Raw genomic sequence first — 70,738 nt, forward strand, 5'->3', positions numbered from 1 at the left:
ATAGTTCACCCAGCTTTACGTGGGTGCTAGGGATCCGAACCCAGGTCCTCACACTTCCACTGCAAGCACCGTACCTGCTGAGCTGCTTCCTCAGCCCCTCAGCCCCTCCTGCCTCTGTGAGGGCTCTAGCATCGTGCCTGGGTGCTTACAGTGATGTTGAAGGGCGGGAGTCTCTTCAGGTTACAGTGATCCTGTGGGTATACCCCTGTGGGGTCTCCACACTAGCAGGAAGAGAGCCTTGCCTGCCTGTCCCAGGAGCATCTTGGAAAGCCATCTTCTCAACAAAGGAGGCAGAGATGTCCTCTGCCGGGGGTGGGGGGTGGGGAGGCTTTGTCAGTCTGCGGTGTGGTAGGATCTCCTTTGCAGGGTCTGCACACACTTCCTGCTGTGTAAAGCATTCCCGAGGCAGAAGAGTTCTCTGGCAAGGATAATGATCCGACCTGGGTGTTGGTTCACTGCAGTGTATTTTCTTTCCTCAATTCAAAGAGGTGGGGACAGAACTCTACTTCCTTAGGTGTGCCTGAACATCTGAGGGGTGTCACTGTGTACTCCCTTGTTTGTTCAAAATGTTGCTGGGACCACTACTGTACTCCCAACCTGAGCGCTGTCTCTGCTCTTACTTACAGCTTGCACACCAAGTGGCTGGGAACCACGAGAAACAACCTCAAAGGGAGGGTGTGATGGCTGCGGGGTATTACAATGGCATCTCGTTTTTGTGACAGGTAAATTGTAATGGTTAGGGCTGTGACCATAGCTCAACTACAGCCCAAACGCAAGAACCTGAGTTCAGTCCTAGCATGAAAAATGCCAAGCACAGCAACAGCATGGAAAGCGCTGGCTGGAGAGGTCCAGGCAGCTCCCCCCGGGGCTTACTGGCAGGCCAGTCTAGCCTAGTTGGTGAGCTGCAGGCCAGTGAGAGACTCTGTCTCTAAAAGTGAGGTAGATGGCCCCTAAGGGAAGTCCTCTGGACTCCACGTGCACATACGAATACAGCTGAACAGCCAATCAATCCCAATGGTTCTCTACCGGGGGTATTTATTAGTGGACGGAGGACAGTACTGTTGGCAAAACATATACACATTCTTGTCAGGACGTGCCCTCTCCAAACCACTACCTGACCTTGGAGCCCTCTCAACTGCAGGCCCACGCTCCAAAATTGTTTCAGGATAACGCTATTGTTTCAAATTGTCTGATAACACTATCTTTCAGAATCTAGCCTGACAGCCAAGCTCCTGATACCCAGCTTGGTAAATCACATCAACTTGGGGAGGAGGGAATAGGCATAAGGAAGTGACCAGAGCAGAATGGAACTGCCGTCCAGGTAGGGCACTGGTGGCCTTTGGTGTCTGACTCAGCGGTGACTGACACCGAATGGGGGTGGGGAGCTCCGGGCAGCAACATAAAACGGAAGCATTAATGGGATGTAGCGCACACTTGGGACTTTGGTAGCACATTCTGGGTTAGTCTGTTTCTTATACTCTACAAGGCAGGTTGGACCTTACCCTGATCGTCTGTGTCTATATTCCAACAAAGATTAATGCAGGGAACTTTGTCCTTTCTCTGAGGCCAACCTGGAGGCAATCAAAATAGCAGGAGGAGGAGGAGGAAAGGGAGGAGGAGAAGGAAGAAGATAAAGTAGAAGAGGAGGAAAAAAGGGAGGAGGAAAAGATGGGGGAGGAAGCAGTTGTCTCTAAAATCTTTATGGCTGGATAAATGAGAGATGTCATCATTCAAAGCATTCACTGTGGGTTCTCCGAGTTGCCAGGCACAATGGCCCACCACAGAACACTTCTGCTTTCCCGACTGCTGTTTTCCTGAAGCTCACAGCCTAAGGAAGGGCAAGAGACAAGGGTCAGGGGCAAGCAGCAATGAGAAGTAAATAAGCAGGAGAAATTCCCAGTAGTGGTGTGTGCAGAGAATTAACACAGGATGGTTTACACTCAGCCAAGGCTAGTCTGCCTTCCCTTCCGTGCGTAGAACTGAGACCCTTGATCAGGACCCAACAAAAACATGAAAGTAGAAAGATTTGGGAAAAAGCAGAATTCAAAATATTGCCATGCTGGAGGAGACCCTCCCTCTCCCTCCTTCCCTCCTCTCTTTCTTTCTCATTATTTTGGTAGATTTTGTTTGATTGGTTGTTTTTCGTTTTGATTGAGATATGGCTTCACTCTGTAGCCCAAGTAGGCCTTGATCTCATGAATAATCCTCCTGCCTCAGCCTCCCAAGTTCTGAGATTGTAGCTGCAAATCATCATACCCACCGACTTTTCCATTCTCTTTTCTCTGGTGCCTCGTAGCCAGGACACGGAGGCCGTGTTCTGAACCATGAACTGAACCCACAAGTGGACACAGAATGCAAAGACATCTCCAAAAGCAGCCTATGATGCCTGGCCTGGGGCACAGAAAGAGCCACAGGAGGCAGAGAGAGTGTGCAAAGCTGCAGCACAATTCCTGGCAGCAACTTTATGGAGGGACGGATTTGTCGTGGCTCACAGTTTGAGGGGACCATCTATCGTGGCAGGCAAAGCAAGGCTGCAAGAGTCTAAGGCAGCTGGCCACAGTGCGTCAGCAGGTAGGAAGCAGAGAATGCTGGTGCTCAGTTCCCCTTCCCCTTTTTCCTACTTCAACCCAATGTAGGAACCTGGGTTTTTCCTACTTCAATCCAGTGTAGGAACCCCCTCACAGACATACCCAGAAGTGGTTTGTCTTGTGGGTGAGACTAGATTCTGTGGAGATGGCAATCAGTACTATGAAGGAGAACGTCTAGAAAGGAACTACGGCTGCAAAGACTGGTTGACGGATTAGAACTGCAGGGAGAGGCTGGAATGTGGCAGGCCCCAAACTCAATTATATCTTATCCTGTCTCTTAGCTTAGCCCTCTATACAGCCATTTCCTTGTCCACCTCTGTGTCGGACCTAACATCCTGTGATTAATAGATAAAAAACCTTTTGGGATTTATTAACTTTGCAGCCCACTGGCTTCCACCAAATCAAAAGCTAAGAACTTTGCTAGACAGCATCTGAGGCCTGTACGAGAGATTGTTTTTTCTGGTGTTTCTACCCAGGTATTTTAAAGGCACCGTGATTTGTGGCTTTCTTTGTTCTGCAGTTTTAAGACTTTGTGAAACATGGAACCTGGGGTACCTAGCTCTGTGTTTTCCAGGCCATGGTTACTCAAATTCGGCTCCAGAACAAACTATCTCTTATTTTCTTTAAGGTGAGAGCTGTTTTATCTCCTTGCACACACACACATACACATACACATACACATACACACACACACACACACACACACACATGTACACACATACACACAAACAGCAGGTAAAATTAAAATATGTAAAAAAAGTTCCACTCAGAATACAGAAGCCTTATTATCATATGGTCCTCTTTGCCCACTTGTCCCATGTGCATAGATACATACAAATTAAAAATATTATCAAAGGGTGCTATGGTTTTTGCTTTCAACCATGGTAAAATTTTACCCAGATAATTTGCCGTCCATGTCACTGTTCCTTCATTTCTACTGCCCCAAGCTCCCTACTGTAATTTTCTTTTGCCAGAACTCTGTGTGTGTGATATGTGTGACGGGTTGTGTGAATATGTGTGTATACAGATGTGTGTCTAGCGTGCTCTGCTATATTCCCTTGAGACAGGGTTTCTCAGTAAATCAGGAGTGAAGCTGGAGTCCAGTAAACGCCCCAGTGATGCTCTGTGACTTTACACGTCATTCGTGTTTGTTTAGAAGCGGCTCTGAGAAGTACCGTGAGCGTGGTTAACTTCACAGTCTACTCAGAACTGATACTAGGCCGTGAGATGACTCAACAGCTGAAGGCCCTTGTCCCTCAAGCCTAATGACCTAAGTGCAATCTCTGGAAACTGTGTGTAACTCCTATCTAATCTAATCGTTTCCTACAGCCCCATGTAGAGTATGGTCAGATCAAACGGGGCCCACAGCCCTGAAGAGAGATGTGGTACTTGACTGTGACGTTGAGAAAAGATGGAGAGGAGAGATTCCAGGAGAAAATGGTGGCTTCGAGTCCATCCTGTCAGCAATGCAGGGACCTGAGCATGTGGACTGTAAGAAAGCTCTAGGGCTGAGGGCAGGCTGGCTTGAGGTTTGTTGAGGAGCTTATTGCCTTTCCTTGCAAGGCCTTGGCTTTGAGCCTCGTGTGTGAAAACCCTGCTGGCTGCTCCTAAACCAGGCAGCCCTAACTGTCCAACCTTGCCCAGGACAGGCCTGGAATTCCCTGCTTATTGCTAAGAAACAAGACAGGAGGCCTCTGTGCAGGACATGTCGTCAACCCCAGTCCTCGGGACAACTCTCCCTCGCATCCTCTGCCTGGGGACGCTTTCCAACTGGCCTGCTGGAGCCAAAGACAGAAGGGAGACGACTCTGGGGCGCCAGGCCTTCCCTCAGGGCAGTGGAAAAACGAAGGTTAGTGGGTTGGGAGGTAAGGAAGAAAGTGGCGCAGTCTTCAGACCTGACTTGTATGTGAAAGGAACAGCTTTGTGTGGAAGCACAGCCATGCAGCCAGCCCCAGGCTCTACTCAGGAAGGAACTGCCTGGCCCCAACCCTGGGTCCTAGCAGGACTAGGAAGACAGCAAGAGGAGGAGCCCAAAGAGGGATTCAGATGTGCCAGCAACAACAAGCCCCTGAGGAGGGGAGGTGAAAGCCAGACTGCTCCAATCCCTCAGTTAGAATTCGAGGGTCGCCTCAGGGACGTGGACAAAGGCAGAAGCTGCAGTGACCGCCCTGGGTCACTTAACTGCCCCGCTTTCATTTCCAATGTCTTTTCTTGGAAAAGTATAACAGCCACGTGATGGGCTATCTGTAGATGGCTAGCCACAGAGTAGGTCCTCAATAAAAAGTCTTTATCTTTAGCAAAAAACGCCCCCTGCTTACATTCTGAGCACAGAGATCAGCAGGGGCATGGCTCCTGGAGTCATCTGCTCCAGCGTTCAAAAGTTCCTTAGGAGGGAAAGTTAGAAAGAGACTCTACGAAGCCAGTCCTGTCCCCTCTCCTGGCTGGCCGCAGTGTGCAGAAGGACCTGCTCCACTGGAACCTTTCTTTTCCCCTCCCAGGCGACGTCCCTCCGTCCAATGGGTGTGTCCGTCGGACAGGAGGTGATACTTGAACGGCTGCGAGCGCAGGCAAGTGCGGAGGAGCAAGGGCGCCAGCAGAAGTGACAGCATGGCTTCCCGGGACGCCCCGCCGGCCACCAGCTACGCCCCGCCCGACGTGCCCTCGGGGGTCGTGGCCTTGTTCCTCACCATCCCCTTCGCCTTCTTCCTGCCGGAGCTGGTGAGTGCAGCGGCCGCCACCTGCGGGGAGGGAGGGGCAGAGCCTTCCCGGAGCTTCCCCAGCCAGGGTGGGGACAGGCAGCTCCCCCTTTCCTACCGTCAGCCTGACCTCAGGCTGGGACCCTTTAGAGAGGATTTTTCCCCTTCTCCAGAGGATGAGGAGCCATCCCGAGGCCAGTTGCTTGCTGGAGGGATGCAGCCACTTCCTGGACTACCCAGACCCCTAAGAAAATTCGATCACCTGGTTTCTTCCTCCCTTTGGGCTTTCCAAAAGTTCAGAGAACCAGGCAGACTCTCCTTAAGGGCCTTCTGAAAATCTCCTAGCATTTTCTTAAATCACTTCAGTTGACTTTGAACTTTGATTTATGTGTGCTCCTCACAGGACGGAGCTCACGGCAGCACCATCCATAAAACAATCTGAACCGCCTAGGTTACTCAAGAAAACTTGTTCCTGCCCGACTCTGGGACACCGGCACAGAATTGGGCTCTATGCCCTGCCTGGGCTCAGCAAAGCATTCGGTAGAAAACAGGTTCCGTCTGCTCCTGCTGCCGTCCACATTCCCCGAAGCCTCCCGTAAAATCTAGTTGGTGGGTGAAATTTTCTTCCTAGCGGTGAATTTGACAGCGCTGCCCCTGGGCTGGGAAGAAGACCTGGAGTCAGGAAGCCAGGTCGCCTGGGTCCCACAGGTGGGTGGCCTTGACAGGAACTCCACCAAAGAGGTAGGGTTCTTACAGCACCATTCCCCCACAAACGTGGGCATCCTGCCAGGCTCATCACATCCTGAGCTCTGTGCGCCAGGCCCTGGGTGTGGCCCTCACTTTGGAACAGCCACATGGATGACAGGATGGAGGCTGACTCGGCTGCTTTTTATTGAGCATACGTGTGTCAGTCGTGTGAATCATTGTTGGAAGGGTGGTCACCTCCCGGGGACTCTCTGTGGCTGGAGAGAGGCTTGGGACTGTTTTCTGAACAGTAAGAATGTGGCACCAGCAAGAAGGGACCATTATTCCAGCCAGGCCTGTCACTATGATGGATGATAGGGGGAGGGGGGAAGCAGCCAGGCAGAGAACTGTCACTAGAGGGGACTACATGTCCCCTCCTGTCCTCCTCTTGTAGTTGGGCTCCTGGAAAAGTGCTTTCGTAGTGTCCTGGGACTTTGAGATGATGAGGACATTGTCATCGGTTTGACTTTCTTGACTTATTTTTAAATAATTTTAGATGTGTCCGAAAGCTGGCTGTACAGGAAAATCTATCTACTCTCATTCTGAACCCCATGGGTCCTCCAAACCAGGAAGTTAACATTAGCACTCTGCTATGGACCATTGTTGTCCTGTTGCTCATTTCCCCACTGATGTCCTTTCTCTGGCCCAGGATCCAGGTCAAAACTCCTCCCTGTGCTTGGTCGTCCTGTCCCCTTCAGCCTGGGGCGGTTCCACTGCCTCAGACTTGCTAGAGAAAGCGCTAGTCAGCTGCTATGCACAGCGCCTTTGCAGTTAGCCTTGTCCTGTGTTTCCTTGCTGTCATTCTGGGTTTTTTTTTAATTTATTTTTTAATTCACTTTACATCCTGACCATAGCCCCCTCCATCCTCTCCTCCCAGTCCACCCTCCCTCCTTCTTCCCCCATCCCTGAAATGGGGAGCCCTCCTTCCCTACCAGCTGACCCCAGCCTGTCAAGTTTCATCAGGACTGCCTGCATCCTCTTCCTCTGTGGCCTAGCAAGGTCGCCCTGCTAGGCAGAAGTGATCAAAGAGCAGGTAACAGAGTCCATGTCAGAGAAAGGCCCAGCTCCCCTTACTAGTGACAGCACGTGAAGCCTGAGCAGGGGGTCTAGGTCCTCTCCATGCATGGCCCTTCCTTGGTGCATCCGTCTCTGCAGGACCACCTGGGCTCAGATTTTTTGGCTCTGTTGGTCTCCTTGTGGGGCTGCTGTCCCCTCTGTGTCTTTCTATCCCCCCACTTCTTTCATAAGGCTCCCTGTGCTCTGCCCAAAGTTTGGCTGTGAGTCTCAGCATCTTCTTTGTCCTGTTGGGTGGAGCTTTTCAGAGAACCTCTATGGTAGGCTCCCACCCTGCTTCCCATGTCTATTCTATTTGCCCTTCTGGATGATAATTGGGTTCTCCTCGATGCTTAGCTCCTTTAGGTCTGTGGATTGTAGTATGGTTGTCCTGTATTATAAGGCTAATATCTGCTTGTAAGTATATACGTTGAGTGTCTTTCTGGGTCTGGGATGACCTTTTCTAGTTCCATTAATTTTCCTGCAAATTTCATGATGTCCTTGTTTTCTGTACTTTATTTTTTTTAATTTGCAAGCCATCTTTATTCATTGATAAGAAAATACAGAAATGGGTGAAACCAACATGTATGCATGAGTTCATCTATGCACATGAGTCATCTGTGTGTGTGTGTGTGTGTGTGTGTGTGTGTGTATGTGAGTGTCTGTGTGTTGAGTGCATCATTCTGCATAAGCTTCTTGTACCTTCTGTGAGCATGCATAGCAAAAACTCCAGAACAATGTGTGCTTAGATAGAGGATGGGGAAGATGGGAAGAAGTCAGGGCAGGGGGATCAATTTTTGATTCCATGAGCAGAAGAAGCTGGGAAGACATGTCTGTGTGCTGAACCAGTTTGCCCCAGGCCCTCCTTTGGCTCTGGTGGGCTCCTGTATTCCCCCCTCTGCTGTCCACTGGGGCAGTGTGAAAGCACCATGCCTCCAGGCACCCCTGACTCTTGGCCCTCTGGTCTGAGATGAATGTCTATAGAATGGATAGAAAGCAGGGAAGCCAGGATACCTCTGTAGAGCACAGAAAACAAAACCCAAGAGCTAGGGTGCAGTGATTCCTCCATGGGGTAGGTGGGGGTTACATCACATAATGGTGTCTCCAGTGACCCCCCCCCAACACCAGCCACTGTCTGTGGAGCACCGCATGGAAACCAGGGGTGAGCAGGTTCATCATCAGATCAAATCAGACAAGCCACCCTGGCTGTCGAGGAGGCACAGCCTCTAGCTCTTTGTGGTTCTTGAAGATGACAGGCTAAGGTAGCTCAGGCTCCCAGTAGCCTACTCTAGTGACCTTTGACCTTTGCCTAGGATGCTTTATTTTCCAATCTTCAGCATTAAAATTCACATTTTAAAAGTTTTTGTTCTGCAGCAGTGATAGTTCCATAGGAATTTGCATTCCCTGCACTCTTCCCCCCACCCCCGACCCTCCAGCGACCATATCTTTCCTAACTAAATTTGTTTTAGAATTGGGAAACTGAGGTTGGAAAGTCAGATCTCTTGTTCAGTGTAGGTTTGTCTGAGGGCAACCAAAGTTCAGGACTGTCCCATCACACCAAAGTCCCCCCTTTGCTACTCTCTAGAGTTCTCGGTATTCCAAACAGTCTGTTAGAAATAAGCTCTTCCACGAGATAAATTTTTCAGTTCAAGATAGTTATATAAATAAATGTCACTGAATTACCTTTTGAGACTCTCTCGTCCCATGAAGCATACTGTCCTTGATGCCTATCTGGATGTTGTCTGTAGCCACAGATATTCCACGGTAAGGATTTACCATAACCCAACCCACCTCTAGTGAATTGTCCTTTTCTTGGTAGTTGAGACTACCAAGAGCTGCTATTGGCATTTCTTGTCCAGGCTCTTGGTGGGGAGCATTTTCCACTTCTCTGTGGGGAAACACCTAAGTGTAACTTGCTGGGTAGATAGTGGATATCTGTCTTGTTATTATTAAGAGACTGACGAGCTGTTTTCCAGGGTGGCTGGAAAGTGTTCGGTTGTTTGTGGTGCCATGTTTACTTCTTCACGAGCATGGCAGGAGACTGTTCAGCGTAGTGGGCGATCTAGAGTTCTTATTTGAAAGCACAACTTGAAAACAACCTCTGAGGGTGAGGAGCCTTTTGCTTGGTGGGTTTTTAAGATGAAGACAGACCTCCATTTATCTACCCACCCCATGCAGAGCCTAAGCACCCAGTTACCCCAGTACCGGGGCTGAGCACGGGGTGAGCATGGCAGCCAGCCCTCCTTCTCCCTGCAGAGCCAGTGTCTGAGAGCAGAGGGCCCAGCACATCAGGGCCTGGGCGGCTCCTGGGATGACTCCTGAGCTCCCTAGCAAGCTGAAAGGGAGAAGCTGAGAGCTTATCCCAGTGGCTGTCCCCGGGGAACGCTTTATGAGGGATGCCTTATGAAGGGCCGAGGAAGTCATCTGAACTTCACCCTTCTCATTATTGACTCTTTAATTAGATTTTTGCCTAATTAAAAAGCAGCAGGTGAGAAAATTCTTAGAGAGTCAGCTAGTTAAAAGGAGAGTTGGCCTGAGCCCGCTGTTTGATGTTGGGTCCTCTCTTTCAGGACATACTTCTCTCCTCAGGTTGGAGGAAACACCCAGACGTCCCAAGCAGTTCATTCTGCCCCACCCCCACCACAGGAGGTTCATATCTATGTTTCACCCCAAGCCCCCAGTTTCACCCTGACACTAATCTGCTTGTTTTTCTATTTAGCCATATGTAATAGTTTGTCTGAAATTGCAGAGAACCCAGCTAAAGGCAACCTGCTGAGACTGAAAGCACCCAGATGGCCTGCACGGATTCAGGGACTCTCCTTAGAAGTTGGGTGTTCTGTCCCTAGCTGTCCCTGACACCCCTTCCAATGGCCCTGGCTCATGCCAGCAGCTAAAGTGAAGCCTGTTCCTCATAGATTGACTTTCTCACTTTTCCTTCTGCCTCAGCTTGAGCTCTGTTCCGTAGTTGCTAAAAAATAAAAAGGGAGACAGGATGGGTCGGTGGGCAAAATGGTCATTGTGAAAGGGTGAAGGCCAGAGGTCAGACCCTCAGCACTCAGGTAAAAGCTGAGAGAAGCAGCCCCTGTCACCCCAGCACTGAGGGGCAGATGTGTGGATCTGGGAACTCACTGGCCAACCAGTATAACCAAAGCAGCAGGCTACAGGTTCAGGAAGAGACTCTAATCTCTAAATAAATAAATAAATAATTTAAAAAGCCATTGAGAAAGTCCAGTGTCAGACATGTGGCTTCCAAATGGGTGCACAGCAGAACAGGTGTGGGCAAGTACACATCACACATGCATGCATACATCACCTCCCCCCCCCCCCCCCCCACACACCAAGAGCACTCCAAGGTTACAGAAGCAATCCAGAGAATAGTCAACCCGGGAAGAGACCATTGCCCACCTCAGATTGGGGAGATGAAAGGGAAGTGGTGCCTGACTTGTTGATGTCTAGATCAAGGCCCCAAAAGGGCCCTTGTAAAGCAGTGGTCACCCAGATAGGGGCCCCTGGTCCTAGGGGGTAAAAGCCAGGAAAGACTGGAAATGACCATTAAAAGGCCCCACTCCTCACTTCTCTCCCTTCAACTCCCCATCACCAGAACCTGGCAAGGATGAGGCAGGAAGTCCATGTCTGGAGGAAGATGGAGGAGCAAGTGCTTGCTTGGGGAGATGCCTGTCTGGTCTTGCATCCCACCACCTCTCCCTTCCTACGTTTTGGAAGCATCTTGGTCTGTTCTGGCTACATGAGCCAACTAAACCACCAGCAACTTTCTTTACAGAAGCGGTCTCTCTCAGTGTGAGCAAGACAGGCAGCTATGGACAGTCCTGGAAGGCCAGCAGATCAGAATGATTTCATGCGCATGTCAAGCTTGAAGGAAATAACCTGGGACCAGAATCAGAGGGCCTGGGATGGAGTCTCACAGTTAACAAGAGCTAGCCTGGGCACTCAATTCATTCTACACCCCACCCCACCCCCAGTCAGGGCAGAGCTGGGAGTCAGGAGAGTTTCTAGAGAGTTCCCCAGATTGGAGTGGAGGAGGTAGGTTAGAAGAAGCAGGAAATCAAAGATCTTTGGGCTTTGTCCCCAACTCCACTCCAGTTCCCGCCTCTGTCAATCTTTCATTTTCACCCTCCATCACTGCCAGTCAGCCTTACGTCTGCACATCCTTGGCCTTCCCCATCTGGATTCCTGATCTCCACTACCTGCCCACAGTGTACCTAAGAAATACCAGGTGGACCCCCAGAGTGGAGCCTCAGGGGGGCTCCCCATGCAGAGGTCCTAGGAGCTGGAGACTACAGCAGGAGTTCTCAACCTGTGGGTTGTGACCCCTTTGGGACTCAAATGACCCTTTCACGGGGCCACCTAAGACCATGGGAAAACACTGGGTACTTACAATTCACAACAATAGCAAAATTATAGTCATGAAGTCGCAACAAAAGTAATTTTGTAGTTGAGGGTCACACAGCATGAGGAAGTATATTAAAGGGTCTCAGCATTAGGAAGGTGGAGAAGCACTGCTCTAAAGTGTTCTGATCTGTTTTAGATAAGCCCATCTAAATTCCTGCTGTGGGTGGTTTTTTTGAGCTTTTCTTTTCGATTCTGCCTCTTCGGCGTTTATAACACTCAGCCCCTGCCCATCTGCATTCCCTCTCTGATTTCTTTAAATGCCATCATCGTCTTTAATAATACAGTTTTATGCCAGGCCTTTGGGTCATCCTAGGATGGAAAGGGGTGTGGGGAATAGACAAGGAAGAGGCAGTGGGGAGGGAAAATCCGAACGGAGAACCCCACTCATTTTCGAAGAATTCCAGAGACCGCTGGGCACAGTGGCTCGCTCACACCTGTAATCCCAGCACTCAGGGAGGCAGAAGCAGGCGGATCTCTGTGAGTTCAAGGACAGCCTGTTCTACAAAGCTAGTTCCAGGACAGCCAAGGCTACACAGAGAAACCCTGTCTCAGAAATCAAAAAGAATAAAAAGAAAGAAAAGAATTTCGGGGAGCTAGAAGAGAACAGAGCAGGAAGTGGATAAGAATGAAGCAAACGAGCCTCTGTTCCCATCAATCCTGTCTCCTGCAAGAAGTACCAGCTCACAGCTGGGCCACAGTTGCAGGCCCAGAAAGTATTAGTTGGCACTACCTGATTAGCGTGTCCAAAGACCTGTCTTTCTCAAGGTGGCTGTCCCTACTTGGGACTTCTTGACACCAGGATTTCTGCCTGATGCTGGGGACACGAAGATCTCAGAACCCAGTCCTGCCTCAGAAACTCAGGACTCAGCAAGCAGAGAAGAGTGACAAAGTAGAGGGTAGCAGTCCAAGTGTGCCGGGGTGTGGTAGGGTGGCTTTCTGGAGAGATGACCTCAGTCTAGTCCCTGCCCTAAGGTCTGATGACGGCTGAGCTGAGGAGGTCTTGGAGGAATCAGTGGGAAGACTGAGCGAGCCAATGCCTGATGGAGGGAAAGAGAGGAGAGACCTCCATGAAGGATGCCTGGGTTCCTAAAGACGGTGGGTGTCAAGAGCACAACTGAGGGCTTCCTGAGAAAAGACAGGAAATTAGTCAGAGCCTAGGCCAAAGAGTGAGAAGGAATCAGCCTACGTGTGAGGCCTAGGGGGTGTTGAGGCCCTAAATGAGGAGCACATTTAGCTTCCTAAAATCCACAAATGGGGACAAAAAAAAAAAATGGGGAAAAAAAATCCTTTAACACCTAGCATTTTATTTTTAATTTATTTTTAAAAATCAGGAAAGAAAGTGCCTTTCACCTTTGGGTAGATAAGAATTTTTTTTTGTTGTTTTTTAATCATTCTATTTTATGTTACATTGTAAATCTGCGCAGTCTGATCAATAAAACCCAGGTCAGCCTGGGTCTGAATGAGAGGTGTGGCCCTGGAGCAGGAAGCCCCCAGAGCAGGGAGGAAGTGCAGGCTGGTTTGCTCGTCTGCATGGAAGTCACTAGCTCCAGGTTTCCTGGGCTTGCAGCCAGGTCTGGAGAGTACTTACAGGGCCTTTCTGTGACTGTTCTGTAAGGAGCAGTGGCCCTTGGGGCTCCAGCCCACACTATCTGGAGAGGACAGAATAAGAAATGGCCTCATAGGAGGCCTGGGCAGGCTGGGCAGGCAATTTCCTGCTAACCTTCAAGCCACAAAGAGAAAAATGCTCTTGCCATGAGTCAGGGCAGAATGACTCAGAATTTGCAAGAGTCCTGTGTGTATTTATTGAGCGTAGAAGTGCCATACAATGACTGTTGGTTTTGGGTCCTGATGGAGGTCCTTGGAGAAGTTCCTTGGCCTCTCAGAGCAGTTTCCTCCTGAGACAAAGCAAATATGGCTGTCTGACCCAGGAGCTTCAGAAAGGCGGCCTAACCAGTGCTGCCAGGCTATTCACAGCACCCTGTGGGAGCCAGTGTCTCTGAGCTATCAAAGAGGCCTGGCCAAGAACACCCAGATACGCTCGCTGGCTTAGAGCCAGCACTGCCTGTGGGTCTCTGGCCTCTGCCAGGGCCATTCCTAGCGGGAGTCTGCATTGGGTGCAATCCTTGTGTCGGTGACTAAACGAGTCAGTCACCTCTGCTGATGCACCTTCAGAATATCCTTTATTCCTCAGCTAAAACTTCTGCTGTGAACTGAGCATGCCCAGAGGGTCTCCCGTCCATCACTTTAATCTTTGCTAGTGTGTTCTGAGGTTTGGAGCCAAACACCAACCCTACCATAGTATGTTGACTCCTTTCTCTTTAAATTCTGACCTAAAATTGAGCATGGTGAGCACGGTCAGCAAGAATTCCACCCCATATGAATACACCCTCTGAATAAAATTCCCAGGCTTTAGACGTGACCCCCGTACTCTCCTTGCCTGTCAAAGGTTGTAACTGTTGTAGCTCTCTACTTGTGTATCCAGGCTTCTTTTAGCTCTGCTTCCTCCAAGAAGCCAACCCATTGCATTCTGTGACACTTGGAGACATGACACACTCCAGGGTCCCTCCCTTGGCTTAGAGTCAGGGAGGCATGCCAGAGGATGGTCTTCCACAATTGACCATGTTTCACAGAAAGAGATATATTTCCATGGCAATGGGTGTGTGTGTGTGTGTGTGTGTGTGTGTGTGTGTGTGTGTGTGTGTGTTTTGAAACAAAAGACTCAGGAAACAGTATTTCCTTTTCTTTGGATATTGTACTCCCATACTTTCCATTCTGTTCTGTTTGATTTCTTCATGTCGGTCAGTGACCCACTAACATGATGTCATAACCTAAAATGGGTCCATTTGAAAGCTCCAGTGGAGCAGGGGGTGGTGGTGCACACCTGTAAGCCCAGCAATTCGGGGGGCAGAGACAGTCAGAACTCTGAGTTCGAGGCCAGCCTGGTCTACAGAGTGAGTTCCAGGACAAGCCAGAGATACAGAGAAACCTGGTCTTGAAAAACCAAAAAAATAAGAAAGGAAGGAAGATCCCAATGGAGAGGCTAGTGCTGAGAGCTGGGGAGTCTGGCATGGCCTATGGTGCTCCTCCCTGGAGAGGCACCAAGCTTGGAGGTCACTGGAATTAGGGGTCTGGAGATGGCTCAGCACATAAGAACCTGGGTTGCTCTTGCAGAGAACCTGAATCATATCCCCAGGGCACATACTGGGCGGCTCCCAGCTGCCTGTAACCCCAGCCTCTGAGTATCTAACATCTTCTTTTGGGCCCCACAAGTATCGGAGTCACATACTCACCTACCCTACCTCTCCCCCAACACACATTGCATAATTAAAAATAAAATAAGTCTTTTTAACGGGAGATGAGTGGGGTACATAGCTCAGTAATAGAGTATTGCCTGACATGCACAAAGCCCTGGGTTCCTTTTCTAGCCCTGGGAAAGAAGTGTTCATAACAATTGTGCGAGGGGAGGAATAAGACATGATGAGACATTCCTTTACTGCTCACACTGTTTCTAAATCAGCTTGAAATCTCCGAGTTCCACGGTGACTCCTTCCGTTTGCTCTGGAGTTGCGGCATTTCCACTGGATGGCACAAACCCGCAAGCGGAGTCTCTAGCCACAGGAACGCCGGTTGGATGGGTCGCCACCCTCCAGACCTTTTGCAGGGGATCTACCTCATAAGAACTAAACAGAGCCCAGGGCGTCTCACTCGTTGGTGAAGGAGTATTTGAGACCCCTGTGTGTAGCAGTACCATTCCCCATAGCCAAAAGGTAGAAGCAACGCACATAGGCGAGAGGGGGAGCAGAGGACGATGCCTCTTGGCTTAGAGGGGATCTTGCCCCAATGAGCCCAGTGTGAGCTCAGACTCTCTTAAGTTGAAAAAGGGAAATTCTGACACATGCTAATCATGAGCCCCCGAACCAATATGCTAAGTGAGATCAGCCAGTCACAGAAGAGAAATCCTTTGTGATTATTTTTTTATCTGAGCTACCTAGAGTAGTCAAGCGCATAAAGAAGAGAGTGATGTCTGCTGAGGCTGGAGAAGGGGGAGAGAGGGAGCTAAAGTCACTGTTTTGTGATCAGGAGCTGGACTGCGTCGGTGGTTACACACAGCATGCGTGTGAGTGATGCCGCTAAAATGGTTAAGATGGAAATCTTGTGTGTTTCAGCACAAGTTTTAGTACAATCTTAGCCAAAGGCTGAGAATCTACAGTCTTAGTACAATTCTTAAAAGGGGAAAGGTATACAACCTGAACTCGAGGGACAATAGTGTTTTCTTCATCTGGAGGCATCGAGGTGTTATAGGGAGCCTTTAGGGTTTTGGAATTCCCACTGTGGTCCACACCTGAATGAGTCCTATATGGGACTCACTCTGCCCATGCTGTTGGTAGTTCCAGGACCCCTGGCTCCCTTTCACTGCTAACTTTATAAGCCTCACCATTCGTCTGACTTGGCCTTTTGCTCTCAGTTCACGGGGATACACTCTGTTGTCACCCGAGAACCAAGCAAGGGAGGAATCTGTCACGAAAACTGAGACAGGTAGGAGAGAAAGGAATGTGGTGTTGGCAGGGAGAGCCGCCCAGCTATGCAGAGAAACCTGCCTCCAGCCTCTCCACCCTCTGTGTGCCTCCAGTTCTCAGCTCTTTGTCCACCCCACACTGAACCCACCCCTGGCTTAGAGCCCCACCATGCAGATTTGACACCATCACATACTTCCCACCTGGTCCTCTTCTGGGGCCATCACTTCAGTAGAGCCTTTCTCTGAAGCTCTAGGCAGACTGCATCAGGCCTTTGTCAGCCCCAGCCACTTCTGCTACATTGCTGGACAAGGCAGGTCTCGTCCGGGACACTTTAGGACCCTCCCTTGGGTAGCCTACTTACTCTTGTTCTTTTAAAATTTATGTGTTGTTTGTTTTTGGATCATTTTAACCATGACCTTCATCACACATTGAAACCTCTGTCCCCTGCTGGTTGTGGTGAGAGAGAGGGAACTCTCCAAACAGGTCTCTGTGAGACCCTGAGGCAGCATCTCAGTCTGGGAATACTCCATTCACTTTCTTCCTGTTCCGCATAAATTTCAGACTGCTGGCATGCTGCTATCTGCTGGGATTTGTTCCGTTTTAGGGAAATAAGTGCTTTTCTTTTTCTTCTTTCTGAAGTCTGCAAAGGGTCCCACTCTGGCACAGTTGATGTAACTGGTATCCTCTAGATAAGTGTTTGGGTCAAGCTATCTTTTCTGTCGTCACCGCATGTCAGATGGACATGCGGTGAGGGGCATATGACAAATCTGAAGGCAAAAACGTGTGTGTGTGTGTGTGTGTGTGTGTGTGTGTGTGTGTGTGTGTGTGTCTATCTGTCTGTCTGTGTCTGTGTGTAAGTGTATTTTTAAAGGCTTTCATTTGTTCTGCCAAAAGGGTCTATGGCCCCAAATAATATCCAGCAGATCAGAATGGGGCAAAGTGGAAGCAAACGAAACTGGTTGAGGGTTTGGTTTCAGTAGTACCACCTGGACAGCTTCCAACAATGCAGCTTCCCTGGCCACTGAGCTGCCTCAAGTCCTCAGAGAGTTCCAGGAACCCATAAGTCTCAGAGCCCTGCCCTAAGGTGGTGCCAAGCTTTTCTGGGTTTCTGTTTTGGTTTTGTTGTTTTCTGTTTTGCTTTGCAGTATTGGGAACTGAACCCAGGGCATGGATGAGGCCAGGCAAAAACTCCACCATCAAGCCACACCTCAACCCATATGTATCCTGGCACCTCTTTACGGCTGTGCCATATTTTGAATTCTTTTCCTTCATTCAGCAGTTTTCAAAGACAGCAAGGATGTTCCAAAAGTTTTTGGGTTTTTGGCTTTTTTTTTTTTTTTTTAAGAACTCTTGTATTTCAGCTTAACTGATTCTAATACTTACAGCTGTTGTATCCATTAGAAGCTTTTAGGGCCCTATATTTGGTCTGAGCCCTGAGCCTCTGGGGATCTTGTTCTGCTCTATTGATACCACGCGCTGGGTCACCCCCAAACCTCACCCACTCCTCAATATCCCTTCAATGTGTATGTGTGTAGGTATGTAGGTAGGTAGGTACATGCTCCTGAGTGACCATGGAGGCCAAAGATGTTGGGTCCTCCTAGAGCTAGAGAAACAAGAGTATGGGCTACCCAACATGGGTGCTGGGAACTGAACTCAGCTCCTCTGCAAGAGCGGTGTGCGTTCTTAACCACTGATCCATCTTACCAGCACCCAACGAGGGAGTCATACTCTAAGACACAGGACCAAGCCTCTGGTTCGAGTCTGTTCCACATTTCTTTCTTGCTCCTTTTTCTTTTCTTTTTTCTGTGGGGTGGGGGGTGGGGGAAGCAGTCTTTACTATACATCTCTAACCTTCCTGGAACTCATCATGTAGACCAGGCTGGCCTCAAACTCTAAGAGATCCACTTGGCTCTGCCTCCCGAGCCCTGGGATTGAAGACATGAGCTGGGCCCTTCATTCTACTTTAAAAAGCCTTCGAGTTGTAAATCTGTGAAGAGTGTGCATTTTCTTCATGAGAGAAAGACCCTGCCAGAGTTGTATTTAAGGCACACTTACTCTGCATGTCTAACTGCAATAAACTGGCCCTCCATGTTGGGGTGGTGGGAGGGGGAGGGCGGCAGGGGAGAGCTGTGTAGGCGGCTGGAAGAGTCTGTCAGGTTAAATACGAGCTTTTGAAAAGAAGTTGAAAAGCAAGTTCCCAACCCAGACTACTTGAGGTAGACGTGAGACACCAAACACCACTGGGTTTTAGTTCACCGGGAGTTGACCTCTGGACCCGGTGCCACCTACTGTTTAGAAAGCAGAGAAGTGTAGAAGCAAAAAAACGAAACAACTTCCCTCTGCTTAGTGATTATGCATCAGGGCTAGTTTAAAAAAATTTTTTTTTCCATGTAATGTGAGTAGTTCTCCAGGCCTAGAGGTCTTCGAGTGAACAGTGGGTCCAGGGATTCCCAACTGAAGATGGGAGGGGGGAGGTCCAAATGGGCTCCCTGGTGCCGCAGGCGTGAAGCCCTGGCTGTGGTTTTTGCTGTGGTTCATTCCGGGGGCGCCTAGCTCCCCCTGCCCTCGACAAGAACTCTGGTTAGGAGGACAGCCCACAAATCACCTCCCCCGTGTCCAGCCTCCATCCCCACACTGCCTGTGCAACCTCAGCTCCCTCCAGGGCGGGCGGTGACCACATTCACAGCGCTGGCGGCTAAGGCAGCTTCTGGTGACAGGGAAGGGTTGGCGGGCATCCCTTTCCGCTCTGACAGGGGCAGGGGGACAGAGGTACCTGCCTGACCGCCATGCCCAACACGGGTGGGCTGAACATAGCAGCGAAAAGACCTGATGGTTCTCCCGAGGATTGCACAACAGATTAAATGAGACCGTTTGAGTGGAGAGATTTAAAAAACAAAAACAAAAAAAAAACCTGTGAAGTTCCCGTTGAGCATGAGGTGTGAGGGAGGGGCAGGGTGTGAGGGAGGGGGAGGAGGGGGAAGGCCTCTCACCCCAGATGTCTTCTCCCTAGGCCAAGTCAGTGCGGTTCATCACAGACACTTCCAGATTCAGCCTAGAACTTCCAAAACCTCATGTGGAAAATGATTGTTGAAAGGGGCGTGCGTGCGTGCGTGCGTGCGTGCGTGCGTGCGTGCGTGCGTGGTGGGGGTTGTTCGCAGAACCAGTAGGCCCTTTAAATTAAATCTTAAAATTTAGAAGAAAGTTCATACAGACCTGCAGGGTGTTTTGACCACATTCACCCTCATCGCCCTCTGTCTTGTCCGGCTGCCCTCCCACTGGCTGTCTTCCCAAGCAGTATCCCTTCTACGTTTTATTATTTTTTATTGTTTGCTTACTCGTTGAGTTTAATTAGGGTGGTTTACAGACGCATGGGTGGGGGCTTATTTACCCCATGGTAAATAAGCTACACCCCTGATGAAAATGCCACCCCATGCCCCGTCAACCATTACCTGCTATAACTAACCATTACCTCCACAGGGACGAATGGACATCGGGAGTCCCTTCCTTATCCGTGACAGAGCGTTGATGGTCCAGTCATTTGTAGGTCTTGCGCTGGCAATTATAGCCTGTCTGAGTTCAGGAGTGCAACAACTTGTCAGGAAGGTGGCAATTCACAACACCCCTCCCCTTCCTCCGGCGCCTCCATTTTTTCTGCACCCCTCGTCCTCCGTGGTCTTTGGGCCTTGAAGTAGGTGACGCAGATGTCTCACAGCAGTCCTTTGTTCTTGGCATCCTGATCAAGAACTTGTGTATTAAAAGGCAGCCAAGATGCTGGAGCTGGGTTCACCCTGTAAGACCAGGGCTTTCACTCCTCGCCTGGTAGTCAGCTGTTTCGCCCCCTCTTCCCCTTAGAGCCCAGGATTCTCCAGAGAGGCAAAAAAAAAAAAAAAAAAACTTTTCCTGAAGGCAACAGTCACAAAAGCCTCACCAGGCGACGATGGGGTGGCCGAGCCTATATCTGTGTGTAGTCCTAGGCCAAGGCAGCTCCTGAAGGCAGGGGCTCGGCTGCAGAAAGCAAAGCCTGAAGGCAGAGAGGTCTTCGGCTGAGCTAGGCAGAAGCAAGTCAGTCTCTACAGAGGGATTTCCAAAAAGAGATATCCAGTGAGCAGGTGCATGTGTGGGGCTGAAGGTCACAGAAGAGAAAGGGACAGAGACAAGTCACAAGTTCCTGATGTCACAAGTCAATGTTGTCCTTGAACGCACCGCTTGGGGCAGGAGAGATGACTCAAGGGTTCTTCCGGAGAACCTGGGTTTTCTTCCTACAGTGGCAGCTGATGGAAGTCTGTTACATCTGGATCAGATCCAGAGGACCCAGCGTCCTCTTCAGCTCTCTGAGGGCACCACAGACATGCAGCGCACTGGCATAGCATGCAGGCAAAACACCCATACACGCAAAACAAAGAGATGGAATCTTAAAACACCATATGTATGTATATATATAAAATCATTGATTAATTATTTTTTAAAGGAAGGGAGGGCACTTGTTAATGAAAGTGAGGAGATGGAGAGCCAAGGGTTCTTCAGAAGAGGCACCTGGAAGGAGATCTGCTCAGAAATGAGACCAACAGAATCATGTAATTCCTGTGTGGACCCTCTCCCTCCAGGCTTTCAAGTAAACATTCCATCTGTTGAACATTTAGCTCTAACCCTGTCCCCCAACCCCAGCCTGGCTCCCCCACCACAGCCCTGGCTCCCCTCTCCACCGTTTTGGACTCTAGGTCCTATTTATTTATTTATTTACTTACTTACTTACTTATTTACTCACTGATTAATTGATGTGTATGGGTGTTTTGCCTACATGTGTGTCTGTGCATCTCATGCATTTCTGGTGTCTGAGGAGTCCAGAAGAGGGTGCCAGATCTCCTGCCACCGGAGTTACAAATGATTGTGAGCCATCCTGTAGGTGCTAGGATTCAAACCTGTGTCCTCTGGAAGAGTACAGTGCTCTTAACTGCTGAGCCATCTCTCCAGCTCATCTAGGTCCTTTTAAAAGATGAAATCACAACTCATTCTGGCCTCAAGGCGGGGGGACCCAAAACCTCAAATTTGTATTTTATTTTTCATGTGAAAAATCCTGTTTTAAATACAAACAACTTGTTCAGATAATCTTAAAAACACCTAGCAACACTGCTTAGGCTAAAAGCTGTGGCCCCACTTGACTGGAAGTCTCTCCTTTTGCAAGGCTGGTTAACCCCTTTAATTTTACAGGCTCAGACTTGACCATGACTCAGAGAGGCCAGCCTTCCTCCGTGTGGGCACTTACACATGCCATGGTCACAGTGCAGATCAGGGAGCAACCAAAGAGGGTGGGTCCTCTCTGTGGGTTCCAGAGGTCAATCTTGGGTTGTTAGAGTTGACGGCAAGCTTCTTTGCCCAGTTTTTGACCCTCAGCTGAGCTTTCCAGCCATGCCCTGCAAAGGGATCCCCCTCTCACCGACACACAGGAGACAAAGCCCTCTGTGCTCTCCTCTCACAGGTGTTTGGATTCTGCGTGTGGACGCTAGTGGCTGCTACTCATGTGGCACAACCCTTGCTGCATGGATGGGTGCTGTACGTCTCGCTCACATCGTTTCTCATCTCCCTGATGTTCCTGATGTCCTACCTGTTTGGGTTTTACAAACGATTTGATTCCTGGAGAGTTCTGGTAAGAACCCAGGGGTTGTGCCTCCTGGACTGGAGTCCTGGGTTTGTAAGGATGGTGGGTCTTCTAGGTGGGGAGGAAGAATGAAAGACCTGGGATTAGAGACCCCACAGGGAATAGATTCCCATGAAACAGAGTTCTTATTTTAGTGTGTCGGTTACTAAGCCAAAATGAAAACGTATTTGTAAATTTTTCCTTGCATTTCCTTCCACTGCCTTCCTTGTTAGGACTGCACTCACCTTCCTGAAGTTAAGAATATTGTCTGGAGAGAGAGCTCAGCAGTAAAGAGCACTTGTTGCTCTTGCAAAGGATCCAGGTTTAGTTCCCAGCACCCACACAGAGGCTTACAACCATCTATACACCCAGGTCTAGGGGCATCTGTTGCCCTTTTCTGGTCTCCACAGACACTGCATACATCTGGTACACAGAAATAAATACACACACACACACACACACACACACACACTGTCACACACATACACATGTGTAGGCACAACACATACTCTTAAAATAAACTAAAAAAATCTTATCTGGCTGAGCATGGCAGTATGTACTTATAGTTCCCCAGTAATTCAGAAGTGTGAGACAGGAGGGTATATTGAATCTTAGGTGTTCAAGGCCAGTTGGGCAACATAGAAAGACCCTGTCTCTAAAAAATAATTCTGGGCTAGAGAAATGGCTTAGTCAGCTCCTTGCAAGAACAAGGAGCTGAGTGTGAATCTCCACAGTCTCCATAAAGCCTGGGGTGGCAGAGCACACATCTGTAAGACCAGTGCAACCGTGGTGACCCGGGAACAGAACTTCTGACTTTCAAAGGCCTCCAAGGCATATGTGCCCTACACTTCCCCAGAGGCTGCAAAATACAGACAGCCCACTGCTACCTTCACTCAAGGACTAATGAGCATTTTAGTGGCTTCAGGACATTCCTGTTGAGTTGAAAGCGTAACACAGAGAATCAAAACTACAATCAGGGGCTGGAGAGATGGCTCAGCAAGGGCAAGGGCCTGCTGCCAAACCTGGCGACCTGGGTTGAATCCCTGGAACTCACATGGTGGAAGGAATGCACTCTAACCTCCACACGTGCTGTGTCCCTGCCCCAACACACTGACATACTTACATACATACATATAAATATTTTAAGACAACTGAAGTCAGAAGTCAAATTCCCCTGACTCCAACATCAGCTGAGCCTCAGTGTCCTTCTCTATAAATTGTCAATAATGCAAGCAATAATGAAATCAACTGTGAGCATTACAGAAGGCCAAGTGTATTGTCCAGACAGTGACAAGGCCAGAGAGAATCGTCATCAGACTGAAGCTTAATGTGGTAGGCTAGTAGCATGCAAAAAGATGATTGAAGAATTCAATCAAATCGAAAAAAGCAGAAGCCAAGAACTGAAGAGATACAAAGCAGCATGCAGCAGAGAGAAACTTCAGAAGCATTTCAGAGTGTTGTGGGAGGCAGATCTACTCAGTCAGTGTTTCATTACCTCTCTGCCCTGGAACACTTGCAGATGGGGCTTTTCATGGGTTCAGATCTTGGCTTACCATATATTTGGCATTCATCTTAATCTTGAGGTTCCATTTCCTTAAGATGAGACTGTTGTGGTTCATTTAAAGGTGTGGCCTAATAATATTTATTATTAGCCTTATAATTATTATGGTGGTATTATCTGACCCACTTTTATAATCAATAAAAGATGCAGACACCTGATAGATTTTAGAATAGCCTCATCTTACCTGGGGCAGAGTAGATATTAACCCTCTAAACTACCTTTACCTCTCAGCCCCATCTCAGGCTACCTCCATAATTCCATAAATACTTGCTTTGTTCTTTTTTAAGATTTTTTTTAAAAAATATTGCTACCTAGCAGTGTATCAAAGCAGATGCTAAGACTAATATCCAAACCGTGGGCAGAGAGTAGGGAATCATATGAAAGAAGAGGGAGTTAGTAAGACCTGTATAGGACGAGAGTGCCACAAGGACCAAATATATCTGGGCACAGGGGTCTTTTCTGAAACTGATTCTCCAACCAAGGACCATGCATGGATATAACCTAGAACCCCTGCTCAAACGTAGCCCATGGCAGCTCAGCATCCAAGTGGGTTCCCTAGTAGGGGGAACAGGGACTGTCTCTGACATGAACTCAGTGGCTGGCTCTTTGACCTCCCCCCTCCCCCACTGAGGGAGGAGAAGCCTTGCTAGGCCACAGAGGAGGCCATTGCAGCCAGTCCTGATGAGACCTGATAAGCTAGGGTCACATGGAAGGGGAGGAGGACTTCCCCTATACTTGGACTTAGAGAGGGGCAGGGAGGAGGTGGGGGAGGGAGGGTGAGATTGGGAAGGAATGAAGGAGGGGGCTATGGCTGGAATATAAAGTAAATAAACCTGTAATTAATATAAAAAAGAAAAAATATTTTTAAAATTTTATTTTGTTTTGTCTGCACATACACCTTCACGCCAGAAGAGGGCACCAGATCTCATTATAGACAGTTGTGAGCCACCACGTGGTTGACTAGGAATTGAACTCAGGACCTCTGGAAGAGCAGCCAGCGCTCTTAACCTCTGAGCCCTCTCTCCAGCCCCTTGCTTATTCTTCATCTGGGCTGCTTCCTCCATCCATGCCGGCCATGTGCTTCTCTCCACACTAAGCCAGGGTCGGTCCCTGTCTCTTCTTCCTCTTCCTGTTGCTCTCTCACATTACTTCTGTCCCCAAAGCCTTCCAACCTTGACTTTTTATTTATCCACTCTTGTATGCTGCATAGATATCCCATTAAAAACACCGCACAGAAGGGCAGGGGAAATGTCTTAGCGGGTAAAGTGCGTGCTTTACAGGCCTGAGGACCTGAGTTGATATCCCCAGCCCCCATGGAGAAAGCCAAGCATCTGTGACCCCCGAATTTGGTGGATGTGGAGGGTGGAAGGGCCGAGACAGAAGCATTCTTGGACTTCCTTGCCAGCTGGTATAGCTAGATGTATCTCAAAAAAATGAGATGTTAAGAGGCTAGCTGGGGAGGTGGCTCAGTGGCTAGAGGCATTTGCTGCTCTTGCAGAGGAACGGGATTCAGCTCCCTGCACCCGCATCAGGCTGCTCACAACTAATTCCAGCTCCAGAAGATCTGCTGCCCTTTTCTGGCTTCCACAAGTCTGTATGATACACATATAGACAAGCAGGCACACAAATAAAAACGAATTTGAAAGCCAGGTATAGTGACGCATGTCTTTAATCCCAGCACTCGAGAGGCAGGGGCAGGCAGATCTCTGTGAATCTGAAGCCAGCCTGGTCTATGTAGAGAGTTCTAGGATAGCCAGAGCTATGTAGTGAGACCTTGGAGAGGGAGAGAGAGAAAGAGAGAGAGAGAGAGAGAGAGAGAGATTGATTTAAGAAAAAACAATAGAGGAAGACTTCTGAATTTGACTTCTCCCCTACACGCACAGAGACAGAGACAAAGAGGAACATTATAATGAAAGCAGCAGGGGATGGGCTTGCCTCTCTCTCCCCCTCTTGAGTAACACTGACCTGTGCCTCTGCTCTGCCTTTCCAGGACAGCCTGTACCACGGAATCACAAGCATCCTGTACATGAGTGCTGCCGTCCTGCAAGCACACGCCACTATCGTTTCTGAGGGCAAGGACCACAGCCAATACTACATCAATGTTGCAGCCTCGGTGAGCGCTTGCCAGATTGCTGGCAGTGACACAGACATGCACCTATGGAAGGCACTTATTACATTCGGTTCAGTGCTGTCTTCAGTGTTTTGGACAACTGTGTCAAGATGCAATAGACTGGAGGAGGGAGCAGTGTGCGTGCATCCGTGGGTGTGTGGGCGTGGGTTTGTGCATGTGTATGCAAGCTTCAAGGATTAACCTCTTGTCTTGCTTTTGTTTCTCTCAGACCCTCTCTCCAGGCTTCAGAATTGTGTTCCCTCCCCAAATAAACAAAACCACATTTCTCTTTTCTTGCTGACATTTGCTAAAAATTCCAGCTGCCCTGCAATGGAGCCTGAGTTGCTGGGCACAGGTAGCTATTCTGAGTCCTTTTGTTTCAGTGGCAGAAGTCCACGGAGATGGCATTCCACGGAGATGGAAGGCAAAGCAGGCACAGCAAACTGTGGAAAGGCTCGAGGTCCGGGTGATGACACCCAAGTGGTGGGGGCATCTGAGCCCACCTGTCTCTTTCTCTGCTGTGAAATGGCACCCCCTTGTTGCAGAGAGCTCACAGTGAGCAGCCCTACCTTGAGTGTGAAACAGCGTGACCCATGTCGATGGCTTCCAAAGGCTGTCATGCCATGCCAAAAGCAAAGGCTGCATTAGAAGGCACTGTCCCCAGAATAAGAACAGAGTATCAAACAAACACTGTGGGCCCCTGGGAAGGCCACGGTACTTCCCAGCAGCCTTCTAGCCTCTCTCATCCCTTTCCTCTTTGTCAAGGCTCCTGGACTTCCTTAGACTCAAATATGGCTTTTTGGTGGCCTCTCCACTGCTGCTGGCTCCCAGCCAACCCCCAGCCACACAGGTTTTATTGCTGTCTCTCAGACACACAGACCCTCTCACTCAGGATCTGGATAGGGTCACCCACATCTCCTTTTCCCAAATGCCAGTCCAACAACCCTCACCAAGCACCACTCCCCTTCTGCCCTCCCTGCTTCATACTCTCCTGGCCTTATCTCCATCTGGACTATTTGTATAGTACCTGATCACTTAGCTTCTTGCTGAAAAATGTAACCTCTGTGAGGCTTATTATTTTCATATTTCACACAGCCCCATATTTGTGACAGCCAGGCTGGTCTCAGATTTGTCATTCTCCTGATTCAGTCGCCTGGGTGCTGGCATTAAAGGCATGTGTCACCACGCATGCTTAGGAGCAAGAACTTTTTAATGTCTTGCTTACTGCTGTAGAAATAATCTTGAAGCTTCAAAGCTATTAGATGGATGGATGAATGGATGATGGATAGATTGATCACAGATAGATTAATGGATAATAGATCAATGGATGATGGATGGGTGAGTGGCTGGCTGGCTAGATGGATGGATGATTGATGGATTAATGGATAATGGATGGGTGGATGATGGATGGATAAGTGGCTGGCTGAATGATGGATGGGTGAGTGGATAGATGGGTGGTTGGATTGGTAGGTGGGTGGGAGGATGGATGGGAAGAGACAGTGAGTGAACAGGACAGTGAGGCTGGAGTGGCCTCCATCCTAAGGAGAGCCATTGTGTCATTTTATACTCCATTTTAATTCTGGTTATGTTTTCCTGATGGAACAGAAGAGTCAGAGCAGACAAGAGATAGACTGAGACCTTAAGTAGACCTAGTGAGAGATAATGGCCGAGACAAAGCAGGTTGGATGTACCAAGCTAGCATAGCAGACTTTGAGGCTGACTTGGGCCTTGACATTTAGATAGAAGGAGTGAGAGAGATCTCAGGTCTCTGTCACTGGTAGCTGGAAGGGATGTGGGTCCTGGGGCTGACTGAGCTTAGTGGCGTTAGGAGATCAGCCTGAGCCATTAAGAGATGGAGAAGAACCTGAGACATTCACAGACAGGTTCTTCAAGCAGAGTTCTGGGCCAGTGAGCATAGCTCTGAGAGTGGCCAGAGCACGGAGGCACAACCGGGCCCAGGAAGGCAGCTCAGCATGACACAGGCCCCAGCTCATGGAGGGAGAATAGCTTTGCAGCCAGGTAGAGGTCCAGCTGGCAGTTGCAGAAGGTCCAGGGACAGCACAGCTGGAAAACCTAGCCCTAGCCTCGACCAAAGAGGAGCATCCCCAGAGGATGGAGTGCCTGGTGCTGGCTGCTCTCAGGCCAGGCAGGGAACACAAGGCTAGGTGGGGTCTGGAGCCCTTGGGGTTGGGCATAGGCCCTGCACTGACCCTCTTTAATGCTCCCTGTCTTCTTCCAGTTCTTCGCCTTCCTCACCACCCTGCTCTATATTTTGCACGCCTTCAGCATCTATTACCACTGAAGCGCAGGGAGGCCCAAACCCAGTGAGACTCATCTCTGAAGGGCGCGTGATCACCCACCAAAGCAGGTTTTGCCATTCCACTTCCGGGTGATGAATCCGCCAAGCCACCCACGGGGTCAACAGACCATCTTTCTGGAATGTATGAGGAGACCCACTTTGGCATTTTCCTCTTTGGACATTTTTACTCCTTGTGGTGACTATGAGAAAACTATCCGGCCCACCACCACCACCAAAGATGACTGCCCCTCCCCCTGCGCTGAAGATTCCCCCATCCCCACCTCAAACCCCTCTGCCCAGCCACCGCTGCTGTCCTGAAGATGGCTGCCTTTTGGAGTTTCCTGACGGTGAACTCAGCTTTTCTAGAAAATCAACCTTGAACCCTGCACCCAGCATTCAAAATGCCAGCTCTGCTGCCACTCCTGTTTAGGATATTTTCGTCACTGGTGCTCCCCGTGGTAGGTTTAGGGGACATTCAATCTTATTTTCTTAAACAGGCAAGGCTCCAGAAGGCCCAAGGGTTTAACGCTCTTGCACAGATCTTCCTTGTTAGCCTCTGATGTTGGCCTGGAGCAGTTGTGACTTGCCTTCCTTCCCCGTCACACCCCTACTTCCTCTGCATTAACGACCCATGTTTACCCCACACTGGAGGGGTAAATGTGTGGGAGAACTGAGCGGTTGGTATTCGGGAGTCAGAATGGGAAAGTAGCCAGTTGATGCATAAGCCGGCTCATAAGCCGGCTCCTTGGGAAGCTGCAGGGCTCAGTGCGCCTGCGCGGACCGTCAAAGCCCAACCAACCTAAGCTAAGGACCAGGAGCTTCTTCACCCTTCAGAAAAGACTTCAGCGAAGGAGATGGGAACACAGCAACCATAGATTTACCTTCAGGCACCTCCCAGAAACACGGTGGGGAGGGGGAGTCGTTGCTGTATTGTTGTGGTGGCTGTAAAAAGACCCACTGGAGGTCTGTGCTCATTTCTGTGTGCCCTCAACTCTTCCTGGGGACCCACTGGGTGGGGCCAGTATGTAGGATTCATCATGGGAGAGTATTTGTGTTTGGGGACCTTTGGGGTTTTGCCAAGAACTGCCTCAAAAAACAAAACAAAACAAACAAAAAACCCAAGAAAACAAAAAAAAAAAAAAAACCCATGAAGTTAAGTGAGCACTCCCCAGAGCTAGCTGGGCTTTCTGTCCTATCACCATGTGGGAAGCAACTAGGCCCTCACCCGAGGGCCCCTGCATGCCAAGGGTCCTCGCCCAACAGGCCAACAGGACACAGCCCCAAAACGCCTAAATAAATGATTACCAAAAGGGACTTTTGAAGCCAGCTTTTCTCCTTCCGGGTGTGTTGGGAGAGGGTGGGCGTGCAGACTTAGCTCCACTTTTGTTTACCAATCACTAATTGCCCTTATATCTTGAAAAGCCACCATTTAGCTCTTCTTTTGTAGCCTGGCAGCTAGTTGTCTGTGATGCTCGCCGTTAGATATTTACCGAATGGCCACGTGCAAATAAAAGATGTTTGCAGAGTGGGAAGTGTGGAGTCTGTCGCTGTGATATTTCTGGCAGCTGGACCCAGGCATCATTTTTTTTGTTGCTTCTACTATGCAATGTCAAAACTACCCTTGGGATGGTTTTAAGCCTCGAGAGCTAAGTCCTTCCCGGAGTGTTCTATCGCTGTGAGGAGACACCGTGACTGAGGCAGTTTTTAAAGGGAAGCCTTTAACTGGGGGCTTGTTGAAAATTTCAGAGGGTGAGCCCGTGACCATCATGGCAGCAGGTATGGCAGCAGGCAGGCATGGTACTGGGGAAGAAGCTGAGAGCTTTATAATCTGCAAATTGCAAGGAGCAGAGGAGGGGGGAAGGAAGGGAAGGGAGGGGGAGGGAGGGAAAGACTGGGCCTGGCTCGGGCTTTTGAAACCTTAAAGCCCACCTGAGGGGCACATCTCCACATCCCCTGATCCCTCCCAAATAGTTCCATTAAGGACAAAGCATTCAGATATGTGAGGCAGTGGGGGCCACTCTTATTCCATAGCCCCAGGGTCGGAAAAGCAATGATTCCATCTTACTTGTAAGGGAAGATAGAATCTGTTTCCAGGGCCCTGGGTTGAGGTGTCACCTTCATTTGGGTGCCAAATCCAACCTCAGGCAATTAGACACAATTGGTGTCCCACCAGCCAGAGCTAGGAAGACAGGAGGGCCTCCCCTTCTCTTCAGTTTGTGTGGCTCCTTGCTTCCTGTCCCATTTTTCTTCTCTTCCCACCATAATGCAAGTCTTGTCCAGCTCCGAAGACACAGCTGCCCCACTCACTGCACTGTGCTCAGCCCAAGCCTGGCTACCCTGAGCTTACCACAGCTGCTGCGGCATTACGGCCTCCTCCTTCCCAGTCTGGAGTCACCCCAAGGCCCTGTCTCCGCTCCTGTAGACGTGTATCAGGGTTTATTGGTTTTCTCCCGGTCCCTAATCAGCACTCCTTCCCTCTTCCACTTGGCTTCCTAGGGTCCCACACTCAGGTCCAGTCTCACAGTTGGCTTTGGAGGGCACATATACTAACCCTGACACTGTCCCTAAGGAATCGTGTTTCCAAAGCATTAGGGACACAGGGTTTTGTAAGTCACACCCAGGTAGGTGCCCAGCGCTGAGCAAGCTTTGTCTGGGAGAGCCAGGGTCTCAAATCTGGGAAATGAACTATTATGTTTTGAAAAGATGGGGGTGGAGGAAGTAAGATGTTAGAATCTGAAAAGCAACAGTTTAATCTCTGGGGCTAGCGGCGGGACTAGAAGGGGTCTCAGTTGTTGGGGTGTGGGTTCCCCCAGCCCCCAACCTGACATTGATTTCTGGCATTGGGAATCCGACATATGGAGCCCTGCGCATGGAGGGCCACACGCAGGCTCTTGCTCAATGAAATATGCTGTGACTATACCAATTTCCCTTCAAAGTGCACAGCTCAGAGCCCAACGAGTGCATTGAGAGTCTGACTAGAGCCGGGCAGTGATGGTGCACACCTGTGATCCCAGCACTCAGGAGGCAGAGGTAGAAAGATCTCGGTGAGTTCAAGACCAGCCTGGTCTATAGAGCTAGTTACAAGACAGCCAGGGCTACACAGAGAAACGCTGTCTTGGAAAAAAAAAAAAAAAGTCGTTAGTTGGTGGAGGGGAGAGATACGCTTTGCTAAAGGTTGCTGAATCCTGTTCCGTTTGGAGCCCTCGTGTACCGGTACACAAAGGCAAACGTGTGGAGCCCTGGCTGAGTGCCTCTTGTCCATCTCACACCATTCCCCTGCAGCCTGGCTCCCGTTCTGTTAATTGCACCGCAAAGCCCCACGGAGAAGCTTCATCTGTCTTCTTCCTGCACTATGGACAGTGAAACTACCCCAGGGCCAGGGCCGGCCCTGGATAGCTAGTTATAAGGGAAGCAGTCCTGATTCGGAAGCTGGAAACCTTCCCGCCACCCGGCCTGGAACCCCACACCACATAGTAGGACTATATGTTTCTTCACTGCTGTGTGCATTTGAGCAAAGGAACTCTGACATAGCTAACCCTCCATCCACTCCTTCTCCCCTTTACTGCCCTCTCCCCTTCTCTATTTCCCTCCCTCCCTCCCTCTCCTCCTCCCTTCCCCCGCCCACCGCAATACATTGGGCACATGCATAGGGTACTGACTTACAGTTCTCTTCTCTGGTGAGTGGGTCATAGTTAAAGGATAGTTTATCTAGAGTCTATTAATAGGAATTAAATGAGAATTCTTGAACTGAAACTTTTAAGTGAAAAATTCAGAGATGAGTAGGAAAAAAAAATAACCAAACCAATTGTATCAATTGAGAGTATTCCATCTGACTAAAAGGCATTGGAGAGAAAAATAATGGTGAAGAGTCCGCAAAGGCTTGTGTGATAATAGCAAGTGATGATGAAAACGCAAAGAGGATTGGCAGCTTCACACTGCTGTGAATTCAGAGTGAACACAGGAAGGAAAGTGAAGTCCCATTCTCAGAGGGTGTCTGATGCCAAAAGTATTCACTTCAGACTCTTGGGATTCCCATTGTTGTGCCTGATTTGAGAGACTAGGAGTCCATTGCAAAACACGTGAGGATCTTTATTCGCGGTTCGAGCTGGGCCTCTCACAGACACCAAGGCACTGGTATCTGACTGAGAGCCCAGGACTGGGAGTGATTTTATAGGTCCTAGTCCCTCCCAGCATTCCCAAAGCAGGGGAATTCCAGCCTGGAAGGTTGGACTCTGTGTGGTCTCTACCTTGTAACCACCAGTGTTTTCATTTCCCCAAGAATGAGTAGCTCAGCTCTTGGAAGGGCTGTGTTCTTTAAACTCTGCCGTACAAAATGGAAACTGGGTTAGGGCAGTTCTCATGCTGCTGAAGAGAGAACCGAGTCAGGGGAGGCAGCAGCATCTCACACATGGTTTTAAGGTGGACCTGTCATCCCACTCTGGGTTGCACTGGAGAGGCAGCCTCGGCCCTTCTCTCCCACTCTAATGCCTACATCTCAGTTATTCTGTACTGCTCAGCCGCTCTGAAGCTTTTAGATGGGCCACAGGGAAACTTAAGACCCGCCTGCAGGGTGCCTCCACACACAACCCGCTTTAAGGATGACAGGATAGTCATGGTCCTTGGACAGTTTTTCATTGAAGAGACTGAGAAAAGAGACAATGATTAGGATATACAGAAAATACCCTTAGTTCCCTGAGATGCTGGGGTGTGATATGGCCCATGCATGAAAAATTCTAGAGGTGCCTGGTGTGTCCTGAAAAATCCTTGTCGTCGTCCTCCTCCATTCCTGGGGGGAAAGGTCTGTGCCCTTCTCCAGAACCAGGCACATGACAACAGCACATCCAAAGGTACAGTCAAGTCGACAACTGCAGTTTGTATCTGTCGCCTCAGCTCCCCAGGAGGCTGAGGATGGCACTGCCAGAACCCCGGAGAAGCACACTTCAAAAAAGAGAGAACAGAGAATTGCTGATACCACTACCCTCTGTTCTCGTCCTTGGATGGCAAGGACGAGCCGTATGTAGGGGCTGCCAGCAAACATGATTAATCCCAACGAGGCTGTAAAGTTCCCTACTTCTAATGATTGTGAGGTGCATGAGCACCCAAGAACAAGCGGGGTCGGTCACAGGAAATGGAAGCCACAGGCATCTTGCGTGAGGTATCTGTTATGTGAAGCCCTCTTCTGTGTCATCTTTGCAGTGGGTCAGTGCCACAGGGATGATGTCGTTTTTCCAGTAGCAACAAAATGGGGAGTTTGAATTGGGCTGTATCCCCAAGCAGGCTTGGAAACAGCGCCACTCTTGTGCTGGGAGGCTGACGTCTTGATGATTGGGTGTGTGGACCAGCTCCTTCTGCGACAGAGAAGACAGATGACATCAAACCCTGTCACCTCACCTCTACCTTAGTTCAGATCAGATACATTCTCTCTTCTACCATCAAGAAACCCCAAACCATAATGCTGGGACTAGCTGGCTCAAAATTCAACCCTCATCCCACAGTTCAATGTCACAAGCAATGTAACGATAGTTAGCATTCAAGTCAGCTCTTCTCTGTTATGAGGGAGCCTTCCAAGAGTGCTATGACATTAGGAAGCAAACTATATTCCATTATTTCTGAACACCTACTTCCATTTACCCCAGTGCCTACATTCAGTGTACCTTCATAAAGATTGGTATGCTACCTCATGGGTTTTATTTTTTTTTTTACCTGAAAATAAGTAATAGATTTTTTTATTTTCAGATTTGAGCCAAAGCTAGCTAAGGGAATCATTCTGAATAAATATCCATAACTCTGCTCACTTTAAAAAAAAAAAGTAACAATTATCATCAGAGCAAGGTATCCAAAGCTCAAGAGCATCAATGCCCTTCACTTAGCTGAGCAGTGGTGAATAAAGGATAGTTACCTCAGAGGGGGTGGGAGCACTCTCGTTTACGACCATCGGATTCCAAGCTTCAATAATTGTACAATCTTCCTGGATAGTGGCAACTGCAAAAGAAAGGTTAGGTGCCTCCCAAAGCTGAGACTGGGTGGACACTGTGTAAGGGAGCTGGGCAGTAAGCCCTGCAGCGCAGGCTGGAGGGGCTGCCTTTCTCTGCGCTCTTAAGGAGATCATCTCGGTGTTTCTTAGAAGGGTTCATTAATACAGTGGTTGAGCCATGGCTTGCAATGCTGCACATTCCAGTAGACCAAGGAACGTCATCACACAGTATATAGACAGATAATGTCCTTGGCGAGAGAGGAAGGAGAGGCCTCAGAGGGCGACCAAAGTATGCCCCGAGGCGTTACAGTTCTTCTGATTGGAGAGCTCAGGGAAGCTTTCAAGGATGGAAAGGTGGGGCCGAAGAGCTCTCTGGGGGTCACTGAGGGCACCTTGGGTGGTCCGAGCCTCCTCTTTTACGTCTCTTAGTTTCTCCTTGAACCTTACCTTCCTTGGCTGGGTTGGAAGAATCACATCTCTCTTCTGCTTTCACTTATCTTTGTGACTGCGAGGTTTTCCTCTCGCAGACTTCATGGCTATTCTTCTGACCACATATTGCTTCCTTGGTCGGCAGAGACCCCCCTCTACCTCTATTTTTACACACAAGGAAAACATTAGGTGTTTTTTGGTCTCCTCTCCTCTCTCTTTTTCTTTTTCCTTGTTCTTTCTGCTTTCTCTTTTTTCTTTCTTGAGACAGAGCCTTACTCTGTAGCCCGCGCTGGTCCGGAACTCATTACACAGCTCAAGCAACCATCTAACATGTGGCCAACGCTCCTGCCTCGGCCTCTCAAGTGTTAGGATCAGAGGTGTGAGGCGCTGTGCTTGGCTGCTTGCTTTCTTCACCTGAAGGTAAAACCGGTTGTGACAGTTACAGTGGTTCAGCAGCCCCAAGCAATCAGCCAGTATAGAATCTTGGGCCTCGAGCATTTTCTGCTGTGCTTGGGGTTCAAGAGTGACAAAATGGAGGGGGAGATGATTAGGAAAAGGAGATGTTAGGTGAGTACAGGGGTGTGTGGGTTCCGGAAAAAGAGATTCCTGAAGCTCTTCGTTATGTTTTTGTTTTTATTTTTGTTTTCTATGAGAACTGTGTCCACATTTCTAAGGAGCTGGGGAGGGGACCCCGGGCCTCCAGCTCATTCGGCAAGTATTTGCTTTGTGTTATCAAAACGGATGAGCCAGCGTTTTCTGATGCTATGTCCAGAAACTGCTATGAATTCCAAGCACTGAAGGGAAAATCTTAAACATATTGTCCCATTTTGTTCTGTGTTATGTCTCTTACGTCACGCATGTCTGCGGACCACAGGTCACTTTAATGGATCATATAGACATTTAAATAGCCCACTAAAGCAATGATAAAGATAACGATGTTTAGTTTCCTTTAAGAATATTTTAAACAATTCTATGCTTCCTTAATTAGGAGAAGAAAAAAAAAAAAAACCCACAACCTCAAACTTTGGAGAAACAGTGCTATGTCAGGCTATGGAACCAACTCTAACTGGCAACTGCTAATTGTAGTTTTTTCTTGTTGAGATTTAAATTTTACTTATTTTAATGTGTGCGGGTGTTTTGCCTACATATACGCTTATGCACCACAGCTGTGCAATGACCCGAGATGTCAGAAGGTGATGTCGGATCCACTAGAGTTCCATGTGAATGCTGGGACCTGAACGTGGGTCCCCTGCAAGGGCAGCCAGTACTCTTACTGGCTGAGCCATCTCTCCAGCCCCCTGTATTTCTTTGAAGAACACCAATCATCTGTCCTGTTGGCTGTGTCCCTCGATACTGGGTGCTGGAGACTGAAGCCCGGGCCTGGGACACATTAGCCAGTGCTCCATGACAGGGCCCCACGCGCAGGGCATCAACACCAGAAAAATGCTTTATGTAAAGAGCTTTTCCTCTTGAGTAACTGAGGGCAAAATGCTGTAGGGGGAATGCGCCTGTCTCACAGAAAACCTGGAATGCCTTCACCTGTCATCTAACCAAATACTTTCAGGGCCCAAGGCAAACCAAGAAGTCTGATAATATTACCGGGACAAAATGCTGGAGAGACAATGCAGGGAAGGAGAGGCATGTCTGGGCTCACAGATGGAGAGATTTCGAAACAAACTATCACTTTAGACCAGTGGTGAGGCACGATATCATCAGTAGCATAGAAAGAGGAAGGACAGTTAGAGACAGGAAGCGGACACAAGCCCAGCTTCAAAGCCACAGCACCCCTGAGCCGCTTGCTTCAACTGGGACCTTCCTAGTTTCTATTTCTTCCCCATCACATTACGACTCTGTGAATACATTAGTCCACCAAGTACATCAAAGCCCTCACGACCTCCACCCCATCAGAAGCTGTCACGGTGGTTTGAATAGGAATGGCCTCCATGGGCTCATATGTCTGACAGCTTAGTCGTCAGGGGAGTGACGCCACTCAGAAGAGGTAGTGAGTGTAGCCTGACACTTGAAGCAGTGTGTCACTGAGGGTGGGGTTCGAGGTTTTATAAGCCCAAGTCAGGCCCAGTGGCTGTGTCTTCCTGACGTAGAACCCTCAGCTCCTTCTCCAGAACCATGTCTGCCTGCGTGCCACCAGGCTTCCTGCCATTAAGAATGAACTAAATCTCTGAAACTGTAAGCCAGCACCGACTCAGTGCTTTTCTCTGTAAGAGTTGCTGTGGCTGTGGTGTCTCTTCACAGCAATAGAACACTGGCTAAGTCAGAAGCCCATCGGCTTCCTGATTGCTTTAAAGCCTCTGTTTCCTGGGCACGTGTTTTCCTCATCGTTGTTGTATCGTTAGGAAAAGCAACATAGCTTTCATGATGCACATTTTTCTTGAGAGGGTTGTTTGCTTTGAAGTAGTGTGACCAATGGACCTGTCAGAATTTATGTAAAAGGCTCAGGAGGAAGGCATTGTAGTGGCTTACATCAGGCCCCAAGCCTAAGAACAGGTGTTTGCAAGGGAAGGCAAAGCAGGAATTCAAGACAGGAACCTGCAGGCAAGGAAGTGAAGCAGAGGCCATGGAGAAACACTGCTTTCTAGCTTGTTCTCTCTCAGCTTTCTCTCTCTCTCTCTCTCTTAAACATTTTATTATTTATTTCCTTGTTTACTTGTTTGTTTATGTTTCTCTGTAAAGCCCTGGCTGTCCTGGAACTCTCTCCGCAGACCAGAGACCAGGCTGGCCTCCAACTCAGAGATCCGACTGCTTCTGCCTCCCAAGTGCTGGAGCTAAAGGTGTGTGCCACCACCACCTGGCTCAGCTTGAACACACACCTACCCAGAGGTGGCACTGTCCACAGTGATCTGGGCCCTCTTATATCAATCATTAATCAAGAACATACCCACAATATTATCTACAGGCCAATCTGATAGAGGCATTTTCTCAGTTGAGATTCCTCTTCCCGTTTGAGTCTAGATTGTGTCAAGTTGACCAAACTACTCGGCACAGCTTCCATACTTATGAAATAAAAACGTTTCTGTGATTGTGTATGGAAGATTTGTCAGTGTACAGCTGTGACATAAAGCGTGTGAAAGTTTTCGGGGAATTTTTATCTCAGCGTCGTATTTTAGATAACTGACTTCCATACTAAACGTTCATAACATGAAGCTTAAGACCAGGACTGCCAAGAGTAAAGTGAGCTGGTTACCTTGCTGTTGCTATGATAAAGCACCTGAGATAATCAGCCTATAAAGAGTGAAGGTTTATTCTGCTTGCAGAGTTGGAGGTTCTGTTCAGAGTCAAGTTGGTCCTGCTGCTGTGGAGACTGTGGTTAGGGTGCACACTGTAGCAAGATCTTCTCCTGTGGCCTGGACAAAGAAGAGAGCGAGAGAGACTGAGGGCACAGCTCAGTTGGTAGGGTGCTTGCTTAGCATGTAGGAAGCCCTGGATTCCATCCCCAGCACCTTGCATAAGTGCATGGCGTTGCATGCCTCAGTCTGTGGGATCTGCTGTTGAGTCCAGGCAGATGATATCCTAACTGAGCTAAACTGTAACGCATCCAGTTGCTACCAGCCCCAGGAATTGGAGCGTTGGTTGGTGGGGTAAGGGCGGCTCGGGGATGGGAGAACAGCATGATCTGGGAGCAGAGGGAAGCACGGAAGGGCAGAAGCAGAGAACATGGGGCTCCACTCCTGAGACACAACCTCACTCTTAGGAAGAAGGGAGCTCCGATGTCCCTCAACTTACTGTGGGGCCCATCGAGGCTGAAAATGCTGCACAAGCAAACTGTCCCTTCGTAACCCTAACATCCCAGCTTAACCTGGCCACCCTGCAACGTTTTCAGCTTGCCACACCTTGCAGAATCCTCCAACAAAATCTTACTTTGCAGTGAGCCATTGAGCATCTCTGGAACGTATTTAGTACTGTGCAGTGTAGGGTGCTGGCTGTTAAGTACCGTGTACTATAGGGTGCTGGATGCTTAGTACCACGCCCCTGTAGGGAGCTGGCTGTTCCTCCCAGCAGTGGCATGGCTGACTGTGGCTCACATTGTTTCATATGTCACTATCGAAAAGAAAAGGTGTTAACAATTTAAGTGTGGGTTCTACTGACTTCCTGCTGCTTTCCACCGTTGCGAAGTTAACGGGTGTGATTGCAGGTCAAGCCGGGCTGAGCCCACTGCGATGAACGGTATCCCTAGCAATCCTTCCTTCTTTAACTTGCTCTTGTCGAGGATTTTGTCACAGCAGCGAGAAAAATAGCCACTACCTGCGCTTCTCCCCCACTGTGGTGTTTTGCTTTGTGCAAACTAAGAAGTGGGGTGTCGAGGCAACGCCACTGTCAGGTTCGGGCAGAACCTTGTCTGCGGGAGGTTTGAAGGCCTATGGAAGAGGCAGCGCATGCCTGTAACCTCAGCACGTGGACGGAGAAGGAAGGAAGATCCGGAATTCAAGCTCATCCTCAACTACGTAAGTTCCCGGTCAACGTGGGCTTCAGGAGACCTTCACAAAAGCAGGAAAAGAGCGCCTCTAAAGGATTATCCTGACTGACCTGCTTCACTGAGGCAGGCAGGAACCCGCAAGGAGACGTCCCTTCAGCCATGCCCAGGCTTTAGGGTTAAGACTCTTCTAAAGGTTGACCTCAGTGAAGCAAAAGCTGGTCTTCAGAGCTCGGGTCAGTTACAAGATACTTCCACTAGGGGGCAAGCAGGCTCCGCCATGACTTCGGAAAGCCAGGTCCGGCCCGGGGACTAGACCCCACCGCCATCCCACCGCTCCGGGGAATCTCGGCAGCCAACGCTGCCTCAGACACCGGAGCTCACAAGTGATTCTCTTCCTCGAAACTTTGCTTACCGCCCCACCCATGGGGAAACTGAGGTCACAGACAGGAGAACTTGCTCCGGCGAAGGCTGCAGGTTAAATCAGTGCTGAAGGACAGGAGATGGGTGTGTTGCATGGCGATCCCCTCAGCCCTGCCCCTTGTCACTGTGGGCTGGTGGCGGCTAACGCCCCACCATAAGGAAATAGCCAGCTCCACATGGAAGCCCCTGACTTCAGACACGGGCCACTCGCTCACACCACCTGTTCCTTTCACTCAGTCTCATCCTCAACAGACAGAAAATCTGGACTCCTGGTGCTTGAACAGAACCGAAGTGCATGCCGGGAGCGGGGGTGAGGAGTGGGGGCATGCACAGGCGCCAGGAAAAGCTGAGAAAGGAGCATGGGTGAAGAACCTGGGGTTATGGGCTAAGAACCACGGATGTGCACATATTGTTAAAAACCCAACCTGCTCCTTTTATTATCAGTCCTTTTTCATGCCCAGGTTTCCAGAAACCCCCAGGGGCATCCTGATCTGCCTCTGCTCCCCAGAACCTAGCCGTGGGGTGCCCCACACAGATGTGTTAGTGCTTCCAGCTGTGACACATGGTCCTACCCAGGGCTGAAACTATGGCCCTGAGTCTGAGGAGGAGACACAGTGAGGCACGTTGACCTCACAGACGATGTCTTTGCCTGCATTACCCATCATAGAAGGGACGCTGGACACTGAGAGGAAGTGACCAGAGCCTCTTGGGGGAACAGTGGACACTGAGGGGAGGTGACCAGAGCCTCTTGGGGCCTGGAGTACTTCTCAAGAGTGTATGTGTTTTAACTTCTTTAAGACTTACAAGTTGCCCATTTGGGTGTTTTGCTGCTAGTAAGATTGAAGCCAGCTGGCAGTGGTGGTGCACACCTTTGATCCCAGAGCTTGAGAGGCAGAGGCAGGAGGAGTGAGTTTGAGGCCAGCCTGGTCTATAAGGTGAGTTCCAGGACTGCCAGGGCCCAGCCCAGTATATGTGGCAGGCTTTTGCTATGAGGGCGAGCTGCACTCGAGGCCCCAGCTCTCAGTTACATAGTGACTGCTGGAGCTGTAGTACCCTGGAAGGAGGTAACTCGGCCCTCATCTGAACCCTTTCTCCCTTGTCGTTGGGACCTCTACCTGCAGGTGATACAGGGGACACTCTAAACATCTCCAAGGGAGAAAGTGAAAAGGGCTTCTGGATGAAGGGCTTCCCCCTGCCTGAGACCTGTTGGCCCAGAGATCTCAAGGCCTGATGACCTGGATTTTGAGCAGGCAGCCTTGGGGAGAGGCTCAAGAAACCATCTTCCCCTCACCGTGGAGAGCCCACATCTTTGCAGGGAGCTGGGAGACCTTGGTGTGGGGTGCCACTTGAAGTGTGCCATAGTGCAACAGCTGGACCTCACATCCATCTCAGATGCTCTTGACAGCTGCTGGGCACCTGGTCTGTGCCAGGCTGGGCTCTGGGCCCTAAATATCGGCATGAATAAGAAATGACCTCTGGCCTTGAGGAATTTGCAGACACCAGGAAAGACAAAGCAGGGGGGAGGGCTGGGAAGAGGCCCAGCAGGGTTGCCCGAGGGCAAGTTCCAGCTATCACCATGGGCTAGCCTGAGCCCATCTTCAGCCTTAGCTCACCCTCTTCATACAGTTAGTTGTTCACCGGGCTGCCTTGCCTTTGGCTTGCAGTTTGACTGTTGAAAATATGGAGTTTCTCAGGAGAGCCTAGTGTCAAAGAGTGGAAAATTTTTGTCAGAGATGATCTACTGGAATCACAGCATGGAATTTTACTTTGAAGCTTCTGCACACTTCTTTCCTGTCACAAATTTACTAATCGGGGGGGGGGGGGGAGTCACACTTATTTCGGGCAGCAACAATCTACAGAGCATTCGTATAAGCAAACGAAGTGGAGCACACATAGTGAACACACACAGGACGCTGATAGGTCTGAACTAGCACAGTCCCCTGCGGCCTGTGCTGCTGAGGGAAGGGTTAGAGCAACGGACTGCTGGGCCCACTGGTGGTGGCCTTCGGAAACCTGGGTTAAAATCACCTGTGGTGCTTTGGAAGAGACCGGCTCTTCTTAGTCACCGGGGAGAGGAACTGTTTGAGGGTTAGGAGGTGTGGCCTTGTTGAAGGAGGTGTATCCCTGGGGGTGGGCCCAAGCCTGGGCCCAGTTTCTCTCTCTCTCTCTCTCTCTCTCTCTCTCTCTCTCTCTCTCTCCCTCCCTCTCCCTCCCTCTGCTTTCCCCCTCCCGCTCCCCTTCCCCCTCTTTCTCCCTCTGTCTCTCTTCCCCCTCCCTCCTTCTCCCCTCCCCATCCCTCTCCCTCCCTCTGCCTGCCGCCTGTGGATGAGATTATAAAGCTCTCAGCCTCTGCTCTAGCACCTGACCGTGGCTGTCACTGCTTCCCCCCCCCCCCCCCCCCCCCCCCCCCCGCCGCATGATGATGATGATGATGATGATAGGTTCTAACACTCTGAAACTGTAAGCAAGACTCCAGTTAATGCTTTTCTTTCTAGGAGTCGCTGTGGTTGTGGTGTCTTTCCTCAGCGATAGAAGAGCAAGGAAGACACTCCCCAGGAGCGTTTCGGAAGAAAGCAGGTGTGTTAGTTACTTCTCTGTTGCTGTGGTGAAATATCCAACTAGAGCAATTTAAGGACAGTTTTATGTTGGCTCAAGGAGTGTGGTACTCTGGCTGGGAAGACACAGTGGCAGGGGCCTGGGGCACCTTGTTGTGTTCACACAGTTAGGGAGCACGTAGAGATGCCAGGCCTGAGCCTGCTTTCATCTTTTTATTCAGTCCAGGACTCTAACCGACAGAGTGCTATCACCACAGTTAGGGTAGGTCTGCCCATCTCCGTTAACCCAGTCTAGAAACTCCCTCACAGACAGGCCCGGAAGTTTGTCTCCTGGGTGACTGTAGGTGCCATCAGGTTGACAATTCTACTAACCATCATGGCAAGGCAAAGAAGGCTCGCCCCAGGTAGATCTGGAAGGAACCACTGTCTGAAAGCGCTGGGCTTCCCAGAAAGGCCCTCACCTCCTGATCATGAACTCACAAGGCAGGTGGAGCCTTGGCTCAAGGTCTCTGCATTTTAGAAGCCGGAATCAGGCCAAAGTATCCAGCAAGCCTGTGAACTATTTATTGGACCCAAACCTGCTTACATCACCTACAATAAGTTAACCTAAACGCTTGCCTTTCTCATCACAGAATAGAATTGAAATGATGTTCTTGAATCAGTTCACACTTAAGTGTAAATGGTGCATATGGACATCTTCTCCTTTGTCCGGTGGCTCTGGAGGACCAACTCCATGGAGGTCAAAGACCCTATCCTAGGCAATTCTTGCCCTTCCATTATGAAGACTAGCACACACCTGTAATCCCAGCACCCAGGAGGCTGAAGCAGAGGGATTGTGTATTGTAAGCTGCCCTGGGTTACATAGCAAGACTCTGTCTCAAGCAAACAACTAAACAAAACAAAAAAGAGGCACATACAGGGAAGCTCCTTATACTTTCCTTCCCTACTTTTGACACATTGTGGATGTGTGTTGTGGACTCACGATATAATGTTCTGCACATTGGGCTGAGTTGGGTAACTACATGGATCACAGTGGGAAAATTCATTGTGTTATCTAGCCATTTAATAACAATACAATTAAAAAGCATAAGAGAGGCACCAAATGGAAAAACAGCACCAAACAGATGTCTTCAAAAACTGGACGAGAAACTTGGATTTGTTTCTGTGCCCATACTGGGCCAAGCAAGTTTGTTTGCTTGAACTGACCATAATCACTGACTGGGGCATCGCCCACAGGACGAGCAGGTAGCTAGGTGTAATGGTAGATACCTGTGAGCCCAGCTTTTGGGATCCCGAGGGCGGGGAGATTGAAAGTTTTGGACCAATCTATAGCTATATAGTAAAACCTTGTCTTAAGAAGCCAAAACAAAGTCAGGGCATAGTGGGGCATGACTCGGGAGGCATAGGCTGGCTTCTTGGTAAGATTCCTGTCTCAGAAAGAAAGAGAGAGAGAGAGAAAGAGAGAGAGAGAAAGAAAAAGAAAGCTAGTTACTAAGGGCTGGAGAGATGGCTCAGCAGCTAAAAGCATGTACTGCTCTTGCAAAGGATCTAGGTTCACCTCCCAGAACCCACAATGGGCAGCTTACAACTACCTATAACTCTAGCTTCGGGGGATCCAATGCCCTCTTCTGGCCTTTAGTAGCACCCACATAACATGAGGCATATATTCACACAAACAAACAAATACATATAAGTAGAAATTAAAAATAAAGCAAGGAAAGATAAAAGAAATCTGCTGGTGTTTGGGATAGTAAAATGTCCATCAGGCCCACATGCCAACCTTGGAATTATGTACAAAATCAGAAATGTCTAGGAATTAGTATTTTTTAAAAGTTAAAGTCTCGTATATCTCCAGCTGGCTTTGAACTTACAATGTAGCTGAGGCTGGACTTGAACGTCTGGTACTTTTGCCTCCACGTCCCAGATTATGGGATTACAGACCGGCACCACCACATCCAGTCTTTGTGGGGCTGAGGATTGAGCCTAGTGGCTCATACAAGCCAACCAGGCGTTGAGATGGCAAGCCAACTGTCCTAGCTAGCTTCAGCATGTTAGGGTCAGAGAATTGTCTAAGAAAGACCCCAGGCTCAGATGGTACTCAAAAACAAAGAGTTTATTCTGCAGAGAAGTCCAGCATGCTGGGGTCACCAAAATAGCAACACCAAGGGGAGCTAGAAGGCCCCCTTTAAAGCCAGAAAGGGGAATTCCTACTGTGGCTATGTAACCTTGATTGGGATTGACTGGTTCTCTGGAATTAAGTCCTCTCAAACTGTGAACCTGACACAGCCTAGAGGCATCTCAGGAAGTCTCAATTTTGCCCAGGTCATAGCCTGTGGCGATGTCTGAGAGAGTCTTGATTAGTGATTGAAGTGAGATGATTCAGCACATTCTGAGAAGACTGTGTAAGAAAGTTAGTGTGAGTCAGCGAGTGAGCCAATAAGGGGCGCCCCTTGGTTTCTGCTCTCTGCCCTGACTTCCCTCAGGGAGGGACCAGTACCTGGAAGTGCTGGATGAAAGGAACAACTTCCTCCCCTGTGCTGCTTTTAGTCCTGGTGTTTATCACAAGGACAAGAGAGCAAACTGCGACAGCAACTAGGCTAACTCCCTCGTCTCTGTACCTGAAATTGTAGGCAGGCATGGTGGCTAATAGTGTTAGCCATGAAACAGGGTTTACAATCAGCTGGGCAGCAAACCTTCGTCCCTGAGGGCTTTTCCAGGGGCTTTTGACTGAGACCGGAAGACCCACCTTGCACATGAGCAGTATCACGTCATCCCATGGACTGGAGTCCAGGACTGAATATAAAGGAACGAGCAAACTGAGCCCCAGCCCTCATCTCGCTCTGCTTCCTTCCTGACCAGCTACCTCACACTCCTGCCACGAGGCCTTCTCCACCATGACTGGAGAAACTCACATGCTGAGCCAAAATAAACTTCTTGGAACTAGCTCGTTTCAGGCATTTTATCACAGCAACAGGAAAAGTGACTAAGGACAAGGTGATGGTTAGAGGCCCGGGTGCAGGTGTGTAAACACACAGTTCACATTAGAAAATTATGTTGGAGCCTAAGTTACTGACGGTGCTGGAATCTTCAAAAGAATGTATTTCCACCACATTTCAAATCAACTCCTCAGGCCCGGGGACTTGCCGTGGCGTCAACATCAGACTGTGAAACATTTAAGACAGAAAACAAGCTTGCTAAAGGCAAGTTTGAAAGGCAGCTCAGGATGGCAGAAGATGATAACACGTTCGTTTGCAGGGGAAAAAGCTCATTCAAGGTCACTGTTGACCGAACATTAGCAATGAACACCTCACAAATAAAATGAGGAAAACAATTCTTAGCACAAGCCCTGAAAAGAACAAGGCTCTTAGCGATAAACTCCACAGCAAGGCACAATGAAAACAGCCCCGAGAGAAATCTAGAGAGCCCGACCAGGCATGGTAGCACATGCCTGTATTCCTAGGACTTGGAAAACGGATGCAGGAGGATCAGGAGTTCAAGGCTATCCTTGGCTACAGCAGGTCTGGGTCCAGCCTGGGATACATGAGACTCTGTCTCAAAGGGGTCGGAGAGGGGCAGGAAGCTGTAGAGGTGGCTCAGCCATCAAAAGCACCAAAGATGGAAGTTTACTTCCTAGCAGCCATATCTGCCTGTAACTCCAACTTCAGGGGATCTGACATCTTCTTCCAGTCTCCAAGAACATTTGAATACATATGAACACATGTCCCCTCCTTTTCCTAAGTGCCCCCCAGTGTCCGTGCTTCAATCCATACTAAAACTCTTCTTAATAAACTCCAACTCCCCTTAAAAAAAAAAAAAAAAAAAAAAACCCGAGGATTATTTTGGATCCTTTTGGAGTTGTTTTGGATCCTTTGCTTTTCCATGTGAATTTTGTGTCAGTCTAAAATATTGATTATGTTATATACGACCATGGAGAATTTGGTAGAGATTTTGTTATTCTATAGATCAGTTTTGAGAGATTTTGTTTTTTAATAGTAGAGATGCTATGGATCTCTTTCTGTCTACATAAGGTTGTTTTGTTTTGTTTAAGATTTGTGTGTAGCAGGAGACGGGGGCGGGGGACAGCAGCTGCAGCCAGACTCCCAGCCAAGCCATCCCCACTCACCACATAGGCCACGGCTTGCAGGGAGGAACCAGCATCATCTATGACTGGAAATTCCCTGATGGATTGCTGGAACACCGCTCCGTCCTATACCAGGCCACTGAGGCCACGATACCCCCCGAAGGACCTGCCAATCATTCCTGGGGATGAGCCTCCCATGCAAGCCAGCCAGAGCCGCCTGCACAGCAGCCCCGGAAGAGAAGCAGGCAGGCAGCGAAGAGTCACAGTCTGAGACGGACATCTAAGGGGCCCGGTATAGGACGGAGCGGTGTTTCTGGGCCTCTGAAGCCCTTGGGAGGACAACCACAGCAGTCAGGCCTTGTTCCAGGCGGGCACTGGGTGTGGGCCGGCCTCCTTACTCAGGACACCTGTGAACACCAACACATGCCTCCCTGTGCTTCTGTTGATATCAAGCTGCCCCTCCAGGGGAAAGACTCTGGCTCACACCCTGCATCAAGTGCCAGGAAGTGGACAGAGAGGGTCCATCAGAATGCTCTTCTGGCAGTTCTAGCCCAGGCCTCTGGAGCATGCTGACCCTTTCCTTAGGTTGGGGTACCTGGGAAAGCTCCTCTTCACTTCTTTCCCTGAGAGGAAATAAAAGCCACTTTTACCCTGGGCCCAGGTTTGAGCCCTGTCTGAACTGTTTTCAAAAAATAAAAATAAAAAAGATTTATGCGTGTGTGTGTGTGTGTGTGTGCGTGTGTGTGTAGTTAGTTCTCTCCTGTGGGGCCTGAGGATCGAACTGAGGTCCTTAGGCTTGGCTGTAAGTACCTTTATCTCACTGGCCCCAGGAGAATACTTGGAGGGAGTGAAAAGAGGAGTTTAGTTGTGTGCCTCAACAGAAAGCTTAATCCACTTATTGGAGCTGAGCCTGCTGTAATCTCAGCATTTGGGAGACTGAAGCAGGAGGCTCAACCTAGTTGATCAAGGTCAACCAAGTCTACAAAGCAAGACTCTGATTCAAAAAAAACTGAAACCACATGGGTGCAGGCAGCCAAGGAGAGCAGAAGAGGGTGTCCCATGCCTTGGAGCTACAATTACAAGTGACTGTGAGCAGCTAGATCATGGATGCTGGGACTTGAACTCAGGCCCTCTGCAAGAACAGTACATGCTCTTTTTTTTTTTTTTTTTTTTTTAACCCATGAGTCATCTCTCCAGCACCCATTCTATAGTTTATATTCTATGTTCTATATTCTATATTATTCTATATTCTATATTCTCTCTCTCACTCTCTCTGGTCAGAGGAAGGCGCTCCAGCCCCTTGCAGCCCGCTGACCTTGGTGGTCCCTTCGTCCTGCCTGGGACTTCCTGCCCGCTGCAGGACTGGCTGGATGTGGGCAGCAGACCTTGCTGGCAGAGACTTTTCTTTCTCCCATCCTCACATCCCCCAGCCTCTGTGGTACAGGAGGCATGGTTGGCAGAGATGGCTGTAAACCTGAGAAGGGCTGGTGGGGAGGCAGGCCCCCTGTGGTCCCGAGGCCCCAGCTGGCAAGCACACCTTGCTCTTTGATTTTTTTTTTTTTTTTACTCCTCCAGGCCATGAATGGCTATACCCCTCTTGCCTTAGGCTCTCTCCCCACAAGGAAGAACTGACCCCCTAGTCACCAAGCAGGCTGTGCCACTGTTTTCTCACTGCCCTTGCGCCATTCCACATGCAAGCAGGCACTGGAACTGGAGTTGGGGGTTGACATCAGTAGTTGGAACCAAATCCCCACCACTACCCCTCTCGAAGAGCAGCAAGAGATCCTAACTACTGAGCCATTTCTCCAGCTACCAACAGCTTGCTTTTGCACATCTATTGTCCTCTTCTTAAAACTACACTTCATCCAGGTCCTGAAGACAGGCTTAGGGGACACTGGACCCCTGTGTTTCCTTTCCCAGTTAAGTACATTTTATAAATCTCTTTTCTCTGCCTTTTATTATTTCTTGTCTCTGCGGTTGGAATACTGGGAACAGGCAGGCAGCTGAGTCTGTTGAAGCTTGCAGAAGCCCACACTCTAAACCCATTAACAAAGGAGTCTTCTAGAGGACAATGTCCTGACCAGCTTTATACTTTCTTTCTGACGTGAAGAAACTCCCAACAGCAAACTAAAGATGGTCAGCGCTCTCCAGGGGCTGCTAACCCAAGTTAGATATGGGCTGGGCCTCCAGACAGCAGGGGCAGCAGGGCAGGGCTTGTGTTCTATCCTCGGGAGAGGTCGGAAGATGGCCGGATTTAAGAGGCTACCATGCAGATCACACTTGATGTTGTGCACACTCTTTTAATCCCAGCACTCGGGAGGTAGAAGAAGGAGAACTCTGAGTTCAAGGCCATCCCAGTCTATAGAGTGAGTTCCAGGCAAGCCAGGGCTGCAATAGTGAGACCCTGTCTCAAAACAAAACAAAAGAAAAAGCCCATCTCTGGGGGATAATCTCTTCCTTCTCTAGAAGAGATTGTTCTTGGAGAAGCCTGCTTGTCAAAGGCCAGGGGGAGACCTAATCGAGAGTTTCTAATGAGGAGGGGAGCTGCTGTGGTGCAGTAGAAGTAACTGGGACCCAAGAGTGAGCATAAAAGTTTCCTTAGCTAATAGAGTTGCAGTCCTCAGTCCCAGGAGCAGGGGCTAGGCTTGAGCCTTTCAAGAAAGGCAGCAGAGTTTGCTTGGCTTCCTGCTTAAAAGCAGAGAACACATGGCTGAAGAGATGGCTTCAGAGGTTAAGAGTTCAATTCCCAGGAAACCACATGGTGGCTCAGAACCCCCTATAATGGGATCTGGTGCCCTCTTCTGGGGTGCAGCAGGACACTGTGTACATAATAGTTTTTTTAAAGCAGACACATGATATAATTGGGGAACTCAACCCTGCTTGCGCTCCTCCCATCTATCTACAGGGTTATCCTAGTCCCAAGCCAGGTCCCTGGCGGAAACAGCTGCCCACCCAACAGAGTAGGCCGAGTCAGAGGCATGTAACTGAACCCAAAGAGTTGAGAGTTTTCGTAATTCTTTGTCTCTCAGCCTAGGGAAGAGTTTGTCCCCAGAAAATGCTGATGTCAGCCCGCAAGAGGTCAGAAACCTTCGCAATATGTTGAAACTCAGAGTCATCTGAGAATTTTGTTTCAGACCTGAATGCTGCCAGCCCGGTGTTCGTTCCTCGGCTGGCCCTAAGAACATAAATGCCTTCTGGGGGTCTGGAAAGTCCCATGCAGGGTTTTGGACAGAAAGGAGTTCCAGTGTAACATGGAAGTCCAGGCAATAGAGTCTCAGAATTGCCCCTGCATGGGTACAGGCTGGGGAGAGACGACTTTATAATGATTCCCCCAAGTTCCTGAGGGCCTGCGTCAGAGACAAGAGGCTAGGATGCACTAGGCCTTTATTGTCTCTAAGAAAAAACACACTTGAGCACAAGCAGTCTCGGATAATTTTCCTCCCGACTGAAGGACGGTGTTAGAATTCAAACTGCCATCAGGGGGCCACGGTTCTCCTTCTCTGAGGTAGTACTGAGGCCTCAAAGTGCTCTAAAAAACAAAATGAAAAAAACAAAACCCATATGGCCCATGTATAAGGCTCTTTGGCGTCTACACAAAAGGCTCTCTGTGCACCCATGTTTACTACTGTACTGTTCACTCTTGCAAGAAGATGAGGCCAGCCCCAGTGTCCATCCCCAGAGAAATGGATAATGAAAATGTGTCACATAATACAAAACAGAATTTTACTAGATGTCAAGAAAAACATAATCATATTGGCAGAAAAATGGTTGGAACTGGAAAAGAATTATATTGTCAAGTGACCCAGGCTCAAATGGACAAAAATTCCATGTTCTCTCCCCTTTGTGAATCCTATGTCATAAGGCGCTGAGAGGGGAAGGCAGAGGTCACGTGTGACAAGAGATGGGAAAGGAGGCTACTGAGGAAGGCTTGAGGGTGTGAAAAAAGCAGGAGGAGGAACCACAAGACAAATTTTGTTAGAAAATGCAGCAATGAAACCTAACCCTTTGGAAGCTAATGAACAAGTTTTTAATTATAAATAAATAAGTAAATAAATAAATAGAACCGACACCAACACCACCCTCACTCCTTTCTGCCTGAGGCAGTTGAGAGAGGCCTGAGGCCTGGTGGAGGGGTGCAGGTTAGCTGGCCCTGAGGGCGTGAGAGCAAGAGAGCAGATCCTGGCTCCTTTGGGCAACAGCATGGGGTAGTCTAGTCCGGTGGTGCTGGAGAGCTTGCTCTGGTGGTGAGGACTGATGTGGTCCTTCCTGCTGACCCAAAGCTTCAGGATCTCCACGACACAGGGCAACAACAGGTTAGCTGGGAGGAGTCCTGGTGAGGTGTGACAGAAGCCGGAGGCCTCAAACCAGACCCTCGGCTCATCGCAATGAACACTTCCAAGTGAAGATGGGTGGGCCGCACTGCGCTTCCACACTGTGCTCCACTGTTTTGTTTACTTCTATTTGTGTTTTCTTTCCTTTTGGAGGAAAGTCGCAAAGGCGGGGAATGGACATGAGGAGAAGGGGAGATGAGTGACACTGGGGTACGTGATATGAAACTCACAAAGAATCAATAGACAGTTGAAAAACTAAAACAAAATGTTTCTTTTTCCCCCAGTGTTTCAGACTTCAATAGGTCTAATCCTCCAAACTCCTCCTATAGGGATTTCTGTTCATAAGGAGTTGGGTTTCCATGTGAAAAAGAATGGAAGTTGGTATGGTTCTTCTGAGTGATACTTCTGTCCCCTGGGAAACCCTTCTAGAAATACCTTCTGAGGGTTGGGCTAATATCTACCTGACAGATCTCTCTCTCTCTCTCTCTCTCTCTCTCTCTCTCTCTATATATATATATATATATATATATATATATATATATATATATTCTAACTCTACTTCCATAGCTATATGTGTGTGTGTGTGTGTGTGTGTGTGTATCCTAGCTCTACTTCCATATAAATATGGAAGTAGAGCTAGGATTATAGTGACATAGTTTTGGGACCCTGAAAATGGGCACTTAGTTCTCCTCCACCTTCCTTTTCTTTGCAGGACTGGGGATTGAACCTAGGTCCTCATCAATACTAGGAAATCACTCTACCACTAAGCTATACCCTACACTCCTTTTGGAGACATGCTCCTGCTAAGTTGCCCATGAAGGCCTTGAACCCATGATCCTTCTGTCTGGTCTGCTGAGTACCTGGGATTACAGCTACGCAATCCTTGACATCCCCAGCCTGCTGGCACCTTGACCCTGGGGTAAAACATGTTGCCCTGCCAAGCAGCTTGCTCTCATTTGGAGCTTAAAGTAACAAAGGGCTCTGCCTCATGTCCGTCCAATGCCTTTGTTGTGTTCACCATCAAAAGGCGCTTTAAGCTCTGTAAGACAATCGGTGCTGTGAGCAGGATGGTGTGACTGTGACCACTGACTTGCGTAGTGCAATCGGGATCGCTCTTGGCTCCTAACTGGGCACAGACCGCTGTGACAGGGCTGGGGAAAGACTCCAGCTTCCTCGACAGCCTGCTTGCCAGCTGCTGTTTTAGCCAATGATTTCTGAGTCTTTCGTCACCCACATTTCTTCAGCGTGGGAATATCCAAAGTGAGAGGCACTGATTGGTTAAACTCCAAGACCAGTTTACAGGGGAGGGGACCTCAGGGCCAGAAACAAAGCCCTTTCTGGAACGCTTTGAAGTTAGTGCTTCTGTGACTATCCGGAGCAGAACGCTGGCTCCTTCCAGGGGTCCCACTAGAAGGAGATGTTGCTATCCCGGACGGCAGAGAAATGGCACCTGGCTTCCTAGCCATTGTCACTATGCATGGCAGCTGGCAGCTTTCTGTGACTGCCAGTCATGGGGTGACCACCCCTGCCGAGACCAGAACAAGAGCTTCCACTAGTCAGAGGACACAGACCGGAAATGGCTTCAGGCCTGGAGGAACCTCCTAAAACGAGCAGAGTGGGCAGGTGCGTGGGTGGGCAGAGAGCCAGGATGTCCTGTAACAGAGACTTTATCTTTTTTTTTTTTTTTTTTTTCTGAGACAAGGCATACAAACACATGATGACAATATGAGTCCCAGGGTGCTGTGAGCCCTGTTAATGCCAACGTCATTTCCACACGTTTGTTTTTTAAATATTCGTGTATATGTATACACACGGTATGTAGGTGTCCTATCTGTGTGTGCATTCATGTATCCAAGTATGTGCCCGAGCATGCACATGCAGAGGCTCAAAGAGTCAACCCTGGTGCCTTTTTCTGTTGCTCTCCACCTTGTTTTCTGAGGCGGGTCTTTTCCCGAACCTGGCGCTCACCATCTCAGCTAGAACTGGTTGGCAAGGAAGCCCTCAGGATTCACCTGTCTCTGCACTGTTTCCCCCCCACACACACACACACGAGGGTTACAGTGCGCACTGCCACTTTTACAGGTTGACGGGGACACACACTTCCTCAGCAAGCGCCTTACCCACTGAGCCGTGTTCCCACGTCTTGGATTTTACCGGTGCCAGACACCAAGGGTGCTGGACACATTTTATCCTGTTAGCCCACAAACGGCCTCTGGGAGAGGGATAGGAAAAAAGAAACAAAAACACAGAGGCATCGGTGATCTGGGTAAGTGGTACAGTGAGCTGATAGCCGCCAGAGTCCTGAGTTCACTGAGGGTGCTTGAGGGTCTCTAAATAAAGGAAGATCTCTTTTTTTGGATTCAACATGGAACAGCGCAAGGGCAGTGGCTGTGAGAAAACAGCCTGCTTGGTGACTAGGGGGTCAGTTCTTCCATGTGGGAAGAGAGCCTAAGGCAAGAGGGGTATAGCCATTCATGGCCTGGAGGAGTAAAAAAAAAAAAAATCAAAGAGCAAGGTGTGCTTGCCAGCTGGGGTCTCTGGGACCACGGGGGGCCTGCCTCCCCACCAGCCCTTCTCAGGTTTACAGCCATCTCTGCCAACCATGCCTCCTGTACCACAGAGGCTGGGGGATGTGAGGATGGGAGAAAGAAAAGTCTCTGCCAGCAAGGTCTGCTGCCCACATCCAGCCAGTCCTGCAGCGGGCAAGAAGTCCCAGGCAGGACGAAGGGACCACCAAGGTCAGCGGGCTGCAAGGGGGAGCACCTTCCTCTGACCATTATGACCATAGAGAATGTCGGGGGAGGGGCACTGGAGAGATGACTCATGGGTAAAGAAAAAAACCAGGTACTGTTCTTGCAGAGGGCCTGAGTTCAAGTCCCGCCATCCACGTCTAGCTCTCATAGTCACTTGTAACTGTAACTCCAGGTCATGGGACACCCTCTTCTGCTCTCCTTGGCTGCCTGCACCCATGTGATTTCTTAATTTGTGTGTGTGTGTGTTTTGTTTTGTTTTTTAAATCAGAGTTTTACTTTGTCTGTAAGTTTTACTTAGGCTACAAAGTAAAAAATTGATCCTCCTGCTCCAGTCTCCCAAATGCTGGGATTACACTAGGCTTGGCTCCAATAAGTGGATTAAGCTTTCTGTTGAGATACACAACTAAACTCCTCTTTTCACTCTCCAAAGATGTTCTCCTGGGGCCAGTGAGGTGGAGGTGCTTACAGCCAAGCCTAAGGACCTCAGTTCGACTGCCAGGACCCACGTGGTAAAAGGAGAGAACCAACTACACAAACACACACACACACAAGCATACACATAACACATAATAAATAAAAATGTAACAAAGTATTTTTTCTAACATGGAGTAGGAGGGACTTGTGACCTCCCACCACTCACTAAAGAGCTATGGATAGTTGGTGGCTTCTGAAGAGGGAAAGAGAGTTTTCTGTAAGGGTATGGCTGGGTCCTGGTAGGTCAGACACTCTCCAGCAGATGGATGGCCCCATACCCCAGAGCATCAACTCCACAAATTGGAGTTGATGGGTGATTTTAAAGGACACAAAGTTGAACGGGGTTGGGAGAAGGAGATGGATCCGAGAGGAATCAGGTTGAGGAATTGTGTGTAAACATGATCAAAATATGTTGAATGAAAGTCTTCAAATTAATTTTTCAAAAATTGTAAAGATTTACTTTAATAAAATTAAAAAAAAAAAAAAAAGAGTTTTCCTGTATCCTGCTGAAGGTCCATTGGGCCACTTCTGCTTTCAGCATGGTGTCCCGAGTCTGGACACAGACTTTCTCTATCTGGTGACGGTCTTATACTGAGTCGATTGGACCCAGGTTCCACATAAGAAACAACCAATTGGGTAGGGATGGGGGAGGGACTGCAAGAGAAAGGGGAGCTGATACATCCTAAGGAACCTGGTAAGGCCAGGACCCTGGACTCTTTTTTTTTTTTTTTTTTTTTTTTTTTTTTGAGTTGGGAAAGGTAGTGATTTGGGAAAGTGGTGGTTTCTGGGATGTTGATGCAGAGGCAGGGGGAGGTCTGAGTCACACGTGTGATACAATAACTAGGCCCTCACACAGGCAAGCTCCCCAGACGGGTTGGGCTGGTCAGCTGAAGGGCTCCTGTCGCCCTCCTGAGCCGAGTTTGTTTCTTACGCACCCTTGAGGAGCAGCACCTCTCTCTGGGAGCCTTCTCCATCATCCCGGAAGGGCGGTGCTGAGGTCCCTCCCGCTCTTTCAAGGGTCAGCTGCTCTGAATCATAGGCCAACACCCCAGGGCAGACAAAACTATTTCTTCCTCTTTTCAGGCCCTACAAAGGACTAAGGAATGCATCCCTGTGTGTCAAGGATGGCAGGGTTAGGGACCCAGCAGGGCCCAGCTGTGGAGCCTGAGAATCCCTAGGCCTCCACACAGCCCGCCTGTAGGCTGATTTTTCTTCATACTTTCCTTCCCTCTTGTCCTTCTGTCAGGCATCCCTGGTTTTGAGTAAGTGCCCATCACCCGGGACAGGCCCCCAGCAGAGCACACACATTCCGGATACCCTCTGCAGCGATTGGTCAACTTAGCTTGCCTGAGGCTTCACCATACTTTCTGACCTCATGATGTTCCTGATCTCTCTGGTCCCAGGCCAATTTCAGAGACCTATATGCTGGTATCATCTCTGTTTCTCTCTCCCTTTCTTGTTTCTTTTCCTTTTTTATTCTTTTTCCTTTTCTTCCTTCCTTCTTTCCTCCCCCAAGTCTTCTTTCCTTTCCTTAAGAGTCTCAGATAGCCCAGGTTGGCCCCAAACTCAATATGCCTGAGAATGACATAGTGTGACCTTGAACTTCTGATCCTCCAGCATCTGCCTCCTAGGTGCTGGGATTAAAGGTGTATGCTATTAGACCTAGTTTAAACAGTGCTAGGGACTGAGCCCAGGGCTTCATGCATGCTAGCCAAAAGCCGGACCAACTGAGCTGCATTCCCAGCATGCTCCTGCCTATCTCCCGATGCCTTCAGTTCTATTCCAAGTACAACAGCCATTCCAGGGACTGAAGCGGCATTGACACTAACACCACCCTGCTCCCTCAGAGGAGCTCTCACAGGCCTTGGTAAGGGCCTCAGGATCAACGTCCCCCGAAACACACACACTCTCTGAAAGTGTGATGGATGGCCTCACCATCTGTCTTACAGTTTCTATTGCTGTGAAGAGACACCGTGACCACAGCAACTCTTATAAAGGAAAACATTTAACTGGGGCTGGCTTACAGTTCAGAAGGTGAGTCCCTTATCATCATGGCTGGAAACATGGCAGCACACATGCAGACATGGTACTGGAAAGGGGCCGAGAGTTCTACATCTGGATCCTCAGGCAGTAAGAAGAGAATGCCACAGTGGTTCTGGCTTGAGCATCTGAGACCTCAAAGCCTGCCCCCAGTGACACACTTTCTCCAACAAGGCCACACCTACTCTTAATAGTGCCCCTCCCTATGAGCCTATGGGGACCATTTTCACTCAAACCACCAGACCATGGCCACCATGCCAGTTCCCACAGCTACCTTCCTACCCAGCCTCGCTCCCTAGGTCCAATAGCTTAAAGACAGAACTTGAGGAATTGGTTGAGGCTGATTGAATGGGCACATCACTCCATCAGTGTAAAAGGTTGAAGAACTCCCCTCACCTCTATGTTAGTTCTAGAAAACAGTCTGTAGAAATCAAAATAGTTGTTCCCATTTGGAAGAATCGGGGGGTGTTAGTAAAATGCTCTTTTTCTAAGTATAGATCTATTTTTTTTCTTAAAAAATAAACAAAAATAAAAAATAAAAAATAAAACAAAAAACATAGGACTGCTAAGAAGACTCCACAGCTGGAGATTGTCCACTGCCACAGTTGGTGGCGGGATGTACAGAGGTTTCTCCTTCCTTCCCAGTCCTTCATGAAGGAGTCAGGTCCCATGCGTGTCTCTCCTCTACCAACCCTGGGGCAGGGTGGCCATTGGAGGTAGCCTCAGCCAGAAGTGTGAATTTGAGAAAAACCCGAAGCCTAGGTCATTCTAGATGCACCTGCTAAATTTTAGCATTTACCCAGCAAGTGTCTCCCCTGCTAAGAATGATCTGTGTAGTCAAAGTGATCTGAGGGCTGTTGTAAATGCTCTGGCAGTGAAAGGTGCCCAGCACTGAGAGGCTCCAGCCGGTTCTGCCCCAGCCCTACCTGACCTGCATTCCGACAGGCCCAGTCTTGATGTGAGACTCATGTTTGTTGAAGTTTTAACCAACTTCGGCTACCCAGCAGAGGTGTGCCTGGGGTCCTTGCCTAGTGCAGAGCGGATGGTCTCTGTCTGGTCGGGAGGAGGTGAACCTCTTCTTTTGGGGTTGAACAGATGGTTCAACCATCTGTTGAGGCATGGCCTATGTCTTGCCTCTTCTCCCCAACCCCAGATCTTTCCTGCTCTGCCCTAGAGCCTCGTGCTGCTAACAAGGAAGACTTTCTGCCTCCGAGTTCTCTCTCGTGCTATACAGTCCTTTCTCCTTCTTCAGGGCCCACCTTTGATTCAATAAATCCTCATGGGCCCCTCACCCTCCCCTGCCAGCGTTTTCAAGATTCCATGTTCAATAATGCCCCCCTGAGACATCCATGGCTGGGTATATTCCGCCTGCTCCCCACCAATCTCTCTCTCTACCTCCTTTTACGAGCTCTGAGCCCTGTCATGTAAGGCACTGTTCTGTTCCCAAAAGATGGCCAGGGGCCTGTAGCATCTGGCTCCTGTGTGGAGAAGGCAGCTTTTCTCCTACGTGGTGTGCTGTTGCCTACGAGCTGAAGGGAACTTCTCCCCATGAGTTGCCCAAACCCAGGCCTGATTAGGCTCTGCTAACGGATATTCTTGGGGCTCCCTGCACTCTGCAGCCCACACTAAATACTACTATGTGTCTGACTGATAGCCATCTCCTGCATCCCATGACAAGCTTAAAAAGGCTGAGGTTCACCTTGCTCCATGGGCCCCCATCGGGCAACACCAACTGATTTTGCACTGAGGAGGTATTGGGGGAGACTGTACGCAGTTTGTTGTTACACCTGAGGGGAGGCCCAGGGATTCCATTATAAAATATTCAGAAACAGGCCCTCCACCGAGCAGGCAGCTTTCAACCCAGTCCTTACTGTAGGAGGACTGGCTGGGGTGCCGCCTGTGCCACCTGCTACCATTTGAACACTTGTCCCTTCCCCCACTTGCATATTGGAACTTGACCCCCAAGGTGACAGTAACAGGAGGTGAAGTATGAACTAACTCGGATGCCACCCTTCATAGTTTGCTCTACAGTGACCGGGAAGTGCTCTGTGCTCACCCAGCCCAAAGAAAGATGTAGCCAGGTATCTGTCAGCTTGCATGTCTTGAACCTTTTGTATGCTCCTCTCCAAGGGACTTTCTTCTACTCAAACACCCTCCACCCTCCATGCCCATTCTGACTCACCCAGGCAATGCCACCCACTGCCTTAGGAGCCTGCTGACAGCCTCCTCTGTAGTGGAGGACCATGTCTCTCTGGTACCAGAAAACATGGGCATATAAGAAAGAATCTAGGCAAAGAGAAAAAAATATGCTGAAGCCCTTTGTCCCTGGAGGAAGCAGAGCACACAGCACCCACCGAGTCCATCCGCAGATCGCCTTCAAGAACCAACCAACACTTCTAGTCTTCGAATTGTGCATTTTGTGCGGTAGGGACAGAACCTTCTAGATCCAAGAAGCCTAGTTACCCGTCACGCAGTCTGGGTATGTTATCACACACTATGAGCCTGGGTGGCAGGATAGTGGTAGACAAAATGACTCCTGTATATTATGAAACATCATCCTGGTCACGTGTCTACCACAGTGCTGGGTGATCAGAGGGCCTTGCAATGCCAGCTCCTCTCATCTCCAAGGCCAAGGCAGCTGTGATGACAGCCATTAATCGGTCCACCCAGCAGGGGCCCTCGACCTTCATGTCATGCAGAGAACCCTATAGCTGTGGGCAGCTGCTGGTAAATAAAATCCCTCGGGGGAAGGGCCCACCCAAGGTGATAGCTCTCTAATCTCAGGCTTGCAAACGGCTCTGTCCTTGGTGGGGATGATCACCTTCCAATGTGCTTGAGTTGGAAAGCGAAAGGTCCAGAGCCCCATGAGCGGGCTGGGATGTCTCCGGGAACAAGTGCCCAAGGTCATGTCTGAGATGACTGTTAAGGTTGAATTTGGGAGGCTGGGGGCCGTCTTTCAGGAGCATTGATCAGGTCTTAACCAAGTGTCTAAAGCTTTACAGGACTGAATCAGTCTGGCTCAAAGCTGAACTCTGCCACTCAGCGTGGGCTCAGATGGCTGCCTATCCCTTCAGAGCCGCAGACGCCATCGGTAAACTGGAAGTTGCCTTACTCGAAACCCTGAAACCAAATTGTACCTGCTTTTGTTTGTTGGCAGTTCCTGCTCTACAGGTATTTCCCTGGAAGTACCCCTCTCCCCAGACCTGTTCCCTCCCAACCTCTGCGCAGGAGGGAGGTGACCTCTTCCTGACTCATGTTACATAACAATTCTAACTCCTCAGTTTCTGCTTTGGAGCTTAGGTCACCGAGAAGTTTGACAAAAACCCCAGAGCCATCCTAGACCCTAGAGCTCCATGTGGATATAGAAAGACTTGAGGGCACTGCAGTGGATTTCTGGGTAGGGCTGATGTTCCATATCTGTCTAGAACCCTAATTAGGACCCTCTATTTTTATAACTACGAGCCACCTGGATCATCAGCCAGTGGCCCAGTGCAGCTGGGAAAGTGAAGACAGACCTATTCACACTGCTAGGGAGCTTTATATTCAAATGGGGACACTCTAACTGCTGCCTTTGTTGTTCAAAAAAAAGTTGTTTTCTTACTTTCAATCACTGGGCTGATGCTTCAGGTAGTCTGTATTAGGGGAAAAGATGACCGGTGAATATGGGTAGAGTACGGGCAGGTGAGCACCAAAGGGCTTCAGGTGAAGTGAGAGGGTCACCACAATGGAGGGTCAGGGGCTCTTAACCCTCCCTCAGGACTCAGAGATTTCCCCCTTCATCCTATGGGGAGTGGAGCTGCTGAACCAAGACTTTCCCCCTAAGTCATTAGCCCAAGTGTGAAGGACTTAGCAACAAAGGTTTGAAATAAACCAAACAAGACCCCCAAAGCTGGGTAAACACACTCTGTGGTCAGCAGCGCCTTTGTGGGTTTTTGTAGTTAGTATGTACTCCTTTAGAAATTGCCAACCAGTCACTACTGGATTTGCTAGTTGCTCATTCTCACCCACCCCTACACACACACACACACACAGAGAGAGAGAGAGAGAGAGAGAGAGAGAGAGAGAGCCTGAACAGTAGTGTCAGATGGGGTAGGGTAATAGGTCAAGTTCAGAATCTGAGCTGGAGCCTGAGAGAGGCCATTCCCCTCACAGCTAGGAGCAGAGTTTAGCCTTAGTGTGTGTAAAGAAAAGGTAAGTAGGAGCGTGACATAAATGACAGTTACCGGGGTGTCAACACTTGCTTCAAAATGAAGACAAAAATAAAAACATGAAATTGTGGCACAGAAGGAGGAAAACCCCACCAACAACCTGGCAGTGGAAAGAGTCAAAAGAAATGGGGGAGTCTGCCCCATCCCCAGAATTGCAGGAATCTGCCCTGGCAATGTCTGTCCCCTGGATGCAACTTGTCCTATCACCACCACCACTGCCAGCCTCCCCTCAGAGTCACCTCCTTCCCTCTTGCAGGCACACAGCTCCCTGACGAGTCACCTGACAAGTCGCCCCTATAACCCCCAGCCTGCAGCTGAGATCAAGACCAGAAATGTGTCCTCGGCAAGCCTGGGCGTGAAAGGTTGCAAGCATTAACGCACCTAGAGCAAGACTGGAGACCCAAGCAGAGGTAAAGGGATAGGGTGCCCGAGTGGGGAGGCCCCCGGACAGGTGATGGATGAAGAGCGTAGCGTGCGACCCAAGCAGTGCGGCGCCGAAGCCGCTTCATTCACTCTCCAACCCAGTCCTGCAGATCCTCAGAGAGCACCCCGCTGGGTTTCAGGGAGGCGCCCACAGCAATTCAGCTGTGTCCCGTGGGGCGGTGGACCCGGGCGTGGCCGGTGGCCGGTGGCCGGAGCTCCGCCCTCCCACAGCCAGGGCTCTCCAGCTTTTAACCCGCGCGCGAGGGCGCCGCGGCCACTGGGCTCTGCGGAGCGAGCGAGCGGTCAGCGCGGAGCCGGAGGCGCGCGTGTCCAGTCCCAAGGCCGACGCCAGCTCGCAAGCATGGCCCCGGCAGCGGCTTCGGGTGGCAGCACCCTGCCCAGTGGCTTCTCGGTCTTCGTCACCTTCCCCGACTTGCTCTTCATCTTTGAGTTCGTGAGTGATAGCGCGCCCGGGCGCTGGGGAAGGGACGGGGTGGGTTGAGCTGTTCGCTCCGTCGGGGGCTCCGCACCGCTGACCCCGGCCCCACCTGCAGCATGGAGGGGACCAGATCAGGAAAGTTCTCCCCACGTCTCACAACGGATTGGTTCCGTTCTAAAATAACGGGCTGATCTCCCAGGCAGGTGCGAAGAAGCCTCCTCCCGCTTTGCTCCTCTCCGAGCGCAACTTCTTACAAGGTGCCGGGCTTTTCCCACCGAGCGCCCTTCCGAGTAAACAAACCCAACCAACGAACCCCTCCATGCTGTCGGCAGAGATTCGGAGAGCAAGAGAAGCCAGGCTCTTCAGGCCGGTTGTGGTTTCTGGAAAGGGAATACCTCTGTGACAGATTTGCTGGGGGGAGAGGGGTGGGGAGGATAAGAAAAACAGTGGCTGCCGTTCGCTCCGTTCCCTCGCGGTTCCTGCGCCCTGTGTGAGGGGAGGGAGGGGGACTGGGAGACAGGTGAAGTCCGGTGCCTGTTTTGGCTGACCTTGGGCTGAGTTCTCCCCAGCCTTACCTCGGGAAGTTTCCTGTTGTGAGCTCCCTGGGAAAGCGTTACAAGGCTTCAGACCTCCTTAGGTTTCAAGTCCCCAGGGGATCCTCTGGGTTTGTTGATTGTGTGGGTGTGGAGACAACATTTCCTGTGCTCCCACCACGCAGAAGCCTTTGGGTGGAACATTGTCTTGGGTTAAAAAAAACAAAAAAACAAAAACCCAACGTAGCAGGTGATTTTAAGAACTGGATCCCGGCTTCTGACTGCTTGGTTGTTGAGATGGGAGGAGGATGTGGACGCCAAAGACAGTAAAGTAGGCTCCCTCACCCAGGGATGTCACCGAGACTGAGATGAGTCAAGCCAAGCCTCACCACTTACACCGAGTCCTCACCATTTATACCAAGCCTCACCACTTATACCGAGGCCCAGAGCTGGGTTGGACTTGCCTAAGGTCATCTAAGTCTTTAGCAATGGGTTACTCCTCAGAATTTTAGAGGGAGTTACAGATGCCTGACCAAAAGAGAGCATGTGAGCCTGAGGTGAGATGGGCCAGAGAGGTTTTTAAGGGAAAAAAAAAAATGTTAGTCTCTAGTAACTGCCAATCATGACATAAAATGGCAGCTGGGCTTCACGCTTCTTTGCAAAGACTCTGGTTGTAGCCTCCCCCTCCCGCCCCCCAGTGTGTCCTCCACTCCTCTATGTGGTAGTAGGATTTCTAGGGTTCCCTCTTGACCAGAGACCCAGAGGTGATGGTTGTAGGGCACCAGAAACTTGCAGAAGGCCACTGGCCTCATCAGTTTTAGATGTTTGGTTCTGTGATACATGAATTTCACCTCAATTTTAAAAAAAATTAGAAAAATTTCAAGAACAGAAAAACATACACAGAACTTATCGAGCGCCCATAAAATTATTCCCCAACTTTCTCCATTCCCCCCCCTCTCCCCTTCTTCTTGGCATTAAGGGGCAACGCGAGCTGACGTGTTGTCTCTCTGGCCCTTACATTGTCCTGTGTCCATTCTCCATCCTCAGGAATACCCGAGGCTGAAAATGTTGGCCCCTTCCGCCCTCTTCAGCCTCCACTGAGTACATAAGCATGAGCAGGGTGCTGTTTTATGGTTTTACGCTTGTGATGATCGCAGTGGGTGTGCCCCTTTGCAGCTCCCATCACGCTTTGAGATTTATACCCTGTTACCAGTTTGTTTGTTTTCCCCCCACTTTTCCATTGTTGGATATTTTGGCTGTTTCCAGTTTGTTACTCTTAGCTGCTGCAGATGACCCTGCCAGGGACATTCTTGTAATTCTTGCTGGGTATTTCTCCTTGAATGCATGGAAATCTGGCTGCAGGGTCACAGGGTGCGAACATCTCTGTTCCTCATTTGTCACCACCCTGCTATCCCAAAGGGTCAGTCATTCTGATTGACGCATCCCAACAACAGACGTCCAGGAAGCTTATCCGGCCTCTAAGATTGAGACCAACACCCCCTCGAGTCTCTCCTGAGATCCTGTTTCACTATACTAGGACCCCAGAATTGTACACCAAGATTCAGGCTAACCCTGGGCCTCCTCCACGCTCACCAGTAGCATATGAAAGTCTCCATTGTTCCTCGTCCCTGTCATTCTTGGTAGCATCGGCCTTTGTGATATTCTGCTCATCCTGCGGGTGCAAAACGCCTGATTCTTTTTCAGCTCTGTAGCTTGAGTAGGGTTCAGTTTCCCATGCCTGCACTCTCAAGAGCCTGGGGGGCTGCATGATGTCCAGGGCCAACAGTTTGGAGCTACCCCCCTCTCCAGACAGGGGAGAACAGGAAAAGATGGCAACTCCCAGTAGGGCTGGCATCCTTAGCCTTCCTTGATGCTCCTGCCCCAGAGCCCCTGATCTCTGTAAGTGACCAGGGAAGTGAAAAGCAGGCCCAGTTCAGTAGGAGACCATATCCTTTTGATAATCTCTAGAGCCACAGGCAGTGAGGAGACAGCTCCAACCGTCTAGACCCAGGGGTGAAATATTAAAAGTTCTCCCCTTCAACGCTGCAACCCAGGACATCGCTTCTGGTCTTATCTGCAGAAAAGTTGCTGAACAATAAGTCATTTTTCCTTCTGTAGCCGTAAGAATCTGTTGGCTTCTTCCCTCTCCTTCTTCCTCGTCCTCCCTTTCCTTCTCCCTCTCTGTCCTCCTCCTCCTCCCCTCCCTTCTAAGCCAGATGCTTCATGACACTGAGGCCACAGTTGCTGGGAAGGAAAGTTAACATGAATGCTTTTAATTCTTAGATGGGCCAAGCCTTGCAGAGGCAATTTCTTCCACAAAGTGCTGGGAGAGAACCCCACCACTTCTGCCCTTACAAAACTGGGACAGATGTGCTAGAAAGGCCATGAACACCCCACCTATCCCCTCCTCAAGAGATGGGTTGGCATCAAGAATGGGTAGAAGTTCATGGACAAAACTTCCTGGAGACGAGTGTGCTAGGAGCCTGGTGTGATGATTCATATCTGTAATCTCAGTCAAGAGCCATGATTTTGAGGCTAGCCTGGACTACATAGTTATACTCTGTCCCTTTAAAAAGGGGTGCTAGGAATTCCAAGAGTGGCTGTTTACAGGCCCCTATACACCTTAGAAGTGTGGGGAAGGAAGCAGGGTTAGTCTCTGGTGACAACTGGTCCTTGCTGAGTCTATATTTAAGGGTGGAGGCAGGGTGAGGGGCCCACTCGGAAATGGCTTACAGTATTGGCTCCAACATTGAGCTGGACCTGGTAATTATTAAAATGATGGCTTTTATGGCTCTCAGAATAAAGAACTTTTTATTGTTTGAAATGACTAGGGAGGTCCTTGTTTCTCACCTGGCTGAGGTAGAGTCAGCCTCACACTAGCCATGGTTGGTTCATGAGATGATGGAGTGGTTTTCTGAGTGCGTCAAGAAGCCAGTCTGCCAGAGCACAAAGGATGCCGAATCACAGACCCTGAATTTGCATGTTATGGTAGAAACTGAGGCCCAGATCGAAAGCCACTTGCCTAGGTAGGAGGAGCTGTTATTCACACCAAAGGTGTTTGGGAACAGGTAACTCTATCCGCTTGGCAGTTCTCTCTCACCCATTGGGAGATGGAGGGACAGCTCAGAGTCACTGGGTGGCCACAACGCCACCACTACTTAAACATATATTCCATGGGTTCTTAGTCACTACACCCAAGGACACTAAGCCCACTGACTCAGTGGGTGTGGCCATATGTAATCCAGGCCACCCTTCATGAACTTTTTAAGAGTGCATAGAATAATGTGTGGTGTTGTGTGTCCTGTGTTGTGGGCTCTTCCCTGAGTTCGTTAGCAGGGAGTGCTGCCGAATTCTGTCCCAGCATTCTACTCCTCTCCTCTAAAGGCAGAATTATAGAGGTCTGGGGAGAGGTGTCCTTGGCTTCGAGAAGTGACTTTTCCAGTTTTTCAAGGCCCAGTGGCCTGCTTTGATCAGGAGTCGGTAACTGAGCGGGGCCTCGGTCATCACCTTGGAGTGAAAGGCACCTTCCCTGCCTGGGAGAAGGAGGACCCACAAAAAGCAATGCTGGGAGGGGAGAGAAAGCTCAGCTCGCTGCTGGGGGTTTGTGCCTGTATCTGTGGGACAAGTGCTGCACATCCGGAGAATGCCTGCACTTGGCTCTGGCACCAAGACCCGTCACTGAGAGAAAGGACCAGGATGGGCATTCGAGCAGCGGCCAGCCAGTCCTGAGCCAGATGGAGCCAGAGGTTGACTCTTGTTGAATTAAATACCTTTTGGGCAGGAGACTGCGGTTAAGATCTCCCCAGCAAGGCCAGTCTCAGTCTTCCTCCTAAGAACCCACGTTATCTGTCCCTGGGTCTGGCATGACTTGAGATCTGCAATCCTAGGAGAAGGTGCTAGTGAAATAAATACTCTTCTGGGGTCACTGAATATGAAGCAAAGCACCATGGGGGAGGGTGGCTGACCCCCTTCCCATGGCTTTAGATTAATCCCAAGAGTAAGGAGCAGAGAGCAGGTCCCTGGTGCTCTCTAAACCATAATGCTTGGGTCCTTCTTTTTGCTGACAGGAAGGCTTAGTTTTCTGAGAGCTTCTGGCTGGGCATCAGTAGTGGCATTTCCTAGGGTTATTAATTCACTCCCTGCCTCACAGCCTCAGGCTCTGTGCGATTACTACCTCACATGTGGGTAGTTTTCTACCCTTATCTGGGCAGAACAACCCCAGTGTGGCTCGTAGGAACACACCAAGGTCCTCGGGCCTGCAGAATGTCAGAAGAGCCTCGTTGTGAGTTGTGACAGGTCAATATGATTGGGCAGAGGAAAGAACCCATGGGACACAGCCGAGCAGGACAGGTCCCTGTGAAACTCTTGGTTCAACTTCCAAGGAGGTCCCTGAAGGCCAAGGGACAGGTTTCAGAGGGTGAGCACCTCAGAGAAAGGCCAAAGATGACATCCTCTACTAGAGAGTGGGCACCTCAGAGAAAAGCCAAAGATGACATCCTCCACCCAATAGCAAGGTTTGGGTGGATCACAGAAGAAGGGCATGCTGGTCCTGGATATTGTTCCTTCCTTTGTTGATGGGTATTAAACACAAACTTTGTTATTCTTTTCCTGGGAGGGGACAGAGCTTGCTGCCACCCATTGTCTCAGTGGCAGGACGTGCAGACATGAGTTTCCTTCCAAGCCATCTCCTCTGCCATCCCCTTCCTGTCAAAAGCCTAATCCATTGAGAGCCAGTGAGGTCCAAGGGGACTGTTCTCCTCTCCCTTGGCATTAATAATGCCATGGCCATATCCAAAGCCAATCCCAGCTACAGGGCTGATTTCATGGTAGACTTAGTGAGAATCCATGGGTAAATGCCAGGCTCATTTCTGTTGGTGTGATAAAATACTCTAACAAAAAGCAATTTAGGGGAAAAGAAGATTTCTTTCAGCTCCCAATCCCAGTTACATTCCATCATTGTGGGAAAGTCAAAGCAGGAACTTCAGATTAGCTTGTCCCATCATATCCAGAGTAAATGAGAAATGAACGCACACATACTCACTTGGCTGGTTGTGCTCAGGCTCAATTTCAGGACCCCCTGTCTAGGGAATGATGCTGCCCACAGTGGGCTATGTCTTCTCATATCAGTTAACTTAATTAAGACAACCCCCAAGAGACATGCCCGAAGGCCAATCTAATTTCCCCTTGACACTCTCTTCCCAGGTGATTCTGGCTTGCCTCAGGTTGACAAAGCTAACTGTCACAGCATCCTTAGGCCAGTTTAATGTAGTGTGAAGGCCAAGGTGTGTACTTACACAAACTGAGATAGTTATGGCATCACCAGTAGGGCTACTCATGTGCATGTCTTCGACTGCAGTGTCATTATGCACTACAAAACGTATATGCATAATTCGTAAACTAACATGATAGAGTTACAACTCTATAGCTATTAGATACAATTATTATTAATTGACTAATAATTCAACCCCTGCTCTTGGGTCACTGGTTATCCTGTGTTCATGGAGGGCAGTCATGAAGGGGTCTGGCCAACCTTCACCATCTTCTCTGGCTCTTTCAAGACCTACCAGGTAGGATGGAGCTTGAGAACAGGTAGGGCTATGAAAGTCACCGATTTGTATTCCCCCCACCCCCGTCACCTTGTCTTGCACAGATGCCTTCTGTGGCGCCTTCCCAGCAGCTCTTTTCCCATCGGTATCAACAACTGAGCTAGCAACTCTCTCCAGCTAGCTTGACAGGGCAGCTAAGGAAAGGTGGGTGTGGTGGCAGCCCTGTCCTGCCTTTTGTCCTGGAGGCTGGGTGCTGCCCCAGCTGCTCTCGGCGCAGCTCAGCCAGCCTTTGCCAGAATGGGTGGAGACGGCTTCCTTGGGGATTCTAAGCATGACACAAATTGCTGTATCACCCTACAGGCACAGGAACCGGTTACCAGTGGGAATGGAATTAGCCTTTCCCAAGTGTGTGACCGTTTCCAGACTGTCTGGAAGGGCACAGGTACCTGAAGCAATGTGGTGACAAGTCAGGCATAGTAAGGCTAGAGAGCCTGGCAGGAAGAGAAGGGATTTGGATTTTAGGCCTTCTAAAACTAGCCACATAGCTCAATGGGGTGGGAGCATTCCCCTTTCCGAAGTGGCCCTTCAGTCTTACCTGACTCCCTCACCTAGAAGCCCACCCTAACAGCACCCTTTCTTGGTGCTCATGTTCCGCAGGCCTTGCGGCTTGTCTTGAGACCGTGCCCAAAGACTGGGCATTCAGCAAGACTTGTTCAAAGTTGGATTTGTTCTCCGCCAAGCTGGTAGGAAGGGGGCAGTGGCTGCTCCTACCTGGCCAGCATTTACAGATCTCAAGATGATCTTGATTTTAAAAGCAGATGAGAGGAGAAAGTGGCAGTGCCCCCCCAAGTCCTGAGAGTGCCCCCAGGCCCCCAGGAAGTGTGCTGGGACCCCTGTGGATGTTTTCGGATGCACGCTTACTTAGTTCTGTGCTCATCGAGTTACTAACCTACTTGGCGATGCCTGTCAGCCTTTTGTTTCCTTGCCTTAAAGCCACTCCTTTCCGGTCTAGTGTTTCCACGGATTTTTGTCTTTTACAGGTGGCTTGTCTGGTATTTTTCACAGAAACTCTTTGCTTCTGTTTATCCTGTTGGGCACAGCCAGTCGGTGTAGGTGTGGTACAAAATTTTCCACCCAAATGAGACCGTGCATGTGGAATTCACCTACACTGGTCAGTCAGAGGGGAACCTTCATTCTTTCAGGGACTGGCAGCTCACCCGGGGCCGGGCTGGACGCTGTGACTGAAGCTCCCTAGGCAGGTGGAGGGGGACAGAGGGATTCCCTAATACTAGAGGGTGGGTGACTCTCCACCCACCCTGTTAATACCAGCCGAGGTCCTGAATTCAGCCCAACAGACCTGAGGTCTCCTAAGCCCTGATCTTCCCTTCAGATGAAGTAGAGGGACTCTGTCACTCATTGTCTAACGTCCTCAGGAGGGATGATGGCACAATGAATTCCCCTGGAGTAAAGGAACATACTGATGAAGGGGTCATAAGAGAGTCACTGATACAGGTAAACTGAGGCAGGCCTTTCTCCTAACATACCCAGTGCTCACCATAAGAGACCCAGAAGTCAGAGTCCTAATAAGCCAGGATTCCCAGACACGGTTCTGACCCCCTCCTCCATGTCCTGCCTCCAAGGAGGGGTCAGTATAGGGCAGCTGTGCAGATTGTGCTGGGTGAAGCCTTTGAGGACTCTCTGATCACCTCACACTTTCACTGGTTGCCTGAGTCTGCACTGGAAGACTCATAGCTGTTCTCATGGCGGGCAGGACTGCAGGGAGGAAGCTGAGACGGGTGTGTGTGTGTGTGTGTATTCAGCGCAAGCACACTGCTTCACCCCCATTCCCTCCTGTGTGTCTTTAATAAGGCCTGGCTCCCTGGGTGTGCCTGCCATAGTGTTGACATGGTCGGTCACTCTTGCTGCCTGTTCAGCGCATGGGTGAGCAATTGGGAGAGTGAAGGGAGGCTGCCCTCTGACTCATTAGGAGCTGAGTTTCTCTTCACCCAGGAGCTGACATTTGGGAGAAATTCCCCCTGGGTTTGTTTCTTCTCTGTCAGCCTCACCTCTCAGAACAAGAAAGGGGGTCTCAGGCAAAGCCAAGGGACCATGGAAAGGCTGCAGTGTTTAAAGGTCAAGGTATTGCCCTGACATCTCTCTCTCTACATATCATCATCCCAAGCCCTGATCCTCTGTGTCCTCTCGATTACCCACGAACCATGGTGCCATCTTCCTCCTTGGCAGTAGCTCACCTTTAATCTGCTTCTCTATACAACAGCACAAGCCTATGCAAGGACGCGCCCGGGTGTGCACATGAATGCACACAAAACCACATATTCACACACGCATCCACATACATGAACTCGTATGGACATACATAAGGCATAGATGCACACGTGCATGCACACAAAGCGCAAGAATGTCCCCCGTCCTCTGGCTCACAGAATGATCCTTCCAGCCATCCATCCTTAGATGGGCCCAGCTTGCTGGAGCACACAGTGACTGCGCTGTCCAAGTCACCACAAATAAAATCCCGGTGTCTTAGTTAGGGTTACTACTGCTGTGATGAAACATCATGAGCAAAAGCAGCTTGGGGAGGAAAGGGTTTATTTGGCTTACCCACCCCAAGTCACTGACGGAAGCTAAGGCAGGAGCTCAAACAGGGCAGGAGCCTGAAGGCGGGAGCTGATGCAGAAGCCATGGGGAGAGCACTGCTTACTGGCTTGCTCCTCGTGGCTTGTAACACACAGGACCACCAGCCCACGGGTGTTCCCCATCAGTCAGTGATTTTAAAAATGCCTTGTAGGCTTGCCTGCCTACAGCCAGGTCTTACGGAGTTATTTTCTCAATTGGGGCTCCCTCCTGTCAGATGACTCGAGCTTGTGTCCAGTTGACATAAAACTCTCCAGCACAGTCGGTGTTGACATAACTCTTGGCTACCAGAAGCTTCTGCATGCCCATGGCCAACAGAGAGTTGGGAGTGCTGTTCCTGGTGACCTCAGGACAGCACTCATGGGTATGGAGCCTGGCAGCCCTCCCAGAAGCCTGGGTGTGCCCGTTGGCATCTCTCAACTGCTGAGGCCATTTTCTTTCCCTCCTGGGGGATAAAGCGCAGCCCAGTATTGGGCACACAGCTTATGCTCTTTGGCCCACTTCCTGTTCTTCCCAAGAAGTCAAAGTATAAATTCCTGGTCACAGTTAGTATAAGGGAGCTGTTGGGAACCCCGATGCCTGCCTCAAGGGGTTTCATGTGGGTGGTATACTCTTTGGCTTCCGTGTTGGTAGGTCCCCCGGCAGACTTTATGCTGTCGAGACTCTGACAGCATATAGTAGTGCTCTAGGGAACTAGAGGATTAGAACAAATCCCTGGCATCGACCTCAGCCACCCAATCTCTGCAGTGGACGAACTGGGATGAAACGCTCTTTCAGCTCCACCAGTGATGGAAACTCCAGATGAATCTCAAGAATGTTCTGGAGAATTTCTTTCTTCTTTTACAAGTGAGCTCATTGTTAGAAAAATGGCCTTCCCATCTTCACACCCATTACATTTCCTTAGGCAGACACATTTTATACAGCTTTCAGTTTGGGGACAACCATGGGGACAGCAGTATTTTTAATGCTTATATGGTCTCTTTTTTTTTTTTTTTTTTTTTTTTTTTTGAGACAAGATCTCATGTATCACAGGCCAGCCTAACACTGCTCTGTAACTGAGGATGACTGTGGACTCCTGATCCTCCTGCCTCCACCTCTGCAGTGCTGGGATTATAGGTGTATTCCACCAAGCATAGTTCATAAGAGGCTGGGGACGGAACCCAGGGCTTCATATATGCTAGGCGAGCCCTCTATCAGGGCTATCATTTTTATTTTTTAATATTAGTTACAGTTTGTTAACTTTGTATCCCAGCTGTATCCTGCTCCCTCATTCCCTCCCAGTCCCAGTCTCCCTCCTTCCCTCATCTCCTCCCTCCCTCATCTCCTCCCTGCCCCTTTCCAAGTCCACTGATAAGGGAGAACGTCCTCCCCTTCCATCTAATACTGGTTTATCAGGTGCCTTCAGGACCGGCTGCAAAGTCCTCCTCTGTGGCCTGGCAGGGCTACTTCTCCCGGTGGTGGTGGTGGGGCGTCAAAGAGCCTGTCATCGAGTTCATGTCAGAAACAGTCCCTGTTCCCCTGCCACACACCCAGTTCTTCAGGCAACTTCTAGCTCCAGTAATCCCAGACTAGATCCCAGCAGGCAGGCAGCCAGCCTGGTCTACATATTAAGACCCTGTCTCAAAACAAGATGAAATAATCGAAATTGATTGATTAGTTAACTGCAGCTTCCAGAAAGTTTTTGAGTGAGCAGTTGGTTATACTGAACTCACAGGCCATTCGAATTTTTATGTGCTCACAGGTGAGACTGCTTTATTCCACGACAGGAGATCTCCACTCACAACAACTCTCTTCAAAGTTAGCGTTATCACCATCTCATAGATAAAGGAATAGAA

The 70,738-nt window shown here is 49.6% G+C and overlaps 2 protein-coding genes across 2 annotated transcripts in view; both read left to right on the plus strand.

Annotated features, from left to right (window-relative positions):
* Positions 1-5,122: 5,122 nt before the first annotated feature.
* Positions 5,123-29,145, plus strand: Mall (mal, T cell differentiation protein like). The gene is made up of 4 exons (XM_055616195.1): positions 5,123-5,306; positions 21,485-21,652; positions 25,195-25,317; positions 27,554-29,145. The coding sequence occupies exons 1-4, from the start codon at positions 5,196-5,198 to the stop codon at positions 27,614-27,616; spliced, it is 465 nt and encodes a 154-aa protein (XP_055472170.1). The 5' UTR covers positions 5,123-5,195; the 3' UTR covers positions 27,617-29,145.
* A 30,857-nt stretch (positions 29,146-60,002) lies between these two features.
* The window catches only part of Mal (mal, T cell differentiation protein), a 22,767-nt gene continuing 12,031 nt past the window's right edge, over positions 60,003-70,738 (plus strand). The window contains exon 1 of the mRNA XM_055603568.1: positions 60,003-60,187. Coding sequence (XP_055459543.1) covers positions 60,095-60,187 — 93 coding nt within the window. The 5' untranslated portion in view covers positions 60,003-60,094. The remainder of the gene's footprint in view (positions 60,188-70,738) is intronic.

The sequence above is a fragment of the Psammomys obesus genome, unplaced genomic scaffold, assembly GCF_907164565.1.
Source record: "Psammomys obesus unplaced genomic scaffold, mPsaObe1.curated_primary_1811, whole genome shotgun sequence".
In the NCBI taxonomy this organism is placed as follows: Eukaryota; Metazoa; Chordata; class Mammalia; order Rodentia; family Muridae; genus Psammomys; species Psammomys obesus.

Excerpts from the sequence above, each read along its gene's own strand:
- Mall (XM_055616195.1), top strand. The coding sequence starts at position 5,196 with ATGGCTTCCCGGGACGCCCCGCCGGCCACCAGCTACGCCCCGCCCGAC. Across the intron at positions 5,307-21,484 it reads CCTTCTTCCTGCCGGAGCTG|GTGTTTGGATTCTGCGTGTG; the intron begins GTGAGTGCAGCG and ends CTCCTCTCACAG. Across the intron at positions 21,653-25,194 it reads TTGATTCCTGGAGAGTTCTG|GACAGCCTGTACCACGGAAT; the intron begins GTAAGAACCCAG and ends CTGCCTTTCCAG.